Source organism: Oxyura jamaicensis, chromosome Z (genome assembly GCF_011077185.1).
Source record: "Oxyura jamaicensis isolate SHBP4307 breed ruddy duck chromosome Z, BPBGC_Ojam_1.0, whole genome shotgun sequence".
NCBI classification, from domain to species: Eukaryota; Metazoa; Chordata; class Aves; order Anseriformes; family Anatidae; genus Oxyura; species Oxyura jamaicensis.
Genome location: NC_048926.1, coordinates 9836668 through 9904419, shown reverse-complemented (window position 1 = coordinate 9904419; position 67752 = coordinate 9836668). Strand labels below are relative to the sequence as shown.

Genomic DNA, 67752 nt, shown 5'->3' with positions numbered 1-67752 from the left:
CATGCGGGGTCTGCTCTGCAGCAGGGCACTGGGACAGGACCCAGTGAGGGAGACAGGGTTGGGACCCCTGGACCCTACAGCACGGAGCTGGACCCGCGCAGAGCACGCGCTGCAAGGCTCCCTGGTGTGTGTGCAGAGACATCCAGCAGCACGAACACCAGAGGCAGATCTGCTTTGAGTGCACAGAGGTGCCACTTTATCTAACAACCCTGGTTGTGCTAGGACCATCTTGCTGTCCCCATCGCTCCCTGCAAAGAAGAAAGGGTCTCCGAAGCTACTTTGAACTGGTCTCTAAGGGAAGAGAAGTGGGAAGGGGCACCCACCAGAGCACAGGGAAAATAATATTTGGAAGTGGGGTTCTGCTTGAGATGCTCCAGCCGGCCGGCAAGCGTCTGAGCCCTTTGGTTCAGCGGGTGGCTGCAGGCAGTGTCCGATGGGCTGGGAGCAGCGAGGGGCTGGAAATTCCCTTTGGGGCTGGGGATCAGGCAGCGTGGGAGCAGCAGGGAAGAGCTGCAGGGGCAGTGCCAGGAGACCTCCCGGCAGCATCCGCCTGCCAAAGCTTTGGAGATACATCACGAGGATGGAGATGAGACACACCAGCCCATCAGGACAGAGCAGCTCTGGGCTGTGGGAAGTGCCAGGTGGGCCAAGGCAAATTGCTCGTTCACCTCCCCAGGTCAGAGATGAAGGATTTGGGCTCTTATCCAGAAGAGATGTCAGCTTTATCACTGCTTTCTTGCCAAGATCCTTCTTCCAGGACAACTCAGTTTCGTGAAGAAGCTCACTTAGTTTGGAAGCACAGAGGGAGCATGGACATTTGGGTCAGGTTCGTCCTGAGCTCTAACCTCATGGCATCACCAGAGCAGCCTGGGGCTTGCTGGGGACTCTGGAAATGCCCCACAGTCTCCACACCACCTCCAGCTCTTTGTGGCTGCCAAGACTGGGGGTCCCTCCTGCCCACTGTGGGGGAACTTACTTCATGGAAACTGAACGCTGTAGACATGGGAGACCTCATCTCTGTTGTCACTGTGGGGAATGAACTGGTGGCCATGGCCAAACACAGTGGTGGAGAACTGCTTGCTAGCCCCTGGTCTTTTTCTGGCCCTGCAGTTTGTGCCTGACAAGCACAGCTGTGGGGTAAATTTGGAGGGGAACAAAGCGCTTGGGTGCTTGTGAAGGCTGCACACCAGCCTCCTGCTCCAGTACAGACACCTATTAACACTTCCCCAGTGCCATAAAGGGAGGCTCTGTCTAGGTTACGCCATAGCAGGCTCTTTGAAAAACTCTGTAACTCCTCATCTTTTCCTCAAAATCTTGTCCATTTTTCTTCTGAAAGGCTGACTCCAGAACAGACGGTGTAAGCAGCGGTCTGCTGAAGGGTGTATACACAGGCAAGCGTCACCTCCAGTGCCCAGCCTGTGATTCCCTGGTGTTTCTGCCAGCCACGCGTTTTGTAAGTACAGGCTATTTTGGCTGCTGAAACTCTTGAGATTAGATGTTTTGATAGACAGCGGGGCTGTCTGAGCTGTGCTTACAGAAGGATGCTTGCCTTGATCGATCGCGACTGTGGGCTCAGTCAATGATAGCTCTTGGCCTGTGGGCAGTCTGGCTCTTCCCAGGTACAAGGCAGTGGGTGACCCTCCCGGAGTGGAGTGGAGCAGGGTCTGAGGGGTTTTGGCAGGCGGATGCTGCCGGGAGGTCTCCCGGTGCTGCCCCTGCAGCTCTTCCCTGCTGCTCCCACGCTGCAAGCGGCCGCCTCGCCTGATCCCCAGCCCCAAAGGGAATTTCCAGCCCCTCGCTGCTCCCAGCCCATCGGACACCGCCTGCAGCCACCCGCTGAACCAAAGGGCTCAGACGCTTGCCGGCCGGCTGGAGCATCTCAAGCAGAACCCCGGCTCCAAACACTGCTCACCCCATGCTTTCCCCTCGACCTCCTTTGGAGACCAGTTTGGGGGCCAGGCCAGATGTCCCATCCCATCTCCCGAGGTCTTTGATGTGTCCGGGTTAACCACAGCTCTGTGTGTGCCTGCAAGGAGGTTGCTCTGCCTCATGCAGGTCATTTTGGTGGAGCAGAGCATCCCTCCTGCATTGCTCCTGGCTGCCAGAACCACTCTCAGGTCACCCCTCGTGCCTTCAAGCGTTACCCCCACTACAGAGTCAGCTGCTGCGGGCAGCTGAGTCCGACAGCTCCAGTGCTCTGCCCTGTACCACCGCTAACGACCGGTCGTGTTTGGAGATGGAGCTCATAACTTCTTCCTATTGTTTAATTGTATCCGGGCTGGGTGAGGCCTCTGCATTGTGGAGCGGGGCTCCCTGAGCCCCCCCAGCCATTTCCTCCCTGTCCAGCAGCTGTTTCCTCTCTATACAGCTGCTGGGAAGTGCTCGGCCACTACTCAGACCCCTCCGCTGCTGGCTCCAGCTGATGGCCCGCTGAGCTGCCCCTCTGCCAGCCTGTGCCTGGCGCCAGTGCCTGGCAACTCCTCACCCCGTGGGGCTTCACCTCCTGTCTCTTGGCTCTTTCTCCATCCCCAGGCACTTGTATTTTCCACCCCTGCCAGGGCGCTGGGTTGCTTCTTCCCTGCTTGGGACTGAAATGGGAGCGGAGCGTTTTCCGCTCCCGGCTGAAGCACATCCAGTTCCCGGCTCACACGCTGCTCTAACACAGTCTGCGAGCCCTCCTGAGCCTTCCCGATGTTTTGCTTCATTTCCCTTTGGCTGTCTTCAATTTCTCTGTCTCTGTCTCTCCTCTCCTGCCGAGCTTGCCATGGGTGCCAGCTCCTGTCTGCTGTGGGCGATGGATCTGGCCTGCTCCAGGCAAGATCTTTGGGGCCGGGCGGGTGCCAGGGGCGCGGGGCAGAGCAGGGCTGCCTGGCGGATGCTTGGGCGTCTGCAGCACAGCTCAGCCTGTTTTCAAGCACAGAGCCCCACATCCCTCGGCACAGAGCCGTGAAATGGAGAAGGAGCGGTTTCCTTTCCGACAACACTCAGCCGTCTCATTTCCCGGCAGCTTCCTAAATCCCTCTGAATTCACACGCTAGGCGGGCCGGGCTGGGACTGTGCCTTTGAGCTGAGTGTGCCCGTACGAGTGTCCCTGCTCGGACAGAGCCCAACTCAAACCTGGAGGCAGCCTTGCTGACTGCCTGGCTTGGCTGGCAGATACCTGGTGCCTTGCCCGGGGGATTTATGACTTGCTACCTCTCCATTTTCAACAAGGGGCTGGGTTGGCGCCAGCAGTTTCCACTCCATTTTTACTCTGCTGCAAGGAGAACTGCAGGGTTTCTGGATCGCCGTGCTCCTTGGTGGGAGAGGAGCTGGGCCTGAGCTTGGCGGAAGGGCTGGGGACCAGCTGAGAGGGGCCGTGATTTTGGAGGGTTATGCAGACTCCAATTGGCACGCACTTCCCTGCAGCACCCACTTCTTTCTGGCCTAGCATCTCTGCCAGAGGGCGAGAGCTGAGCACCCCAGCCCACCTGCTTCCCCTGGGGAGGAGGCAAAAGGCAGAGCCAGCCCAGCCCCTTGCTTTTGGGTGGGGGGGAGTGCTACGAGCAGCGCTGCACACCACGCAGACGATGCTGGAGAAAGAGGGCATCGTGCTGTGCTGCGGGACCACAGCTCAGCTCCCTCTCAGCATTTCACCCCCTGCACACTTTTCATCAGAGAGCCAGCGCTGCCCCAAAAGCCTCCGAGCATCTCTGTGGGCATGAAAGCAACTGAAGGGTTAACCCCTTGCACCCACACCCGGCTGGGAAAACACATCTCCTTGGGGTCAGAGCACCTGGGATACACGGGGGTCAAACCTCAGGATGCTAAGGGTGTCAAAGCCCGGTGGCTCTGGTGCTGGTATGCAGGGAGGGGGGTCCTGGGGTGCCCTTCCCAGCACCAAGTGCTCACCCTCTCTTCCCATCAGCCCTGCCACACGCTGGGGACGGGGAGGCAGCCGGCGCGTGTGCCGCGGGCTTCCAGCAATTCTTTCCCACTTCCTGAGGACCGCCGGGCTACATGGCATTTCTGCACCGTGTGGCTGACAGGCAGCCCGCTCCCCTTCCCAGCGGCGGGGGCTTTCCAGGCTGCGGGCTCTGCGAGGTGTCTTCAGTGGCTCGCCCCTGGGAATCGGGGGCCTCTGCAGGAAGGAATTTGCTGGTCAGCGGGCTGAGCGGAGCCGAGCGACCCCGTTCCTGTTAGCAGTGACTTTAACTTGGACGCGGCGTCCAGAAGGATTTGGAAATTCCCACCCCCGGGATGGATCCCCTGGATGCCCCCTGCCTGTGTGTGCACCCGAGGAGCCTCTGCTGCCGGCCCCGAGCATGCCGAGGAGCAGACCCCGCTGCGAGCCAGGGAAGTGATTCCTAAGCAAACTCCAGGCTCTCGTGCTGGGGTGTGGGGTGCCAACACAGGAAGCATTTGGGGTGGAGGCTTGGGTGAGACTCTGCAAGCTCCCGGAGTGGTTTCAGTGCCTGGGAAAGTGTCACAAGCAGGGTGGCCCTCACCACATTCCCACTGTTTTTGCACACAAGGAGTGAGGGTCCCTGCCTAGGACCCCCTCCCCTCTTTCTGCAGTCTGGGACACATGAAGGGAGGGAGCTGCCTGAGCTCAGGGGGAATGGAGAGCTGGGGTGGGGGGGTTCCCGTGTCTGCGACACCAGAGAGGGGCACCCTGCCTGTTTGCAGCCCCCTCATCTTTCACTTCTGCGCTCTGGTGGCTGCAGGAGCCCAAGCTGGTGAGAAATGGGTGTAAGTGGGTACATGCCAGAAATTGTGCCTGGCCAGGGCAGAGCAGAGAGGCTGCTGAAGGCTGCTGGTGTTGGAGAGCCCTTTTTAGGGCCTTGCCTCTGTCCCCCACCCCTGGCAGCTCCTCTGTGTCCCAGAAGTTAGGTTTACCTCATGGCCTCCTGCAGACAGATGCTTATCCCACTCTCACTGCCAGAAGCTCCCTGCTTTCTCCCTTGGCTGGGGGGAAAGGTGGCAGAGCAGGGCACCTGGGGAGGATGGGGTGAACCGGGGGCTCTGGGAGGAGGGGTGCAGGAGGGGAGTTGTGCACAGACCCCCCATGGGCCCTGCAGGTACCTGTGGCCACCATGAGCTTGCCCAGCCCATGCCCATGGCCAGAGCATGCTGCTGGGTACCTCTGCCCTGAGCTTGTGCCCCTCCAAACCTCCTTCCCTGCAGGGGCTGGAGTGAGGGTCTGCTCAGCTGGCTGTTTTCTTTGGGATGCAAATGGCAGTGACCAGAAACTTGCCAAAACTGATGCCTGCAAAGGGAACGTGTGCCCTGACCTTCCTCAGCAGCTCGGACCGCGTTTGGGGCTGGCCTCCAGCCAGAGGATGCTGCTGCAGAGTCTTGAAAACACGCAGAAAGCCAGGGACTTTCCAGGAGCCTGCTGCTGCAGCCAGGGCTGGGACTGGGCAAAGAAGGTAGCGGGGCTCTGTGCTGGGTTGCAGAGCTCTCCTGGGTCTGACTGGTTTGTGCTGGGGGCACCTGGTGGCATCTCTCACCCCCCTCCACATCACTTGCCTTTGTACCGCGTGCGCTCCAGGACCAGGGGGCAACTGGTGGCATCTCTCACCAACCTTCACATCACATCACTTGCCTTTGTACTGCGTGTGCTCCAGGACCAGGTTGACCAGGGTGGGTGGCCAGGGCTGGGGTGAAGGGTGTAGTGATCCCCTGGTTTCTCCAGCACATGGACCTGCAGTGGGACAGGAGATGCTCTGGCTGTCCCAGCCGTGCCAAGGCTGGGGGGTTCACCTGGGTGCTCAGTGCCTGCAGAGGTTGTAGGGTGAGGGCTGGGAATGCTCCAAGAGCTCCTTTTTCTCACCCTATCCTGATGCCACCAGTGCTTTGGGGTTGGAGGGATGCACACAGGGACCCACACCACCAGGAGATGCATCCACAGGCAACTTGCTGCTGCCCACAGCCCATTGCCCCCTCCCTGGTGAGGGGGTGAAAGCCCAGACATCTTACCACTGCTCTGCTTTCTGCAGAATTTGGGACTTTTTTTCTCCTCCCAGGTTACTCATTGCCCTCAGTAACTGCTTCTGAGGGTCCTTATCAGCAACTGGCAAAATGTCCTGGGGCTGCAGGAGCAGCAGCCCAAGACGCGGGCAGTGAGGTGCTGCAGCAAGGGTTGGGGTGATGAAGGGGACTTCTAGCTGGTGGGGGCTGCCTGGGGAGAGCTGGGGAGATGCCAGGACTCGGCTCTTCTCAGAGACCCTGGGACAGGGCATGATGCAGCAGCACAGGATGCACCCAGGGAAATTCCGATTAAATAGTGGGGGAAATGTTTTCAACATGAGAACATTTCGAGCGTTGGAACAGGTTGCCCATAGTGGTTGTGAAATCTCCATCTTTGGCCGTGAAATCTTCATCTTTGGTGTCTTCCAGTCCATGGCCTGGAGATGGTGGGAAGCTGTGGAGGTCTCTGGCCATCCCCTGCTGAGAGCAGGAGATGCTCTTAGGGTTGCCTTTGCCCTTGCAACTCAGCTCCCTCAGACCCACTTCTTGCCAGCCGTGCCCAGCCTGTGCTGCTGCAGGGCTCACCCCGTGCCACCCACGGGGCTTGGCATTTTGTCCTTGGTGTTGGACCTCAGGAGGAGCCCAGCAGCCCCTTCCTCAGCTAGTTCTGGTCCCTGCTCATCCTCAGCTCCCCACAATCCGTATCAGTGCCAGCACAGAGAGCGTGCAGACACCCGGGGTTTTCACATTTGCAAAAGGGGAGCGGGCTGTGCTGTCTCCCCCAGCCCCATTTGCAGCTCAGCCCCTGCACACCCCAGCCCTACAGACGTGCTCAGAAATTTGAGGAGCCTCTGGGGGCTCAGGGGTAGGAATGCGGGGCCACCTTCTCACCCTCATGGGTGACTTGGCTCAGGAGCAAAGCGCAGGGTGGGGAAGTAACAAAATTCACTCCTTTCTTTCCTGGACGGCTTGGCCACCCGCCTGGGGAGCAAACAGGCAAACAGCAGTGGCTGGGAGCTTGTAGCGGCAGGTTGTGGGGCTGGGGAGGAAACAGGAGCCCACAAACACATCTGGACCTGGTGGGGGCTGCGTCTCCGGCATGCCCCCCGCCTGGCACCCCTCTCTGTGCTGGGCAGCTGGGGACAAGACAAGACACATCCGCAAAGCGGGGCTCGCTGCTTACAGGAAACATCCCCCCTCCCTCCCCTCCATCACCCAGCCTCCGTCCGGCTGGCGGGCAGCCTGCCAGGGGGGGGCCGAAAATGAAAGCAAAGTGTCCGGAGATAAATAGGAGCAGCCGAGGAGCAGCGGGACAGCAGTGTGCACCCTGCTCCCAAACATCCTGCGGCGCCGCACCCCGCCATGGCTCTGCGCATCCTCCTGCCGCTGCTCCTGCTGGCTGCTGCCCTCCTGCTCCTCCCGGCCGAAGGTGAGGGGGGCACAGGGGTTCGAGCCCCCCGGGGCTCCGTGCCGGGTGCTGGACCCATGGGTGGTGCAGCACAGGGGGGGTGGTTAGGTGTTGGAGCTGGCTGGTGGGGCGGCAGCACCCTGAGCTTTAGGGCTCAGGCAGGAGATGGAGGTTGTCCCTGCCTCAGTTTCCCCCTCCAGCTGCATAGGGGTGAAATCCATGTCCCTGTGGCTGGGTGCCAGGGTGCAGAGCTCCCATCCTGGCTTTACTGCCCTGTGCTGCTCGGGAGGAGGAGGTAGAAGAGAGGGAATGGAGGGGCGGTGTTTTAATTTGCTTCTAGTTCTCACTGCTCTGTATAGCAACAGGCGATAAATTACATTGATCTCCTGTAGGCTGAGTCTTTTTTCCCCGTGATGGCACCTCGGAGGGATCTCCATGCCCTTATCTCAGCCCATGAGCTTTTGTTCATCCCGTTCTCTCCCCCTGTTCTTTTGAGGAGAGGAAGTGAGAGAGCGGCGTGGTGGAGCTCAGCTACCCGTCAGCACGAAACCACCATAGCATCCTTCCCCCAAACGACACCGAGCAATCCCATGCCCTCAGCCCATCGTGCTGTGTTCCCCCAGGCTGGGAAGGTGCCCCGGCTCTACGAGGGTCTGAAATCCCACATCCCCTCCTTTCTGCAGGTGTTGACAACGTGGCCTCAGACTGCTGCCTGAAGACCAGCAAGAAGACCATCCCCAGCGCCTGGGTGAAGTCCTACAGGCTCCAGGGCCCCGAGTCGGGATGCCTGCTGCGTGCTGTTGTGTGAGTACCCGGGTGCAAACGGGGCCACCCAGCGTGGTTTGGCTTCACCCCAGCCCTCCCTCCCTCCCTGTGTGCTCCCCACATCCCTGCACACCCCCGCAGCAAACCTCTCTGCCTGGCCCCCCAGGTTCACCACTAAGAAGAACAAGAAAATCTGCTCCTCTCTCACCAACCCCGCCGTCCAGAAGCTGATCCGGAGCCTGGAGGACAAGCAGAAGAACCCCGCTCAGAAGCCCCAGGGCAGATCCAAGCGGCAGAAGCGGAAGCAGGTCTAAGCCAGGCCTGGAGAGGTACGAGAGGGGTTGGGGGACAATAAGGGCAGTGGGGCCAGGATGCTGTCACCCACCCCAATCCATCCCCTTGGGCAGCTGGGGGGGCTGCCAGAGACATGCTTGGGGATGTGCAGGGCACATCATACATACCCCCCAGCCACTTTGCTTGTGCTGAGACCCTCACCACCCCTTCCTTGCCATCCTCTCCCCCAGGACGGACGCTTTCCCCACCAATGACCGACCGCCCGGCAATGGACATCCGCAGAACGCCTGCCCACTGGCCCCGGGGGGGGTGAGGATGGGGTGGCTGGGGAAGCTTCACCCTTCCCCACGGCCCCCTCCCCACCGCGGGCACCCCCACACCGGCTGGATGCTGCCGGTGCTGGGGGGCACCAGCTCCTCGCTCGCCCACAGCCACCCCAGCCAAGTGTGGCCCATGGAGGTGGGCAGCTTTGCCACGGTTGCGGGGCTTTCTGCAGGGCGCCCGGTGGGATGGCAGCTTTATTTTGGGGTTTTGTACATTTGTATTTATATTAAAGACTCTGCTTTCATTCGGTCGCACCTGGAGGGCCCTACTTCTGGCTCCTCGTGCTTCACAGAGCACCCTTTATGCTGCAGGCTGGCTCGCCTGGAAGGTCGCTTTTATTTTCCTTACCAAATAAACGATGGCTACGGCTCACCCCCCTCCGGCCCGTTTGCTCCTGTTCAGCTTGCAGGGCTGCGGGGCGCCAGGCGGGTCCCGCGTCCCGCCGCTTGCGGGCTGCTGGCTGGGAGCTGCCTCCCACGGCCACTCGTGGGGCTGAGCAGCAGAGGGGGGCTGCACGGTGCCACTGCTCCGCTTTTACAGCTGTTGCAGTGTAGTTTGTAGGAAGACAGGCTTTTTCCAAACATGCCTTGATTTTTTTAAATCCTTTTTTTTTTTTTTTTTTTTTTTTTTTTGTATAAAATTGCAATGAAATCAGAGCAAGCTTTTCATTTCAGTGCAATTTTACCCCTTTATCCGCACTTGGTTTTGCTGTGTTCAGAGATTCAGACATTAGTAAGCCAAGCGCTCTGCTTTCAGGAAGAAACTCTTTTACACTTTATTCTCCCGGATGAAAAGCTTGTGTGGTGAAAATTGTGCGCAGGTGGGGGAATAGAAGAATTTGCAAGATTCGTTACAGACACGCTGCAGTTGCTTGCGAGCAGCTCTATCTCAAATCCTTAGTCAAATGAGAAATCTCTGCCCTGTGTGCACTGGCAGGTGAGGCTGCAGGGGGGGGGGCATGGAAAGGTCCCAGGGAAACAGCATCTCCCTGTGCTTGCAGACCCCTCCGCTGTGCCGAGGAGCGATGGAAGGGCTCTGCCACAGCCGCGGTGTTACTTGCTTGCAGAGATTTCAGACATGGACTTTGGTCAGTAAAGCTCTATTAAGTTGTATAATTGCAATAATTGGATTTGTGGGGCTTAGCAATATCAGCAAAGGCAGCGTTCTGACTGGGGATAGCTTGTGGCTTAGTGCTTCTTTTGAGCACAATTATCTGGCTTGATTGCTTTATCGGGCAGGCATCGAGGTGTATTCTTTTTTAAGACTGTGTAAAGAAACTGTGAAGAACTCGACACCGGCCCCGGGCACCAAGCTGTCTCCGTGTCGCGACAGCGCGTGGCTGTCCGGGCTTCAGGCAGGATATAAGGCAATAAAATATATCCTTTAAACCCACACCCGGTCCTTCTGCCTCTCTTGATGTGCTTTGGGAAGAGCTGCAGGGGTCGGGTGGGTGGGTCCTTGGTGGAGGGGCTGCTCTCCTGCCCCACACGTCGCCCCACTGGTCTTGGCTTTTGGTCTAAGCAGCGCTCCTGGCCGCAGTAAAGGAGTTACTGATGTGGCTCTGCTCTGGTCTGGGAGCTGCGGGACTGGCCCGGGCTTCTGCAGGGGTGGCTGTTGTGCTGGTGGCGTCAAGCGATTGTGAAATTGTGGTGAAAAACCCCTAGAAAGGAGGCTCAGCCAAATAGGTCTGCAACCACAAAGGGCAAAGCGTGAGGAAACAGCTGGAGCGAGCCAGCACGTGAAGCGCAGCCTGATTTCTCTGTGGCTGCAAATATAAGCACTGCAGGGGCTTTTCTTCCCTCAAGTGTGAGATGGGTGTTGGGCTAAGATGGGTTAAAAGCAATGGCCACGCGGGTGCTCTGTAGCAATTTACCCTAAAAGTAGTGCTTGTAGGGGAGCCGTGCTTGGGCAGGGATACCCAGGGGGCAAGGCACACGTGAGCACAGACACAGATGCACGAAGCAGCCCCCATGTGCCACCTGCCTGCACACACACGGGCATCTGCACACCAGCCTCACTGCAGAGCTCTGCTTTTAGGGAAAATAAGGTGCAAGGGGTGGTGAGGCCCTGTGATGGGTGAGGAGGGTGATGGAGGCACTGCTGTGATGCACGGTGGGGTGAGGATGGCACCGGGGAGCATCTCCGAGGGTGCTCCAAGCAAAAGGAAGAGTGATGGGTGGGCTTTCAGGGAACATGGCCACCCCTGAGCAGAAAGGATTAGGTGACAGGCTGAAAGTAGCCAAGCAAGAGAGAAACCACACGCCGCAGCCAAAAGAAGGGAAGTCCTGAACCCGGGCCAGATAATGAGCTCAGCATTTACCCGGTGCAGACGGAGCTCTGCGCTCGCCCTGGCAGTGCAGCGGCGTGCTGGGCTGCGATGCTGGGCTGAGCTCCAGCGATGCTCAGCTGGGGACATGGGCACAGGGTCTGTCCCTCCACACCCAAGAAATGGGAGCAGCATGCTAAAGGGGCTGTGGTCTCCCAAAACATTGTCATCAGAATATGCACCCTGCGGGACAGTGATTGCGTCTGGACCTTGTTCCTCTCTTAGATAGGGATGGGAGAGGGCTATGGGTTTGAGTTATTAAATGAGACAAACAGGCACGGAGAGCCAGCATCTCCAGCCAAACTGCTCTCCAGTCAAACTGCCAGGGTCTTGAGAGCAGCAGGGAGGTGAAGGAGCAGCTGCTGAGTGGTGGGGACTCCAACCCTACCTGACCCATCCAGGTCCTGCAGGTCCCCAGCCCAGAGCCTCCTCCCAACCCTTGGTTCCCCTGGGAGATGGATGCTGCCCTGTGGAGGCTGAGCGGGACCAGCTGAGGGGGCCCCCTCTGCATCAGTGATGCATCTCATGCACTTGACCTCAGCATCCATGGTGCTGAAGGCAGTGAGTGTTAGGGGCAGACGGGCTCCAGCAGTGCAGGAGTGGCACCTTGGGCATCCCTCTTAACCAAGCCCTCAGGCCCATCTTCTGGACAAATCATGGTTTGTTCATTTTTTATTTATTTTTTTTCCCTTAATTCCAGTTAATCACCTTGGCAAGGTTCCCTCGGCTGGAGGAGATCCAGCAGGGCCCTGTGCACTGGCTGTGGCCGCAGTCCCTGTGCCACCGCAGGACTGGGATGCGATGGAAGTAACGTGGGAGCCTCTCCCATGCTGGGCTGCCGTAGCAGAGACAGGGAAATTGAAACAGCTGTGATGCTGGCCCAGTATTTCCCAATGTGGTGAATGCAGCCAGGCCAGATCCTGCCCCAGGGACTGTCTGTGCCTGGAATACGCTGGAATTCCCCCTTTGCCCTTCCCAGCTCCACAGCTTGGAGGTGGGAAGCGGAGCACCACAAGGCACCCCAGGAGAGCCCAGTGGAGGCTCAGGGAGGGCTGCAGCAGCGTCAGTGCTGCCTGAGCAGAGCCCAGGGATGCTGGTGATTCTCCCACAGCTTGTTGGCATGCCAGTGGGTTGGATTTCCTGTGAGGAGCCCCCTTCCCCTTGTGCACAGTTTGCACTTTAATTAACAACTGCTTTATCCAGCCTTCTGCAGGGGTGAGCGCTGGGGGATGCTCGTGCTGCCTGCGATGCCTGGCGCTGGAGGAGGCTGGGGTGGCTCAGCACACACCACGTCCTCCCCTCTTCCCAAGTTGCACCACAGGGGAACGGGATGATCACCCTGCCTGTCGCAGGGACGCGTTTTGTAGATGACCACGCTCTTCTTAGAAATCCCACTGACCCCGGTGGAGGTCACGTCCCCCTTTCACAACGTGGAAAGCCCCTTTCCTCACTGTCCCATGCACCTCCTGGGGAGCGGGGCTGACTCAAACAGCCACACTTTCACCCCCTTAGCACCCAGACAGCTCGCAGGGAGAGGCAGAGCCTCCATGTCCCTCAAAGCCTGGGGGACTGCTGGAGACATTGCAGGAGTTAACCCGTATGTGCTCCCAGCTCTCGCATCCTCCTTTCTATCCATGGCCAACCCTTTGCCATGGGCCCCCAGCGGTGCCTCCCCAGAGGAGGCACCCCAACACCCCTCGCTTCTCCTGCAGGTCTGACTGTAAGCATCCTGGCCAGGGGGCATCATCCTCCCTGTTGTGGGGTTTCTTTGGGGATCAAGTGAAGACTGGGTCCCAGCACCAGCCTGCACCCTCATGCCACCTGAATCTTTCTTCCGCCAGCCAAGATTTCTCTGCGATTAAGAGGGTTTGTGAGTGCTGAAAGCAGGCAGGACCACAGCTAAGCTGGCACATCCTGTTTGCACTGCTCTTCCTGCCTGCCAGCTCTTGCCTGTCCCCTCCGGCAGGGTGCTGGGTGTGGGCACAGCCGGAGGCAGCGCTCTCCTGATGGAGGACATCAGCCCTGTGCACGAGCTGGCACCAAGTGCCTGTGCAGGGATGAGGCACCTTGGCTGGTGGCATGGCCAGAGTCGTGGCATCCCCCATGCCACATGCCAGGGCTGGCTGAGGGACAACCACACGGTGGTGGCACGGGGCCAGTGGTGACCTCGAGGAGGAACAGCCCCTGTCCCCGCTCTGCTGTGAAGGTTTGCAGAGGGAGCGTGATTTTTGCTCGTTGTGATGCCCACGCATCCACCTGGTGAGCTGCAGGCACCTCCAGCAGCACACAGTCTCCCTGGGGGATTTCTGCTCGTGTACTAACAAAACCTGTTGCCAGCAAGCTCTGTGGCTGTTTTTGGCCATAAACCTGTTTGCTGGAATGCCTGGAAGCCATGCTGTCCTTTGGCATCTCAGCTCAGCCCCAGGGCAGAGCACACCAGCCTGGCTGCCCTCCGTCCAGCAGCACTGCACGGGGGCACAAAGGTTTTGGATATGCCTGGCATTCTGGCAATGGAGAGGGGAAAGGGGGCAGCCAGACTCCTGCAACCAGGCTGGGAGGCTTAGGGAGAGCCAGGCATCACCCTATTACTGACATACACCCCAGGAATGGGGTGGAGGCAAGTTGTCCCCCCCAGCATCACCGGCTTGAGCCTATGCAATATCTCTGGATGTCCCAGAGAGGCTGAGGAGGATGAACTGGTAAATGCAAAGGATGAAACCCCACAAGTGCCTTCCCAGGGCTGCAGGGTTTTTGCAGGGTGAGGGTCCTGACAGCAGCCCCCATGCCCTGGGAGCCAGCAGTGAGGAGGACAGAAGGGTGTTTGGCTCCGGGGATGCAGAGCAGCTGGCTTCAGGGAAAGCTGACAGTATATTCGGGAACTGCTCAAAGATCAAAATCCTGCCTGTGGCAAGGCTTGTTATGACTTCCCACCCCTCTTCTCCAAAAGAAAGTGAAAGCCACGGGCCAGAAGGATAAATAGGCAGCGAGGAGCCCCAGCACCAGAGCTCAGAGAAGCAGTGCAGAGCTCACCTCTCCTGCCCAGAGCACCTCTGCCTCCAGCCCATCCTCTGCCAGACTCAGCGACACAATGCAGCGGCTGCATCTTCTCTGCCTCGGTCTCCTGGTGCTGGGATGCATCCTGGACGGTAAGAGGGAATCTCTCGGGGTGCCTTGCTTGTGGAAGGGCTAGGATCTGGTTTCTTGCCTGCTTTTGCATTTCCAGCAGACTTTTAGAGGGGCTCAGTGGAAGCTCTCCTGAGTCCTCTGCTTGTAACCAGTCCCCGAGGGACTCTGTCCTGACCAAAGTCCAGGAAGGAGCCTACAGGGGCTGGAAATCTGTACTGGAGACAGGCTGTGGAGCACTCCTGCCTCCCAGTGCCCTAGCCCAGCCTGTGCACACTGGGCTGGGATCAGCTTGCTTCCCCTTCCATCTTCCCCTGTCCGAGCAGCCCCCACTGCACCAGGGGACCATCCCTGGCACCGGAGGGGAAGGCACCGCTTTGGTGCATTTGCTTGGAGGGTGTCAGCGAGGTGCAGCTGCTGCCCTACTGATCAGTGTGGGGTGGGCTGGGGCTCGTGTAGCTGCCAGAATAAAGATTGTTTCAGCAAATACAGCCAAAGTCATGCCCAGACCCTTGGGAATGGCGTCTCCAGAGTCTGGATGACAGCATGCTGAAGCCAGCAGGTATTCCCTGGCCAGCACTGGCCCCTGGGATGTGGGAGAGACCCAGGCGTGCATAAGGGTTGCCCGCTCCCCATCCTGCTGCTTCTCTCCTCTTTTCTGAGATGTGAAGGAGGCAAAGGGCTGCCAGCACCTGGGCTTGGGGCCAGCCAAGCTTGTGCCTGCCTGTGCGGGCAGGACGGCGTGCCAGGGCACAGCTCGGCATGCTGCCAGCACGGCACCATCCCGCGGAGCCCGGGAGCGACCTCAACCCACGTGTCCCATTCCTCCTCCAGTGCACGGTGGCAACAACGTCCTGGACTGCTGCCTGCGGACGAGCGATAATCCCATCCCACGGCGGATCGTGCAGAGATATCAGATACAGCTGGTGCAGGACGGCTGTGAAATCCCTGCCAACGTGTAAGGGCCGTGGTGATGGGCAAGGGATGGAGCGCGCGGCGGGGCAGGGAGGGAGGCAGAGCAGGGGTGGCGAGCTGCGTTTGGGAAACGGGGGGGAGACGTGGAAGAGGAGGGAAGGTGGGGGAGATCTGAGGCTCAGACAGAGCAGGACTGATCTGCTGCAGGGTGAAAACCTGGGGAAAACAGGGCTGAATGTCGTCGCAAGGAGAAGGTGGAGGAAGGTGGTGAGGGAGGCAATGTGAGAGCTTGGGCTGTGCTGAAGCATCCCCAGGACATCCTGCTCAGCAGCTCCTGTCTTTCCCCCGGCAGGTTCATCACCGTGAGGGGCAAGCGCCTCTGTGCTCCGCTCGAAGCCCTGTGGGCGGTTCGCCTCCGAGAGAAGCTGGATGCCGGCTCTGCCAGGAAGGTAGGAGCTGACCCGTGCTCGGCGTGGGTTCTGGGGAATGGGGGCAGCCTGGGGATGGCTTGAACCTGCCACCAAGAAGGATGTTCCCAGTCCAAATGGGACCATGGATGCCACAGAAAATGGTGCTGGGAGCAAAGCACTGGAACCCTGCTTCTGCCCTGTGAGCTTGGAGTTGGCAACTTGTGCACCTCCATGGGGAGGGCTTGCGATGGGGTTGGTGGGTGCTCTGCACGCCCTCATCCACAAGTGGCTCTGCTCAGATGGCCCTGGTGGCCACCTTGACCTCAGGGAAGGGGCTGCAGGGAGCTCCTGCCCCAGGACCACACTCATTCCTGCTGGGTTTTTCATTTCCCCAGGTCCCAAATAAAGGCAATTAGGCTCTGAAGAAGCCCACGGCTGGCCCCAGCACCTGGAATGGGGCCAGCTCTCAGCTGTGAATCTGAAGCTCATGAAGCTGACTTGCTTCCACCTCCTACTACAGGGCACGGGGCCAACCCTCCTCGGGACTCGTGTCAGTGCATGGGGCTCGTCACAGCCCTGCTGCTCTCTCTTCTCCCCTCTGCCACCACTGTGACCGAAAAACCTGAATCAGGCTGAGCCGGGGGCTGCTGGACCAGAGCCTCTGCTCCAAGGGTGCTCGGCATCTCCACCACCCTTGCAGCCAGGAAGCTGGTTTGATGGACTGATCTGTGAGATGAGTTTTGGGGATCCCAGCTTTCCTCTGAGCACCAGTCTGTTCCCTTGGGTTTCCATCAACAGCCTTGAGCCTGGGCCCTTCTGCATCCCTGGGAAGGCCTGCGAGGATGTGACTGTGCAGGGATGGAGGGGAGGGATAGAGATGTTCTTCACCACCATGCTGGTCCCGTGAGGTCCTCAGGGAACAGGACAGGTGATGCAGTTTCCCTCTCAAGCCCTGACTGCCCTGCAGCTTTCCCCCTTCTACCCGTCCCTGCCCAGGTGGAAATGCAGCCAGTGCCAACATCCATGGCAGATGGGCGAAGGTTTGTCCCAGCCTGGCACTGCAGGCTGCTGTGGCATAACTCTGGTGTCCACTTGGCCAGGGCCTTACTCACAGGATGGGAATGGTGGAGGGTCCCTGCCCTTGTCAGGGACATCGTCCTCCTTCTCGGTCCCCAAGCCTGCCACCGTGGTCAAAGCCTGCCTGGTGCTGCTGCCTGGGCAGGGATGCTAGGGCAGCGCTCGCGCTGTGCTCAGGTATTTGCTGCTAGATCTGCTCAGTGCAAAAATTACGGGTGTTAGTTGCTTCTTTCCTTTCTTTTTTGTATTTTTTATTTTTCTCTGGATTTGTTAAATAAAAAGAAAAGCCCATGAGTTGTTGGCCTGCCTCGTTTTTGATCCTGAAGCTCAGTGTGGAGTGTGGGGGTGTTACAGCACAAGGCAAGGGGCTGGGTGCGGGGGAAGGAAAAAGGGCTTTAAGGGGATGAAGGGTGGGAGGGAGCATGCAAGTTTTGCACCATCCACAGCAAGACACTTCAGTTCCACCAGCACCTCTGCTGGGAATGGGAGCTTTGCTCTTGCACAGAAGGGAAACTGAGGCACAGCAAGGCTTGGGCTGCCCTAGCAGCTCAGTGCCAATGCACAAGCTGCAGGACAGGAGAAAGAGCTCTGGGGGAAATGCAGGCAGGTGAAGAGCCCAGTGTCCTTGCTCCTAAATGCATCCGTGGGTAAAACACAGGGGTGGCACATCGGCTCCTGCCCATCGTCACCCATGAGTTGTGAGTCCCTGTCCACTTTGTTCCCAGCTCTGTGCATCAGGGCTGTGGATGATCAAGTCCCTAAAACCAATCCAGTCTGCCCTAAGCCCTGCTGCCCCAAAATAGCCTCATGGAAACTGCTGCTTTACCCTGGCTACGTGATGTTTGAGTAAACCTGCTCCCTTCTGCCAAAGCATGGGACAAAGGTGCAGAAGCAAGGCTTGGCACAGCCAGCAGCAAGGCACTGTGCTCTGGCATGCCCCTGTCCACAGAGTTAAATTATGTGCACTGGGCACAGGCTGGGAGTGGGATAGCCCAGGGACCCTTCCTGAGGGAAGGGACAGCATCCGTGGTGGTGCAGTGGCTGGGGATGCCCAGGCACTTGGTAGCTGTTGCTGAGACCTGTTGAAAGCGAGATGAGCTCCAGCATTTTCCTCTGTTGGTCCACTTCTCCCTTGGTTGGTGGCCACGGTTTCTTCTTCAGGTGTTCCCCCAGGGTCCTCCTCCTCCTGCTCTGTGTGCACTTGCCGTGCCCTGGGCTCAGCTGCCTCTTGCTGTGATTTTCCCAGAGCCCTCACACCAGCTCTGTCTGTCCCAGCTCATTAAGCACAGTGACAGCTCCAGCAATATAATCCCGGGGAGGGGGAGGAAGAGGACAAAGGCTGGTATGGGAAGAGGCCAAGACAAACAATGTGAGTGGGAAGGGAGCGTAACCAGTGCTTGCTTTGGCAGAGCTTTGCTGCTGCTTGTTTGGTGACCTGCGAGAGGCCGCACCAAGGAGGAGGAGGAGATGCTCGGCGCGGATCCATGCCCAGGATGAGCTGCTGCAGCTGGTGGGCAGGGGCTTCAGGAGGGTCTTGGCCTCAGATGGACCAGGTCTGTCCTTGGCTAAAGGCTACCCTGCCAAAGAGCATGGTGCCCTGGCTCCCACCCCTTCCACCCCCAAGGGAAGGGCAGGAGATGCTGGGCATTGTGTGTGCGAGGTCCTGGCGAGGAGGACCCAGCCTGGCTGCAGCCCTGGCGCAGCTCTCCCTGCTCCACAGCCCGTCTCTCGGGAATCTGTCCAAACCAGCAGGGCTCGGATCTCAGTAAACAGCACAGAGAGTTTTTCTGATATAAAAGTCAATGACCTTTCTGGAGGGAAGTGGCCACTATCCTTGGAGAAAGCAGCAAATCATGGACGTGTCAAAACCTTGGGTCCCAGCCGAGAGCCAGTTTCAGTAAAAGTGCTCCAGGCCCTCATGTTTGTCTCTCTCCAACTGTGTTTTTCCTGCTCTCTGCCTAACCTTGCTCCATCCTCAAGTGTCAGTGTAGAAGATCAGGACCCAAAGCAAAATGATGCAGACATACCCTCAGTAGGTCCAGGTTGTGGTGTGAGGTATTCTGGAGCATCAATCGAATCAGCCATAGTCCTTTATCAATAACTAAGATCTGTATTTCTCGTGTCATTGCAACTGAAAATCTTTCCTATGCATCTGGCAAAACAGCCCTTCTTCTGGTGACTGTTCACAAGGCAAGGCTCTATCTATGCCAGCAAATTGAACATGGGTTGTTCTCTGGACCCAGGTCTCACTGCTGGCATCTTGAGATCTCTCCCATTCCTCCCAGGCTTGGTGGAAGCTGTCTCTAATACGTTCCAAGTGGATGTAAGACACAGCAGGCAGGACCTTAGTGTCCAAGTGCAAGGACCGGTTGTCCCCTGTGCTGGTGGTCTCCTCTGCTTGGTGCCAAGGCAAGGTGCTGGACCTGGCTGGCAGGGGCTCAGGGACCTGCCTGGGCTATTTGGAGGAGATGGGACATGTGGACGGGTTGGCAGGGTGGGAAGCCAGGCGGGGAAATGCCCCTCTGCTCTCTTCCCGTTGTGCTCTAAACTCTTGCCTAACCAGTAACATGTGTGGGTGATAGAGAGGATCCAGGCCTGGCACCTCTCCTCCCCAGGCCCCTCCTGGTTTTTCATTCATTCCCAGCATGTCATCTCTGGTGCTGCTTGTCTGGACACTGTCTGCTGAGGTTTGTCCCGTGGGAGGATGCCAGCACTCTTGGCCAGGCTGTGGGGCTCCGAGCAGAACTGCTCCTCCTGCAGATACATCCTTGGAGCCTTCTCCTGCAGCTGGAAGGTCCCTGGTGGCCTCACCCAGCCTAGCATCTGGGGACACAGGAGGAGCTCCCATCCTCCAGGCTGTGCTGGTCCTCGGGGACCTGCTCAGATCATTGCACAAAGGCCACCCCCAGAGCACCCAATAAGCTGGTTTAGATACAACTTCCTTGAGAGCCTAAGGGAACCTACTGCCCAGGCTCTATACCCTATTTTCAGGTCCCCTTTGGCCTGATCAGCCCCAGTAAGTGAGAGATTGCTTGTGGGGGGGCACAGGAGGGAGTGCATAGAAAAGGATGTGCCTTGAGGGACTTTAGGAACTGAGTGATCCCACTACCAAAGACCATACTGCCTGCTTTTAGCCACCCAGCTTCCTTGGGGCTTGCACCATTAGCAAATACAAAATGAGTTTGAGTATCCCTCAACTCCTCCTGTGAGCAGATCTGGCTCTCATTACTCAGGACAGGGGCTGGTTGGTTAAATCCCATTCACATTCCCTGAAATGCTGGGGCTTCCCTCCAGCCTCCTATCTTTCCTGCCCTGCAAAGAATAAACTCCCAGCCCAGCATTTTCAGTTTTGTTTCTCCACCAGTTTTTGAGTTTTGCTCTGACCTTCAGTGCCTGAATACTCAGTCAGACCCCTCCAAATAAAATAAAATAAAATAAATTTACTTGAGCAAAGGAGGGAAGTGGGTTTCCAACAACCCTGGGGCCGGAGGTGTGTGGTGCATGTTTTGCTGGTGGGATTTGGGGTTATCACCCCAAACACTTTCACGGGGCTTTTCTGAGACTAGGAAGATGCAGGGTGAACCTTGACCACAGGAGAAGGAATGCAGGAGTTTTGGGGTGCCTGAAAGCTGATCTCTATTCCCCTAAAGGTTGAATCTAAGAGTTGGTCATGCCTGGGGAGAGCAGGGTAAAGAGCATTTACTGGAGGGTACGAGCAGAAATAAAGCCCTGCAACCAAGCCTCAACAACCCTGCAGCAGGGGACAGGCAGGGATGTCCCCTCTTGTCCCACACACCTGATGGCTTTGCTTCTTGCCTAGTGCCCTGGAACCTCTCCCTGCCCCTCCGTGGTCTGGCTTCTTGGCTCTGATCCCCATGGCTGGAGCAGGGGACCTGGCTGATGTTCCTAGTGCAGGTCCCAGGAGTGAAACAGAGCCCAGTAGCTTTCTGACACAGGGACCTCATGGCACAGGAACCTCATGCCCATGCTGGGCTTGGCTTTTACACACAGTGGATGATGTGGCTCATGGCACTGTAGGCTCAGCCACCAGCCAGAAGCACCCTTGCCCTGCTCCCAGGGCACCCTTTGGAAAGGGAGGGGGGACCCATCCTCTCTGCCCTCAGGAGCACCCATCTTCTCTTCGTGCACAGTAGCAGTAAAACCTGGAGATAAAAGAGAAAACCGGGAGGACAACCAAACAGAAGACTTGTCCTGCTGCCAGAAGTCTCTGGAAAGTACCTTCCTCATTACCTATCCCTCCCTGCAACCTGCTAGGCATCGACAGGAGGCTTAGTGACGTTTTCTGTGGCACTCCTCACCTCTCCCTCATGTTTTCCTGCTTAGCCATGCTTCTAGGAAAGGCACTCGCTGGTGTGTCCTCCTAGTAAGGGCTGGGGAAGGGAAAGAAGAGAAGGTTTTGGAGGTCCTTGTGAATTTAGGACATTAAATTAAACCCATATGCACATAAAATCTTTCTACGTCTGGGGCGGAAAGGGAGTGCCAGAAGATTTTCTAGCAGTATGGCATGCTTGAGAGCTCTTGCTGCGATCCTGGCTTATCCCTAGCAAGAGAAAACATCTCATGCTGGGGTCTTCCTCTCTCAGCCCACTCGCCCCTGTGCTGCCCAGCTTCTACCCTTCTCCCTCGGTCCCCGCTGCTTTGCCCAAGTGCTGGCCATTTTGTGCCCATCCAGAGGGATGTGGCAGCTGTGTTTTGTCACCGGGAGGTTCACCCTCTGCAGCCCTCAGTCTTCAGCTTCCACTAAAAGCATCTCTCTCTTCTCTCTTTTCCCACAGAAAGCGAAATTTTCTTTCTTGCAGATGTGTTGGCTGGGAAAAACCCTCCTCTTCTAGGCAGTGCACTGTCCCCACGCTGCAAACACACAACTGTGTTTACATGTGTGTTCCTTAATCTTGTTTAAACCACCAAGCCATGGCTTTCCACGGAAGATGCTGCTCCAAATAAGCAGCACTTGCAGGAGCCTCCTGAGCCTCTGAGGTGGTCTTTCGTGAAAAACTCAAGATTTTCACAGAAGTTCTCTACAGGTTGTAATTTCCCACCTTCCGTTTACTTGTTGTGGCTTTTGGAAAGGCACCAGTCAGCATTTAGAGCGATGGACGGCAGCCACCGCGTTGCAAAGAACAGAAGCAGAAGTGTCCCAGATGCAGCGACGGACTCACCCTCCGCTCGCAGTGCCTGGTTTCGTTTCCCAGCTGCGGTGCAGCGCTCCAGCATCCTCCTCTGCCCCTGCCAAGGCCAGCTGCCTCCAGGGAATTCCCAGCGCTGGAGCCCGTGGGGTTTCATTGCCTGCCTGGGGGTTGGGAGAGGCCGGGCTGAAGTCCGCTGGGTTGAGCCCTTCTGTTTTTGAAGGCTGTGTCCATGCTGCACCGTGGCTCTTGGCAGGGTTTGGTTGGCCCAGGCAGGACAGCAGGGCCTGGAGCTCTGCGGTTCCTCTCTCCTGGGGTGGAGAAGCATTGCCCCAGTTGCAGTGGAAGCAGGAGAAATGGGGAAATGGGGGATTGCGTAGTGGGTGCTGTGGTGAGGAAGGCCTGTGACTGCTGTGTGGTGTGGTTGGCACGCTGGAGGCATCTAGGAGGACCAGGGCAGGTTGAAAGGTGGTCCTGTGTGAACCTCATGGGGTTCAGCAAGGCCAAGGGCAAGGTCCTGCATCTGGGTCGGGGCAATCCCAAATGTCAGTACAGACTGGGTGATGGATGGGTGGGGAGAAGCCCTGCAGAGAATAACTTGGTGTACAGGAGGACAAAAAACTTAACATGAGATGGCAATGTGCACCTGCAGCCCAGCAAGCCAGCCGTGCCCTGGGCTGCACCAACACAGGGTGGGCAGCAGGTTAGGGAGGGGATTGTCCCCCTCTGCTCTGCTCTTCTGGGACCCCACCTGGAGCCCTGTACCCAGCTCTGGGGCCCCCAGCACAAGAAGGGCACGGAGCTGTTGGAGCAGATCCAGAGGCCACAAGGATGCCCAGAGGGCTGGAGCACCTCTGCTGTGGGGACAGGCTGAGGGGGCTGGGGGTGTTCAGCCTGGAGGAGAGAAGGCTCCAGGAGACCTTACAGCGGCCTGCCTAAAGGGGCCTACAGGCTGGGGAGAGACTCTTTTTCAGGAAGTGGAGTGATAGGACAAGCGGTAAAAGGTTTAAAGTAAATGAAGTTTGGTTTAGATTAGATATTTGGAAGAAATTCTTCACTCTGAGGGTGGTGAGGCCCTGTCCCAGGCTGCCCAGAGAAGCTGTGGCTGCCCCATCCCTGGCAGTGCCCAAGGCCAGGCTGGATGGGGCTTTGGGCAGCCTGGACTGGTGGGAGGTGTCCCTGCCCATGGCAGGGGGCTGGAACTGGGTGGTCTTTAAGATCCCTTCCAACCCAACCCATTCTGCAATTCTCTGATTCCGTAACAAGGGGGTACAGGTCTTGAAGCTTCCCAGGAACACCTCCAGGCTCTGTTCCCTTCCCTCCTACAGGGACAAATGTCTTTATTTCTCTCTGAGCTAAGTTCAGCAAGAATATTAGACATTATTTGGTAGTGTTGGTGAGAGAGGTGGTCCTGGAGGAGATCAGGAGGTGGGACAGCTCTGGGAAGGGGGCTTCCTACTTGGGAGAGCTGTAGAGGAGAGCAGTGCTAGAGGTTTGGATGCCCTGGCCTCCAAGTACTGGCTGAAGGAAATTGGTTTTACCCTCATTCCAGGAACAGAAGAGGTGGTCTCCAATTGTACAGGAGGCTGCTGTTTCAAAGAGAAAGTGAAGAAACTGTTCTCTGAATTCACTTCTGATAGGACAAGAAGTCACAGAAGACCTTGGGGTCAGATGTTGAGGGGAAATTCCACTCATCAAGAAGGGTCAGTTGAGGAAACACGGCCTCTCCACTGCTGCAGATTTTATGGTTTGACCATGGCCTGTTGGAAAGCTTTGAGTTGTGCTAGCCCTGGCTTGGCACAGGAGGGACTGGATGACCTGTGGCAGTCCTTCCAAATCCTTTGTTTCCCATTATTCTGGTCTACCAGTGCCCCAGTGGGTGCGGTGGGTTTTCTCTGCCGTATGCTATTTCTCTGAGGGCTGCATGAAGTCATGGGAACTGTGATTTGGTGTTCGTGCAAGATCTGAAGCATCTGAAGCAAGATAAATTTAACCAAAATGGGCCCCAAAGTGTCCGTGCTCAGTGCTTTTACAGAGTGAGGAAGGTCTCAGTCAGAAAACATCTGGAATCGGACCAAGAGCCACACACGCTCCTAAACAAAGGAGATACATAGACTTGGAAGAGAAAGCAGACATGTAAATGGAGATGGAGGGGACCAGCAGCAGGTTGGGTTTCTCTGGGACTCATTTGTCTTCCTTGTGCTTCAGCTGTCTTGAGTGAGTGCTGCGAGGCTGCGGTGTGCCAGGACATGCCGGGCCATCCATCATGGGCTGTGCGGGCTGCTGGGGCAAGCCCGTGCCGAGCAGAAGCTCCCAGCTGTGCAGAGGGGCTCTGCCTCATTTGCTTCATCAGTTCGGAGGCGGCAGCCTTTCCCATACTGCATGCAGGCAGATGCAAGCACAGAACAACTTCTTCCAGCAGGGCATTGACCCCCTACAAATGTGACCCTACAGGGCTTTTCTACAAGAGCCCTGGCTCGGTTTCAGGAGGGTCATTGCTCTCCTGCTGCTAGAACCTCTTCATCTCTGCCTGGGAAGGATTCCTCCTGCCCTGGATCTTGTCCCTTGTAAGGTATGGCTGGTGGCACTCACACAAGGTTTCTGGGTTTCAGCCAGATCATTCTGCTTTCTGGGCCAGTGCTTGGATGGTCTCAACTTTCTTGGTATTGCTTCTTCTCTTCCAACAGAGCTGTTCTCCAGTGCCAGACTGAGTGGGGAGATGAAGTAATTCATCACGTTCACCAATCCTGGCAATTCTGCAATGCTTTGATTTGGATCTGCTACAGAGGACTTTCTCTGAAAGCCAGGAGCGTGAGGGTGGGTACCAGAGCTGGTCTGAAAAGTCTGTAGCTCTGTGTCCCTAATACATGGGTCATCAGGGACAGCACAGAGTCCAACACAAAAATTCCCAAGTGAGCATTTTTCTCAGCTGCCTGCAAAGGAGGAAGCCATGGTGGCTGGAGCCGTGGGGGCTTCCCATGGGGCAAAAGGGTCTGCATCTTCCTTCCCAGCCTTCCTGAGGGATATTTGTGTCCAAGGATTTCCAGGCAGAGGGTGACAGGGCCAGCAAAATATCATCAGAGAGAGCAGAGCTGCCAAGTGTGCAAAGGGAGCAGAGGACAGGGGAGCTGGGGAAGTCTCCAAAGACAATCCAATGTACCAGGCTGGTAGTACTACTTGGGCACAGCAGCACAGAGTGGAAAGTCCCTGGCTGGCTCTTTTGTATCTGATAAGGCAGACTGGCCCCATGCCCTGCTGAGGAGGGACATGCTTGCAGATCCCTTCCTTCCAGGAAAAGGAGGGGGGAGGACTCAAAGCATCAGAGTGATGGAAAACACAGGCAGACAGGTCCTTCCTTCAGGCAGCCCTGAGATGCATGAGCGGGGAGCTGCTGGGAGGGCTGGGCAGCAGGTCTGGGGCTGCTGCTCACCTGCAAGCTGAAAGTATCACATCAGAGCCTGCCGGGCACCTGAGCTACCCTCCTCTGTCCTCACAATGCCATGGTCCCCTTCATGGTTCAGTGCTCTGAACCCCTGGAAGACATGAAGGTTTTTTAAAGCCCCCTTCACTGCTGTTAGAAACCTCCCTGTGTGCAGCTGCAGCACTGCCAGGGCTCCAGCCCAGCAGCTCGAGCCCCTGTTGTCCCCAGGTCTGACATGAGCGATGTCCATTCCTGCAGTGACCAAGCAGCAAGTTTAAAGCAAGTGGAAGTGCCTCACCTGGGCAGAAAGCACCCAGCTGAGGATGGGGAGCATTTAGGTGCGGATGGGCACATTGCAGGAGGTAAGGCTGGGATGAGGGGTACCGGCAGCAGAGGCTCTTCACTGCCCTTCATTCCTGGGAGGCTGTCACCTACCGAGCCTTTGTCACGTCCTGAGGAAGTGGTTGCAGATAGGGACATACACACTGTCCGGGAGGGAGCATGTCGTGCTGATCCTTTGACCTTGTGTCCTGCAGGGCAAGAACTCTCCTGGCTCCTTGCCCTGCCCTAACAATGCTTAATCCAAGGTCCCTGCCTCCCTGAAAAATCCTGGCCAGCAGAAAAAGCCGGCCACCCACCGGGAAGGAGCAGGAAGGCACCACAGAGCCTCTTCTTGCCTTTGTTTGTGCAGAGTCCAAGGCCGGCCGGCTCTCAGCACTGTCCCTGGCCACGTGTGTGCCAGCACATCCCAGAGACACAGGGGAATGGGCAGCAGAGGAGGACAAGCTGGGGAGGGCTTTGTGTGAGGGTTTTTGGGGTGCATGGGGGTGAACACAGCAAGCCTCAGAGATGTGCACAGAGCAGTGGGGTGCTCTGGGAGGTGTCTACTCTCTACCCAGGTCTCTTGGTCAAGTAAAGCTCGTCTTTGCAGGAGACTATCTCAAGCACTCTGTGAAGTGCTGGGATGGGTTCTCAAGCCTTGCTCCCTGCAGGTCCAAAGCCCTTCCTTTCCCTTCTCATACAAAGAGCAAGACAAAAACACCTCCCAAACCTCCACCAGCAGAAGAAGAGCACAGGAGACCTCCATATGTGCACTGGTGCTCACAGTAAAAGAGCTTGCACCGTACACAAAGAGCGAGGGGGAAAGCACAAATCAACATCTGGTGCAGCTTTGATGCTTTCTAACCTCCCAAGCTGGTACAACCCTGACAACTCCAAGCCTCGCACGGATCCCTTGCTCTGCACGGATCCCTTCCCCTGCCACTTGATGCCTCACCCCACCCCGTGCTGCAGCACAGTGGCAGCACGGGCCAGGACAGTGGGTGGCATCACGCTGGTTCTCCAGCCACATTCCCCATCGTCATTCCCTGAAAACAAACCTCACCTGGCAGGCATCCACACAGACTGTGCAAAGCCCGTAGTGCCCTGCCAGGACAGGAAAGCCACCAGGTTTGCAGCTGCATGGGACAAGGCTGACCTGTCCAGCCCGCCTGTGCATGCACTAAATACTGCCCAAGGATGTTTTTCAGCAAGCTCCAGCACACTCCTCACACCAGTGCTATTTACCTCCGTGGCAAAATAAGCTGCTGATTGTGCAGCGGCAGATTAAAGGGCTCTTAATACCTTTATTGGGTACAAGATACACGAACACGGCCCAGTAACTGTTCTCAAGTGGGAAAAAAATGTGAAGGCAAAACTAAGTGATCGAGAGAGAGCTCAGCACTTTATCAGCCTTTTTACAATGTGCTCAGGCTTGCAGATTACAGAGCCTTGCGTGCGTTTGTGTAAATATTCACAGCGGTACGATATCCTTAAAGGGACACTTGCAGCCCTCCCTCCTCCCACCCCACATTGCCCCCCTCTCTTCTCGCACCACGCCAGCCAGGCTGTAACTCCGTGCCTGCATTTTGCAGGAAGGTGGCTTCCTCCTCCTTTCTGGAAGACCCTGAAATGTCACCTAGGATTTTGTTGTCCTAAGGGGAATGTCACCAGAGCTGGAGCTGGCAGCACGAAGGCAAACCTCACCCTCTGCGGAGGCTGACGATAATTTATCCTTTGCCACTGATGGATTAGAAGCATTTTATCACTCTGTGTCCTGCCTCCAGCATCAGGGGCAGTGGGTGCTGGTCTTCTTGATGCTCCTGGGGGAGCAGAGGAGTACAGGGGAGGTGGGTGACACCAAAAGCACAGATCCTAAAGACACCAAAGCCACACTGTTGGCTGGGCAGCATCCCCTTTGTGCACCACTTTGGGTTTCTGCTGCCTCCCTCCACCACAATACCCATCCTCCTCGTGTGTAGCTGCCTTTCTGGCTTTTTCCTTATTTTCTGGCTTGCAGCTGGGCTTTGAGGAAGAATACAGGGGTTACTGCACTGGGGAATCACAGCTGCGGTTGCACTGTGCTGGAGTCTCTGCTGGGAGCTTTCACTTCCCTTCATAGACACTGCCCTGGTGAAGGCAGCAGGTCTTCATTTGTTTTGTTTTGTTTTGTTTTGTTTAGTTTTGTTTTGTTTTCTTCACATTTCTTGTCTTCAGGAGGAAATGAAAGCATGGCCCTCCTGGCACTGGTAGCTTTTCCTTTGGTCTCCAGACCTCGGTCAGCTCTTAGGGCTCCTGTAGGTTTCCAGGCAGCCCCACAGAGCAGGAAGCACTGCAGGGGTGAAGCAGGTCTGGAGGTCACCCATCAGATCTTTACCACAGCTTAAGAACTTCTGCATTTGTAGGATCGCGATGAAAAAGTACAGACAAAAAGGGTATTTACTGCAGAGCTTCATCCTGGAGCGGAGCCAAGCTGCTTATGAAGGGGAAGAAGCAGACAGAGCTGAAATCCCACAGTCCCTGCTGAACTGGAGCAGCTTGGTGTGGCCCCGCTGGTGTTTCTGAAGCTGCTTGGTGCTGGAGGATGCTGTCCCGGATGACCTGGGAGGTCCCTTCCAGCCTGAACCATTCCCTGATTGCATGTGCTCACCTGGCAGCAGCAGGTGAGGGACATGGACGGTGTCACTCCTGCTCCTTAGCCCCTGCCCTGCTGGTTGGCTTGGGGCCACTCAGCACCACAGCCAAAGCAGGATCCAGCCTCCAGGGACCCAAGATGTGGTCCAAGCAAGGCCCGTGGCAGCCTGCCACCTCTCACCGGTGCCGTGCAGAGGCAGGTAGCATTTTCTTGGTGAAAACCACCCAGGAAGGAAACCCCAGAACCTTGAGCCTACAGGGAAGGGTCAGAGCCCCTCCAGGACCTGGGCTGGAAAGCTGAGCTCAGGAAAATGTCACAACAACGGGGGACATCCTCAGGCAAGGGGAATTGCCCATCCTTTGGTGTTCTCAGCTCAGAGGTCAATGGTCAGAGGTGATGGGGATGGGTTAGCAGAGCAGGGTAATAGTTAGCCTGGGGATACTGGGGGGGGGGGTGGGAGGGGGGGGTGTCTCTGATTCCGTGGCTGTTCAGGCACACAGGCTGCACAGCCAAACATCTCCAGCCTGGACCAAACCCTCCTGGATCTGTACATCTTACCATCCAGAGCGACGCAGCCACGTCTGTGCCAAATTGCTGCTCCGCCGCCTTTGGGGACAGTGACACACAGGGCAAAGGGACGGGGAAGCCTCTGGCGACCATTGTCACCGCATCTGCCCCGATCCCAAAGCCCCAGGCACGTCCCCGGCCGTCAGCACGTGCCAACACAAGCACTGGCCAGGGGCCCAGCCCTGCTGCAGGCAGCCAGAAGGGCTTCTCGCCTGCCCCGCTTGTGGTCCTGTGGCCGCGGCGGCGGGTGAGCGGGTTTGGCCGAGGCGTGCTGCCCCCAGCCACATGCTGCTCACCAGCTCCCGACAGCTCCCTCGGTTTCTGTTCCCTAGCCACTCTTCTTTCATTTTCTTTTTTTTTTTTTTTTTTTCTTTTTTTTTTTTTTTTCTTTTTCCAACTATAAATAGCCCCAAGAGGGACTTCCCATCCTCAAGGAGGAAGAGGCAATTAATCCTTCCCAAAGGAAGTCTCCAGGAAGCCTGGAGGACCCTTCTCACCCAAGAACAAACCATGCCCAACAACAGCCCTGGACAGGAAACATCAGAGGCAGCAAACGGAGCTGATGCTGCCAGGAGCAAGGCTTCCAAGCACTTCATGGAGGAAAAGCAGCTGCTGTTAGTTCATTTACATGCCTGGCGGCCCCATGCACAGCCCCGCTCTGGCTGTTCGCACACCTTGGGCACGTGCCTGGGGCTCTGGAGGGGTGGATTTGCCCCGAGAGCAAGGCGCCAGAGCCGGCACAAAACTCAGAAAACTTCTGCACAAGGTTAGTATAGAGACCACAAGGTACTCTGGGGCTGAATTCAAACAAGCACACACAAGCCTGGAAATACATCTGAGGTGGCAGAAGATCTTAGCCGAGCGCACACATCCACCCGCACAGCCTCCATCCCTTCCTCCTTTATTCACGCCCGGCACAAGGGCTTGCACGTGGAGCTGGGGGCTTGCCCTCCTGCAAGCAGGCACCAGGACACATCTTGCTCGCACACCACAGCGTGATTAATCCCCAGCAAAGCTTCTGGGTTTGGCTTTGTGGCCGCCCACGGTTCAGGGCGCTTTGTGGGGTTATCCAGATGCCTCTCTTGCATTTATGGGGCGAGGGATGGGTCTCCTAGGACTGGGACAAAACCAGGCGGGTGGGAAAGAAGGGAAACTCAAAAAAAAATGGGAAAAAAAAAAAAAAAGCAAGGTGTCCCTGGCATGGAGGCCCACCATAGGCTGCCCACTGGGCAGGTTTGGCCAAGCTCCAAGCCCCAGCCCCGCAGCCCCCAGCCCCCAGGCTTTTCCCTGAGGAAGGATTATCTTTCCTTAGCCTCCTCTGCCGGGGGAAGGCACGGAACTCCTCGGGGAAGGCTATTTTACGGGCGTTGTTTGCCATCTAGTGGCAAAGTACAGTCTGGGCATCCTTCTTGGTTGCTCTGAGCCTGGGGCAGGATGGGGCGTGGGGCCTCGGCCCCTGTGGGAGCTCTGGAGAGAAGAAAATGAGGATAGGTGCTGCTGCACAGCTTCCTGCACAGCTTTGCCTCCCCCAGGCAGCTCACTGGCCCTTTGCAGCCAGATGTAGGTGCACAAGTGCAGACCAACAGCCCAAGCCCTTGGGGTTGCTCCTGGCTGTGCTGGTGCCCTGTATATGCGGGGAGCTAAAGAAAGTGCTCTGGAGCAGCGAGAAAGCACCATGACCCGGTGCCTTCAGCCCAGCATCCTCCTGGAGCACAAGATCCAACTGGTGAGAGGTGAGCAGGTCAGGATGCTCCCTGTCCCTCCCCAGAGGCTGCTCCCAAAATGTTTCCTGCCCTGCTTCAGTCCCTGTAGCTCAAGAAGCTGGAGGAGAGATGTGAACTCTTGCTTGGACACCAGGTCTGCTTTCAGACAAAAGAAAAAGAGAGGGGGAAAAAAAAAAAAAGAGAGAGAGAGGAAAAAAAAGCTGGCAGGGAAACCCAGTGGTTGGTGAACTCGTCCGAAGTGCTGCTGCTGGGCTGAGGGGGGAACAGCCATGTGCGGACAGCATCACGAGCAGCACTGCTTGGGTACAGCTAAGCTGCTGGTTTAGCCTCCCCGCACCTCCGTGTCCCTGCATTTGGCATTTCTAGGCCATCAAAGACAAAAAGCGTCCTGGAGGCAGGGAGGAGGCAACCACAGCAAACATGGAGAGAAAGAAACGAGCCTTTTGTGCAGGGACAAGCCTATAACAGGGCTGCAAGAAGGGGCGTCTCGGGCCTCTCCTCTCCCCGTATCTGGGTGCCAGCACATCTGGCCTGCCAGGTGATGGCCAGCTTTCTCTTTCAGGAAACAGAGCTGGTGCTGGGCACAGGGTTTGCAGCTAGAAAGGGAGGCAGATGAAAAGAGAGCTTGGGTGACCTCCGGGGTCTCCACTGTGTTGAGGGCTCAGACTCTCTAGCAAGACCCCAGGCAGAGATATCCCACTCACAGCTGAGTTTAAATCTACATACAAGGTGAATGCCCAGCACTGGGTTTTTAAATCATTTTTGTCTGGATTTCCTGTGCCCCTGGGGCAGGATCCCTGCCCTGCTCCCCCTGCCTGGACAGCGTGAAACCAGGAGGGTGGAGATGTCCCTCTCTGCCTGGCACAGGGGCTGATTTCTGTTGATTCAGGCTCTGTCTCCTCATGCCAGCCGTGTTACCACTTCCCTGGGGACTGGGTGTGTGGGTCACATGCAGGACCTGTCCACAAACACCATCCTCACTCTGTCAACAGGCCTCCCCTTGCCAGCCTTACCCACTTGGCTTCCCAGCCGTCCTCACAAACCAGTCCCTGCGGGAGCATCTTTGATGCTCAGGATAGTATTTGGGTGTCCAAAAGGTTCATCTGCCTATCCATTCATCCATCTATCCGTCCATCTGTCCCTCCCTCCCTCTGTCTGCCCAGTCCTTGCATCCCTCTATACATCTGGCTCCTTCCCCCAGCCCATGCATCCTCCCCTCCCCGCTGATTCAGTCTGTGTGTGTGTTCCTTCCTTTCCCCCTTGCCCCAGGACATAGACATGATTCATGCCCTTGTAGTTCCTAGGATCTACCAGGGCTGCTTCTTTCTCTTTCCTGGAAGAAAAGAGAAGAGAGCAGCAGGAGAGCGATGTGAGTGCTCTTTTGCAGACAACCTGCCTCCTCCTGTGCGCAGCACAGCCTGTCCTGGCAGTGATGGGGGAGAGGAGCCGGGGCTTGGGGACCAGCCTGGACATTTGGGGCAGGACCTGCACCACCCAAGCGACCTGGACACCGCTGCACAGCCCGTGACCCATCACGGTGGCTGCAGCGAGGCAGGATTGGCAGCATCACTGCCTGCCCTGGGTGCGTCCCGGCAGCGCTCCAGCCTCCTACAAGCTCATCCGCGAGCCAGAGCCACCAAAGAGCCCGAACCCTGAAGGAAGTGCCCTGGCCCGGCGGTGGGACAGGGAGGTGCCGGCACTGGGACTGCTCTCATGGTCCCTTCCTGTTTTTCTCCTCCGCAGCTTGGAGGCAAAGTTGACTTTGGCATCTGGAGGCCTCTCCTTTATCCCAGATTGCTGCTCACCCCAGCCTCACGCCTCACTGCTCCGGAGGAGCGCTGCGCTCCCCGCGTCCAGCGCCAGCTCAAGCTCTCTGGGCATGCAGCCCCCAGCAGTATAGCTATGCACTATACCTTCAGACCCCCAAACACTTTGTCTGATGCTTCCCTGGGCTCCCAGGCTGCCCGTGTGTCACATTTATGGGCTGCTGGGGGACGTGGGTATGGCTCTGGGCACCAGCTCAGATGCGCAAGGTTCCTGTGGTCCCTGCCAGCTCCCCTGCTCTCCTGGCCAGCAGCAATTCCCTTTTATTTGGAGCGAGCATGGACTCTCTGGAGGAGTTTATAAGCTGGGCAGGATGTGGGGGCCAGAGCTGTTGGCTCACACTCTCCCATTTTCTGGCCATTGCACTCCTGAGGCACAAGCAGGCGTCCGCCTCTAAACCCGCACCAGGTGCTGGCAACACGCAGCTCGCTTTGCAGATGCTATGGGATAGGTGTTGTACACGTTCAACAGCATCCTGTGGACAACCACAGCCCTGATTCCCTCCCAGTGGTGTTCAGGTGGGATCCGGTGGTGCAAAGAGCTGTTTTCAAGGCAGGAAGGGCTGTCCATGGGGTGCCGGGGACCTAGGGGAGATGAGGGTGGCTGTGGCACATCAGGAAGAAGGGCACAGCTGGGATGGGCACTGCAGGCTTGGCTCCCAGCCCAGTGTGGCACCAACCCAGCAGTGTGCCAGAGATGGAGGTGGGCACCTTCCTGGTGGTGCCATCAGCCCTTGCAAAGGGCACAGAGCTGCCCCACTCCCTGGCAGAGCCGAGCTTTCATCCCCAGCTCCACGATGATGGGGTAGGAACTGACCAGAGCCACCTCCCAGCCCTGCCTCGCACGGGGACCGTGGTGGGATGGATCCTGCCTCGGGCAGCCCCGGGTAACACAGAGCCCCCAGACCCACCCCACGCTGCTGCTGCTTGTGTTTCCCCATCTGGATCTGGTTGGGCACGGAGCCGCTGGCGCCGAGCACCAGGGCTGGGGGGTGCCAACACATGGAAGCGATTACAGGGGCCGGGTCGAGGTGTGAGGAGGGGCCCGAGCAGCACACGCCAAGCAGGGGCCTCTGCTCAGGGTTGTGTCCCTGCTTGGGACAGGCGACATGCCCCAGCCACCAGCCTGCATCCTCTGCTGGCACTCAGCAAGGGCTGCGCAGGGCGGGGGGCTCTGGCAGCCCCCCAGCATCCCGGGGGTCCCCACGCTGGCATCGTTCCTCCTGCCCAGCACCTGGTGCAAAGGGGTCTTGCCTGGGCAGCGTGAATGCTACCCCATTTATTGGGATCACAGAAGGGGGTGGGGGTCCCTTCTGCCTTCAGATGGGCTGGTGGAGGGGGCTCAGCGACACCCAGCACCCTTGGGAGCCTGTGCCCATGGTCCCCCTCGAGGTGGCACGACACAGCGGCGCGGGGCTGGCTCGGTGCCCCGTCCCCATGTGCTCAGCGTGGCTCGTCGCCCTGAGTCCGAGGTGTCTCCAGCCAGCTCCTGGCAGGCACGGGCAGCGCAAAGCTCCTGGAAGCACAGCCTCCGTCCTTAGGGTCCATCCTGCACCCAAAGGGTGCTGGGGGCAGTGTCCGAGGCTGTGCAGCGTGGGGCCCTTGGGGCCAACAGTGGTGTCACGGCCTGTACGTGGTGAGCGGGTGCACGGAGAGGGGTCGGACGGGGCTCATGGCAGGATTTGGGTCCCTGCAGAGAAAGAGGGAAGGGGGTCGGTCAGTGGCACTGCGCTGCCTGAGCCCTTCCCTGTGCCCCCGCCCTGGCACTCACTCGGCAGAGCCTTCAAGTGGGTGGCAGCAACCAAGAAGTTGTGGGGTTTGGTCTCGTCCTTGCTGTGCTTCCTCATTCGGAGCCTGGGGACGGAGAGGTGGCGGCTGAGGACCCCAGGCAGCCCTCCCTGGGCGCAGGGACTGCTCTGCACCCTCTCCAGCTGGGACCCCGGCACATGGCTGGGGGACACGGGGTGCCTGTGCTGGGGGATCGGGGGCCAGAGTGGGATGGGGACAGCATTCATGCAGCCAGAACCCCGCCTACCAGATGAGGATGGTGATGACGAGAACAGCAGCCAGGATGAAGAAGGCGAAGATCCCAAGGGAGACCAGGATGGCCATCCTCTCCAGAGGGTCACTGCGGTCTGGGACAGGAAACTGTCACGGCCGAGGGATGCCACGGACCCCGGCACTCGGCGAGGACCCTGCGGCCAGGCTTTGGGACCTGCTCCCACCCCAGTCCCCAGCCTCACCCGCGACCCCCAGCTCTACTCACTGATGGGCTCAGGGTTGGGAGCCTGCGAGGGCTCCTCCGCCAGGCTCTCCAGGCTGGCGTCTGTAGTGGTTCCTTCACTCGCCGTGGTGGCCGGGTCTGGGAGGGCAGCAGGGTTGGGAATCAGTCACCCAAAATAGTGGGTAGCATTGCAGGGTGGAGTAAAGAAAGGAGCCCAAGGGTGCCCCTGGGGTGCTCCTGGCAGCTCCACTTTGCCCTGAGGGCCTTGGGGGACAGTTCCCAAACTGCACGTTGCCATGGGGCAGCAGGAGGTGGGAGCTGCTTTGCTCTCTTGCTGCTTTGCTCCCTCCCACCGTGGGGCCAGTTTTCGGGTGGTGCACAGCACCAGCTGTCCTGGGGCAACACAAAGGGACCCCAGGAGCTGGGGCTCACCCTTGAAGGAGGAGAATGACATGGGGAAGGGGCTGCAGAGGGGCAGCCCGGGGTGCTGGAGGGGAAGGATGGTGTAAGCCATGAGGACCCCTGCCCCGCACCTCTGACCGGTGTGGCCCGTGCCTCCGCGCTCCACTCGCTCCAGTTCCCCGCGTCCAGGAAATCCTTCGCGCTCACTTGCACCACGTGCTCCAGCCCCGCGAAGGCATCCGTGATCACCTCGGACAGGTTCACCGTCTCCACCTGCGCAGCGGGAGACGTCGGGCACGTGGACACCCCAAACCCGCGGCCACCATCCCACCCCCGCACCCCTCGCCGTGCCCCCGTGGCCGCCGCTTACCACGGACCAGGAGCGGTGGATGACGGGGCGGTACTGGAGCCGAAAGCGGAGCTGGAAGTGGGGCTCCTTGGGCCAGGACGCGGGGTACTTCCAGCTCACGTAGAGCCGCCGTGGGGCCAGGGGGACGGGCTCCACCACCAAGCCCTCCGGAGGGTCCGGCTTAACTGAGCGGGAGGGGACAGGGACACCCCGTCAGGCCATGTCCCCACTCCCTGTGGTGCACCACAGGTGGACGAACGGACGGACGGGGGGACGGGCACTCACTGATGGCCTGCATGGTGATGTCCAGGAGGCGGAAGCTGGAGCCCAGAGGGTTCACCTCAGTGATGTTCAGCCGGTAGGAGCTCCAGAACTCCGAGCGGTGCACGGTGCAGGTACCGGCGCGGGACGGGTCCTGCAGGCACGGCCCCACGTGCCCGCTCTTGTTCCTGCCGGACAGGGAGGCAGGGTGGTGATGTGTCCCCCCCACCCTGGTTGTACACAACTCCCTGGTGCTTCTAAGAGGGGGGCACATGGGGAGAACGCCACACCAGGAGCCCGATGGAGGAGGCAACCCCTGTTGCAGCTTCGGCAGGGTCTGGGCATCTCCTGTCACCCCCACCCCCAACATGGCCAAAGGGCAAAGGGACCCCCCCATCCCAGCTCCATAGCTTGGGGAGCCTGCTCCTCCATGGGGTTATAGCTTCGGGGACCCCGCTGAGGACAGGGGCAGAGCCTTTTGGATAGGGACTGGTCCCCAGGGCACAGGACCAGGGTGGGAGTGAGCCCTACCTCCGCTTCTCTTCTCCCGTCAGCGATTTCTTCCTGCCGAGGAGAGACGGAAAAGCAAATGGTGACGACTGGGGGACGGGGGGCAGCATGAAGCCAACCCCACTGTGACCCAGTGTGAGGACACAGGTCTCCACACCGGCCCTGGGGGGCTGCTCTGCCACACCCCACTCCCCCCTTGCAGCCCGTGGGCACCACGGGGGCTGGAGCTAATGCTGTGCCCAGCCTTGCCAGCGAGGAGCAGGGGTCTGGGGGTCCCAGGCTAACCGGGATGCACAGGAGGGTCCCCAGAGCCAGAGGACACCCCCTGCCAGAGGACACCCCCTGCCTGCTGCTCTTCGGTGCGCAGCAGCAGCAAGCGTGCAGGCATGCTAATAAAAGCGGCCCTGGAGGGACGTGGTGTTATTTTCCACTCCCCAGCAGCTGGCTTGCTCTTGCCCTGTGTTCCAGCCCCAAGACCTGCTGCTTTCTGCTGCCAGCTCCACGTGGCTCCGGTTCCGACCGCCCTCTCCCCACCATGCCCACGCACTCGGGGGTCCCCAGGGGGGACTGAGGAGAGCCCTGCTCCCCTCCTGCGCCTGCACGGCTGGCAGCAGGGCCCCACTGCAGGTTTTACAGGCTCCGGCTGACTTCAAAGCAGCCCCGTAATTTGGCCTGCCGTGATAATTAGAAGCAGCGGCAGCGCCGTTTTGCCAGCTCCTTTCATCCTGGAGCACGCCGAAGCGCTTGGAGGCTTGCAAATGACCTGCTTTTCTTGTACGCCCCCTCCAGCACCAGCAGGGAAGGAAGGAGGCTGTGCTGGACCCCAACACTGCTCGGGAACCCCGCTTGTGCATGTGCCCTAAAGCACACTCTGCTCCAAGGAACAGCCTGGTCCTTGGCCACGATGCTCTGGGGCAGGCGGCGAGCCCCGGGTGCAGGTTGGGAGGATGGGGTGCAGGCGGGATGTGGGGGGTGTGCTTGGGAGGGATCCCCCCAAAGCCCGGCCCTCACCTGTAGGTGGTGATGTATCTGGTGGGGAGGAAGGTCTCCAGGCTGGAGGTCCAGGAGCAGGAGAAGTTCTCATAGTCGGACGCTCTGCAGGACACAAAGGGGACCCCCGGCAGGTCTGGAGCCCGTGGGGAGGTGATGGTCAGCGAGGGGTCCCCTGCCCTGCAGCACAGCCAGCACGCGGGGACCCGTGCACATCCCCTCTTGGCACCCCCCCGGCCACCCAGACCACGGACACGCTACTCACGCCCCAGCCGCAGGGACACGGCGTGCAGGAGGCTGCCGTCCTCGCCGTGGCAGCTGTAGGTCCCCGTGGCAGCCAGGCTGGCGTGCGGCAGCACCAGGGCTCCCTGACGGATGGCCGAGCCCTCCGGCAGCGCCGCGGCCCCCTCTCGTCTCCATTGCACCGGCGAGCTGGGGAGGAGAGAGATGGGGCTTTAGGGGATGGGGACAGCAGGGACACCCCACAAGCTTTGGGGAGACAGGCACAGCTGGGGATGGAGATGTTGATTTTGCTCCCATGGTGGTGGTTTTTGTGTTTTGTTTTTTTTTTTTGGAGCCCACCCGTTAAAACCACCCCACGGTGTGGTCACAAAACACCTACCCGGCGCGGGCACCGGCGCACGACAGGGTCACGTCCGTCCCCACCTGGCCGTACTGCACACCTGGAGGGACACACAGAGGGGTGTCAGCCCCGCGTGCCACCCCTGGGGTCCTGCTGCACGCAGGGAACTGGGAAGGACTGGTCCCAACTGGGGCTGGGCAATGGGCAGCTGCAGGGGCAGGCTGGCCAGGGGACACCCAACCCTGTGGGGCTGCATTTCGGGAAGGGAAGGCATCTGTAGGGTAGGAGCTGATGTTGCTTGGTCCATGCCCTTTCTGGGGGTGCCCCCGTGTCCCCATGAGGGGAGGGCTGTGCCTTGCTGTGACCAGGGGGGGTCTGGAGGGCTCACCTTCCTCTCCCCAGCCCTCGGGGACGGCGAGGGAAGCTGACGCCAGGGCTGCCGCAAGGAACACCATCACCCTGCCCAGGCCTCGGGTGGGACTGTGCATCTGGGGGGGCAGAGAGGGAATGGAGAGCGTGTTATCCCAGCACGAGCATCTGAATCCCTGCGGGACCATGCGCCCTGCCCCACTGCCCTTGCCCCCTCCTGTTGGGGACAGCAGGGTGACCGTGACACCCTCGCTCCTGTCCCCGGCGCAGGCTGCTGAGGAGTCCCCACGCCTGGAGTGGGGACACGATGTGCAAATACTGGCCAGGAGCTCAGGGCTGCGTGGGCTGGAGGGTCTGAGGGCTCTTTGCTGTTGAAGCCCTGTGCTGGGAGCCCTGGCTGGCTCCCAGACCTGCGAGTGAAGCGGGGTGGTCCAGAGCCCTGCACTGGTGCAGCTGGAGCAAAAAGAGATCAGTGATCAGTTCTGGCCTGGTTTTGTGCAGCTGGAGGCAGCAATTGGCTCTGAACAGGCTGATGCAGCAGGGGGAGCAGCTCTGTGAGAGCTCAGGCTGCACGGAGAGCGGGGATGGCTGCGGGTCCCTTTCACTCCCCATCCGTGGATGGCATCAGGGCTGGTCCGTGCAGCCTGTGCCCTTTTGGGCCATTTGTCATCTCTGGGCCCAGGGAGAACTGTCCGCGGGTGAGAAGTGAGGTGATACCGAGGCAGGGATGTGTGTGCCAGCCACAGACCCGTGCGTGTGTCCTCAGCCCGAGGTGCCCATCCCTGCCTCCATCGTCCTGTCCCCACCAGCCAGCATCGCCCCTCTGGGGCAGCCACCGTCACCCCATCCCTTCCAGCCAGCCCTGCCTGGCCCCAGCAGGCACAGAGACAGCTGAACTGTGTTTTCCCCAGAGCCCCCCCACACTGCCTGCCTGGTAAGGAAGGGCAGGCACTGTCGGGCAGGCCGTTTATTCATTCCCGTACTGTCGGGCACCCCTTATGCTCAGGGGACAGGGGCTGCGGTAAACCTCCTGCCAGCCCCAGGCACCGGGGCAGGTGCATGCTGCAGCCCCGTGGGTGTAAATCCCTGTCCTGCTGAGTCACCTGGGCTTGAGAGCTCGGAGGGAAATATCCCAGCCCTGGAAAGCTGCCACGGAGCAGCTGGTGGTGTCCGTCCTGCAGGCGGGCAGCCGGCCTCCAGCCCGGCGAGCTGGGGCTGATGCTGCTCCCCCTGTGCTCAGCGAGCTGCGGGTACCCGTGGTCAACACACCGAACCGTGAGGATTGTAAGAAATGAGAGAAATGGGATGGTGTGCTAAAACCCAGAGAGGTGGGGAGCTGGGCTCTGGCTTCCCCTGTGCAAGGGGGAAAAGGAACGTGGTGCTTCTGCTTCGCGTCGTGATGCTTCTGCATCACACCACCGTGCTCCAGATACCTGCCGGAGCTGCTCTCCGCCCTCCTCCACACGCCAGCCAGGCTCAAATGCAAGTCCCACACATAAATAATTTCATGAGACTGTCATAAGCTTTTCCTACGAAACCACACAGGGAAGTGTTCCCAAGAAACATCAGTGAAAAGAGCCCTGCCAAAACTATGCTGGTAACTGATACTGACTGGGAATACTAGGCCTGAAAGTAAAATATTTCAGTGATGGAAAAAAAGACTTAAAATACACTCTAAAAGCAGACACCAAAAATAACTCCAGGCACCACACTGGCCAAAGTTAAGGGATGGTGCTCGGGGGGATCAGGGAGAAGCGTGGACATAGAAAATAAAATAATTTCTTCTCCCGTCTGTGCTGCTTTGTGAAGTGCGGGCTGTGCAAACGCTGCAGAGGTGAAGGCAGATCTGCCTTGCTGCAGTCCCAGCCCAGCCACGGCTGTTTGCCCCCTGCATCCCCTCTTTTTTTTCCCCAAAACTCGGGAGGGAGGGGGTGCTCCCAGCGACCTGCCCGACCGCTGCCAAAGCCCAGCCGGACATCACAGGACGGGACACGGGGCGATCCCTTCTGTGCCCACCCGACGGACAGAAACAGAAGCCCACGGGAGGGGTGGCAGCCACGGCATCGTCCCACCGGGCAGGAGCCGCAGACCGGGGGAAGACCCGGGGACTTTGTGCTCCAACAGTGCTGTGGCGTGGCCGGTGGCCAGCCGCTCGGGGCCAGGCAGCCGCTCGGTGCAGGAAGGATGCCCTTCTTTCTGCGACCAAAATCCCTCACGGAGGGTAAGACACTTGTGAAAATGAATGCCCACACACGTGTACGGTCGGGATGTCTTCCTTAGCTGCGTGGCTATCTCCCAAACCCCACACAGGCGGAGTCTGGCCCCGCTATGTCTGCACCGGCGGTGACGCACCCGGGGACAGGGAGTCCCGGCACAGTGGCCTGGAGCCGAGCCGGGGCAGAAGGAACAATCGGAGCCTTTCTTCCTCCCCGCATGGCTTCTCCCTGCCCGGACGGGGTGACCTCCCCGACCACGGCTGGGTCAGTGGGGACAGCCCAGGGTGAGTGGCTCAGCCCCAGGATGGTGGCGATGTCGGGCAGCCCCTGTCCTGGCGCAGGATGCTCTCGTTGCACCCAGGCACCGGCTGAAAATGCAAGGTGGTGCCTTCCACCCCACACCACCCGGCTGTCCCTCTGTCCTGCTGGGCATCAGTCCTGGTATGGGATGGTGGGGACATGGTCAGCGGCTGCTGCTTTTCCCCCCGAGGGCTGCACAGCACCACTTCCCAGAGCCACGCTGGGAAAGGGCAAGGGCTGGGACTGCACGGCAGCGAGCAGCGTGCTCCGTGACTTTTTAGCCCATCCAAAGATTTTCTGATTGAGGCTGCTGGGGAGCTGTGGGACGAGTCCTGCCACGAGCCCCATCTTGCAGAAACCATCAGCATCAGCATCTTAAAGCGCTACAAATCAAAATGTCCTGCTCCCCCCCTCCAAATCACAGCCACGTGCACCAGCACCGAAGCACATGTGGGATGTGACAGTCCCCTCGGCATGGCCGTGCTGTGCCATGCCCCGCAGTGGCCTGGCAGAGCTCGGCGCAGATTCCTGGGGGAGGCCAACTTTCCATTGCACTCGCCGCTTTGAAAGACAGTGGTTTTGGTTTTTGCTTTTTTGCTTTGCTTCATTTGAAGTCACTCTTCAAAGAGGAAGAGACGCACACAGAGCCAGGGGTGGGGCGGGGGGGACACATGCAGATGATGCCGCATTGGCAGGGGGGAAACAGAGCTGGGGGCACACACACGAGTTGCTCCCCACTGAGTGCACAGACCCGCGGTGCCTCCTAACCCCTACGCAGGGTGGTCTGGGACAGCATCACTGAAATGGAGACGGAGGAGGAAAAGAAAAAACCACCACGAGCACTTGGCAGCTCTGCCCACCACGCGTGGGTGCTTCTGGAGTCATCCACCTGCAAAATGCCACCCTGCAGCGGGCAAGGTGTGACACCAGCCGGCTCCAGCGCCCTGGCCGTGCCATCGTGCTGCGCTGCTGTGCTCGAGCATCCCTGGCCCCGCTGCCCAGCCCCTGCTCTCCGCCAGTGCCCGCTGTGGGAAACCGCTCCCGTGGCCAAGGGCGGTGGCGTTTTGAAGCAGCAGGAATGTCCCTCTTCAGCTTGTTTTCCTTCGGGGTCGGGCGGGGAGCGCCCCGCTAAACCCCCCCTCCTCCTGGCCGCCCTGCGGGAGCGCTGTGCCCCGCTCTGAGGAGCCGCAGCGTGGCCTGACCCCCTGCCCGTGCTGCTGCCCTGCCCAGAAAGCTGGCAGCATCCCGGTCCCACAGCAAGGCTGGGGCAGGCAGGGGGGGAATGGTGACCCCCAGCCCTGCACGCCCTGACACCGTCTCCTCTCCAGATGCAAGCAACAGGCTGGAGGTTTTTGTACCCGGCAGCACGGCTCGATGCGGAGGGGCACAAACCTGCTGCACCCGCGTGGCCCCCGCTGCCTGTTGCGTTGCCTTACCAAGCTGGAAGGGGCCGTATCCTGCACCAGGGCTTGCCCTCTGGTAAGCAGCTGCCGTGCCCTCATTTTCAGTGCTTTTTATTTGCATTCATCCTTTGCTTGCTTTTCGCCAAATCTGAGGACAAGGGGAGGCGGAGGCGAGGAGGAACCCAGGGCCCCTGGGGAGCGTGCCTCTGGCACCCACCAAGCTGCGGCACGCCTGGTGAAAGCCAAACAATGGGTGCCAATGGGGAGGAGGGAGGCATGTCCCCCCACACACACTCTTTTTGGAGCCACCACGGCCATACACAGCCCCCAGGGCTGCTGGCAGTGCCCACAGCACCTCCTCACACACAGCTCTCTGAGTCCACGGGGTAACCACTGCTCATTGTCCCCAGCCCGTGCAGTGCCCTGGGGACCCCCAAAAGTGCTGCTTCCCTTTGCAGCTCTTCAAGCACACACGCAGCACAGCACCCGCTGCGAGAATAACCCCGAACAAACCAGCAAAACCAGCCGCAGACTCTCCCTGGGCAGCTGGTGCAGTCCAGTAACCCCCACTTCAGCCCAAACTCGGGGTTAGAGCCAGCACAACCCAAACGTGGGTTACGCAGCCCAAATGCGGGTCTAACCCCAGCACAGCCCAAACACGGGGTTAAACCCATCGCAGCCCGGGGAAGGGTTCTGCTCCACTCCCACCCCAAATACCCGTCCCCATCCAACCCATCACCACCACCCCAAACCCAGCCATGCCCCGCTGACCACAGCCCCACCGCTACCCAAACCCGAGCCCCCCGCACCCGGGGGCCACCCCTCGCACCTCGCTCCTCCGTGGGGCCAGCTGCTACTAACGGGACCCGGTGCTGGGGGACCAGGGGGCCACCCCGTGCCTCAGCATCGCGGCGGCTTCGTTGCGGGACGGCTTCTGCTCTGACCCTGGGAAACTCCCACCCCAGCGCCGCGATTTCCGCCCGGCCCCTCGCCCGCGCCCTCCCCTGCCCCAGCCCGCGGAAGGAGAAGTCTCTGGCTCCCGGCTTGTAACCTGAAGCATCGGCAGGGGCCAAACAGCAAGGGCTCTGTTAGCAGCCAGCAGCCCCCAAGCCCTGCCAGCTGGCAGCCTTTTATTTGGAGGGGGGGGGGGAGAGAGGAGCCCCCAGCACCAGGCTCCCCGCCTCGCCCTAAGTCGCACGCTGGAGAAATTCCTAAAAATAATCTTCTGGCCCTAAAAACAGCTGGCCGGCGGAGGGCAAGGGATGGAGAGGGGTCCCGTGGGAGGTGGCCGGGGGGCTCCATCCCTACTGTGCCTGCAGAGCCTGTGCCAGACCCAAGGGCAGGGGTGGGACCCGCTGGGCTTTTACTCACAGGGACCTTGGTGAGCCTGGGATAAGAGCAGGGCAGGAAAGGAGAGGAAAACTCTTTGTCCCAGGAGAGTTGGATTTTGGGGTGTTTTCCTGATCCTGAATGAAGCTGGGTGCTGGAGGCTGTGTACAGGCTTGGTTTTGCCAAATCTGCTTTGCTTTTGGATGCTGAAGGGTTTCACCACATCACCCAGCCTTTGTGCTGCCCGGCTCTGCCGGGCTGCCATCAGGGGAGGCAGGGGCAGCGCAGGGAACCCACGATGGACCCAGAGGCACGCGGTGCCTGGCCCTAATTAAAAATCCCCAGAGAGCATGCCGGAGGGGCAGAAGCTGGAGCTGTGATTAAGACCACATGCATCCACATAAAAACATCTACATGCACATGCAAGCGTCCCATGCAAGCCCAGCACCTTGGCGCGGGGAAGCCGGTCCGGCTGCTCCCAGTGCATTTAAGCCTGGAGCCAGGTGAGAGGGGCCCCGCAGCACATCCCCGCCCGGTGCAGCAGGCAGCACGGCCCCATCCCGCCCCGTGCTCAGGGGCTCGCTGGTGTCTGGGAGCAATCGGGCACAGCTCCATTTCCAAGGCACGAAGGCGCTCGGGTCAGCCAAAACGCCGCGGGGCGGCAGGTCCAAAATAAACATCTCGCCGTTACTGCCTGCTTTCAGGAGCTGGTAACGTTTCATTTCAATGGCACACATGCTCCCGCAGCTAGCAATTTGCTGTCACTCTTCTGCAAAACAAAATCCCTTCTGGGCTGGAGGAGGATTTCAGGTGTCATTAGGAGCCACCCGGGCGGCCAAATAAAGCCACCACCAAAGGACCGTGACCTCTGCGTGCTATGGCACCTGCACGGGGAGGGGGGGTCAGCAGCTGCAGACCCTCGTGCCCTCAAGCTCTTTTCTTCCCCTTTGCTCACCCTGCCACAGCAAAGCCTCCCTGCAGCCACACCGATCCATTGCCACCTCCACCTGGTGCAAGCAGCCACGGCACGGGGCTTGCACCAGGAGGTGTCAGAAGGGGAGGCCACCGCCACGTTCGGGGGACGGGGGCAGTGAGTTGAGAAGGTTGGAAAAACACCGGCTGGATAGTTTTGTGCCGGGGGGAAAAAAAAAAAAAAAAAAAAAAAAAAAAAAAAGAAAGTGCTCCTGAAAGATTAAGTGTGAGCGTATCCAAGCAGGGGGGAAAGCAGGGCAAAGTTGTGAGCGTGCTGACACATCTCCTTCCACGATGCTGGAGGGACGCCCCGGCCCTGCTCGGGGACAGCTCTGTTTACAAGCTCCCATTGTCTCCTTTTTTCCTTTTCTTCCCCCCCACCCCGCCCCTCCGATGTTATAGTTCAGAGTAAACAAAAGCAAGCAGCCTCTCTCTCCAAACATTTCAACCATCCCAAACTTTCTCCGGAGGGGGGCTGCCCGTGGAATTTTCCTCATCCAAAAGAATTTCGAAATGTTCCCGTTTCAGCCTGCTTTGAATCAAGGCCAGGACGGCTCTGAAATCCTTCGCGAAACGCTCGAGCTGCCCTCTGCGCAGCCCTGGCTCCGGCCGGGGGACCGAGGTCCCTTCAGCAGCCACAGCACCCCAAAATCCCCACTTGGAGGGGGAACGCCGGCATGTCCCAGCCCATGCAAACTCCTCCTGCCCATCCCATCACCTGCAGGGAGCCAGCAAGCTCCCGGTGGGGATGGATCCAGCTTTTTATAGTTTAATGACGGAGCGCCTCGATTCCCCCAGCAGTTTGCAGCCCGCTCCGTGCCCGCTTGGGCAGGGTGAGCTGGAGGGGATGACACGCTGTGGTCAGGGCCAGCGTCCTTCCCCATGGATGGAGCAGGGACACAGCCTCGTCCCCTGCACATCCCTGGGAGACGGCACCTGGAGAGGATGAGGACAGCTCCTCCAGGACGAGCCGTGGTGGCTGCCACCCAGCGCATGGTCAGGGTGGGTACCCCAGGTGCTTGGCACTGAGTTTTAACCCCAAGAAGAAGAGGTGGGAGCCTGGGGTGGGCAAGTGGAGACCCCCAAGAGCTGCCCTTGGCTCTGGCTAGCACGGACGTGCTGTGGGACCTGGCTGCGCTGCTCAGCCCCTCGGCAATGGGGGCACCAGGGTGGCCCCTGCACCAACTGCAGCGAGGAAAGCTGATCTGGAAAGCCCACCCAAGAAAGGCAACAAAGCAGGGAATCGGAGCACTAAACAAACACCCGACCTTCAGCCGGGTTGGGATTTGGCTGTCAATGCAAGCCATTGTGGTGGCCTGGCATGTTAATGTCCCCTGCTCGCTTTCCCGAACGGTCCCTGGATAGGTGTCACCGGGTAGGTGGCCCCGCAGCCTGACACACACCGGGGCACGTCAGGGAGCCCCTATGGCCTCGCCCCGCTGCCTAAATTCCCCCCAGGTGGGACACACAGGGGTCTGGGGGGGCTGCAACCCCTCGAAGCACACAGGTGGAGGGTTGACACCCGCTCCGTCCTCCCCCCGGGTGGGCACAGACCCCAGGTGGGGAGGTACCTCAGCTCCAGGCGGGGTGGGGGTCATGCTGTGAAAGGGGGGCCCCCTGCCAGCTCTGCACCATCTCCCAAGCAGCCTCGCTGGTGCAACACCGTGCTGCCTTCTCCTCCTGTGTGGGGGCTCCTCCATGGTCCCCCCCCAAACCCGGCCCAGCAGCCCCCTCCCCTATAAAGGGGCCAGGCAGCGGCTGCGTGGGGAGCAGAGCCTCTGGCACAGCAGATGGGGGCTGCAAGGCAAGACTCCCTCAGGTGTGTTTGCCTTGGCCAGGGCTCAAGCCCGTCCAATTAGAGCTACAGAAAACATATATTAAAAAGGAGGGGGAAAAAATAATACTCTCTCCCGCGCTGGGGCCCTGGGCTTGGCCGGGGTTTCTCGGTCAGCCAAGCGCAGGCGATGCAGGCTCTGCTGGCAGCCGCCCGGGGAGGGAGGGGTGTTTGTGGATATTAAAATGCAGTCGTAAAGAAGAATAAAAGGGCAGCCTTGTTTCGGAACGAGTCTCCGAGGCTTTCCCCTCTCCCGGCATGCTCGGCACCTGGCCGGCTCCGCAGCGCTGCTCGCGAGCGGCTCCGGGGCAGCCAGCGTGCGGTCACAGCCCCAGCGTGTCCTGGGGAGGGCAGGGACAGCAGCCTGCCCTGGGCATCCACCTGGGCCACCCTGTGCCCACCATCAGCTGCCCCACGGACTGGTGGCACCTTGGCACAAGCCCCTTTGCTGATGCTCGAGGAGCGCAGCCAGCCCAGCACCTCTGGGCGGACACTGGTTTTGAAGCAAAACCTTGTTTAAAACTTTATAACTGCAGCTTGTCCTTGCAGGTTAAAACTGCAGCTTGCTCTTGTGGCTAAACCACCCCTGGACATCCCATCCCGGAGCTTGCTGCCTGCCCTTTCTCCTGCCCAAAAGTCCCGCTCTGCCCAGGGGAAACCTCTTGGTATCGCGTCCCCGGGGGTGAAGGAGAGGCCGGTCAGAGTTCCTGTTTGCACCGCCTGGCACTGGGCCTGGCTCCAGCATTTACCAGCAGGCAGGTCACGAAGGAGAAGAGATATGGACGGGGGGTGGCAAGGTTTTACTGCCCCCACAGAGCTCCCTTGGTGCAGAGCTGGGAGAGCAGCTGCAGCTGCTACAGCACGGCAAGGGGCAGCTTTGACCCCACATCCATCCCCCGTGATGGATGCAGCTTCCCTGCAGCATCTCCTCCCCCATGTGCTGGCCTCCCCACCACCGTGCCCCGCTGCAAAAAGCAGCAGCCAGGCGGTGAGGGAGCAGCCCCAGCCAGGAAGGTGCCCCCATCCCATCCCCTCCCCTCCCCACCTGCTCGCCCGGTGCACACCTGGCTTCTTGGCGCAGCCGCTGCCCTCTGCCCCCTCCCCGATCTGCTCCCGGCCACGTGGCAGCGAGGAGGGGGACGGTGGGCTGCGAGCCCAGCAGCCTCCCCCATCCCTCCCTCCTTCCCTCCGCCTTTTCCCTGGCAGCTCCCCAGAACCGCAGGCTCACCGGGCCTCCCGTCCCCTCGCCGTGCTGCGGGGACCCCGGGCACACCCCGTCCCCCTCGCCACGGCTCGGCCCCAATGACTAACGCCCCGGGTGCCGCCGGGGCGAGCGGGGCCCGTCCCTTGGCCGTGCTCCCTCCCTGCGGCGGTGAAATCACGTCTGGAGAAGGCACGCGTGGTGCCGGCGGGTCCCCCCCCGCCTCTCCTCCGCTGCTCCCCGCGAGGCTCCTCGCTCCCTGCCCGCTGGCTGGCTGCCCCGGCTCTGCAAAGCCCTGCTCCCCGCGGGACCCCGCCGGCCCCGCACGCGGCCCGGCGTTGCGGATGGACAGAGGGACGCCGCAGACGCACGGCCTGCGAGGGAGCTGGCGGCAGCCCCGGCGGCCTCCTCCGTAGGCGCGTGGGAGGGCGGCGGGGCCGGCAGGCTTCCTGAGCTCATAAAAACGCTCCCAGGGAGCGGGCAGCAACCTCTGGCCTCCCTGTAACCTTCCTAACAGCAGCACAGCCCCTCCGGAGCTGGGGGGGGGAGGACGGCAAGGGACAGGCCACCTCCGCTAGCCACCGGCCCCAGCCGGCACGTGGCACGCGGGTGACTAATTTGGCTCTTTAAACGCCTCTGCAGCACGGGAGCGTGGCTCCGGGTTAGGGTTTAATTATCTTCCTCTGCTGCCCGCGCTCTCTTCTTGCTGTAACGCCGCAGGGACCACGAGGATGGTGTCCCTGCCACCGGCACGGCTGGCACCGACCAGGTCCCCCTTGGTGCCGGCGATCTGGTTGGGAACGTGCCGAGGCTGCAGCTCGAGGCTATAAAAAGCAGCGCTGTGGTATGCAGCACGCCGCTTCGGGGAGGGGAGGGAAAAAATAAAAATAAAATCAGGTGCCGGATGAGTCAGGGAGTGACAGCGCGCACTTCTGGGTCAGGACTGGCCCCGGCGCAAGCGTGCGTTCTTCCCTTCCTCCCCGCTTCCCAGCCAGGAACCTGGAGACGTCCCAGCGCGGCCGGGGAGCGCAGAGCTGAGATTTGGCAAGGTCCCCGGGGTGGAGGATGGCAGCGAGGCTGGGACAGCAGAGGAAGGACGGGGGATGATTGGCACCCCCTGCCAGCACCACAGCCTTCCCTCGCCCGAACCAACTACGCCGGATCCGGGCACCCAGCCTCCTGGCAGCTCTCCCCCGGCAGCTGGCTTTGGGCAGCGCTCAGTGTTTGTCCGGAGGATTAACCGTGCCCTGCTTTACAGCCAGAGGCTCCCATCCCCGTGTGATGGCAGGGCCGGTGCAGCCACAGTAAGAGCGGGCACCCCGCTGTGACCCCAGCACCCACGGGCGCCCCAAGGGGGATCTCACCTGGAGACGGCAAAAGCCAGGGGAAAACACATCCGAAGGGAGCTCCCCGCCCCGGGACATGAAATGTTTGCACAAGCCTGAGCGGGGGAAGGTCAGATTAATTTTAAACCTGAATAAACAAGGGGAGAAAGCAATGCCAGAGCTCACCCTTCCCTGTGGCTCCCTGCATCCCTGCCAGTGGGGATGCATCCAAGCACAGCCGCCTCCAGCCCGGGGCTCAGCCCCGGGACTCTGCCCAGCCCCAGGGACCGCGGGGACAGCCCCACACTGTCCCAAATCCTCCCCTGCCGCGGGGCCTCCCCGACTTCGAGGAGCTCCCGGCTGAGTCAGTGCTGGCAACGGGATGGGAGACAGTGCAGCGGCTCCCGCTCTCCATCCCAAAACCCCTCCAGCTGCAGCACCGGGTGCCCAACCCGGCTCCCATGGGGATGCCCTCACGCCGTGCCACCCCATCCTGCTGGGGACGGCTGCAGGGCTCAGCTGTCCCCCCGCCAAACGCCCCAGCTCTGCCTCTTGGGAAATAACCAGGAGGAGGAAAAAAAATAAAATATTGTTTGTGGGTCAAGAGGAGAACGGAAAAAAAAAAAAAAAAAAGTTTGCATTTTTCGTGCCAAAAGGAAAATGAAAACCAAAACATTTTGTTCTAAATGATAGGTCTTGTTTAGTTTTCAGTGGTTTTACTTTTTTAAAATGGTTCAAATTAAATCGAGCTAAAATTGGCTTCCAAACATTACCTTGGGGTGGGGAATCAAATCAAATCAAAATCAAAACGTCTCATTTGGAAAATGTCAGAGCGAAACGCCGCGGCTTTTCCAGACCAGCGAGAGCTGAAGCCAGGCGCTGAACCCAGCCTCAATTCACAACGTGTGCTGGCCTCCCAAAAACTGTCTTTATTTTATTTTTTCCTCCAGCAAATGAAGCAGCTGTCCGCCGTAACCCCTGCCGGCTGTGCCAGTGGGCGGCCGCCAGCGCCGGCGCTCCCGGTGCGTGGCTCCCAGTGGGGACGTCCCCGCGCCCTGCCGGTGCGCGGACGGAGCCCGCTGCAGCCTTGCACCCGAGCCTGACCCAAGCTGCTCTTTAAAACTTCTGTTTAAATGTCTTTTCTATTAGGTCAGCATTCCTCCTTCGCACAGGGAAGGTGGTTACGGGCTGCAGCCCGGCACACAGGCTCCTCAGTGCCGGCTGCTGGCGCTCTGTCAGCCAGCAGCCTGCCCACGCGATTAAATTACCAGGAAAAATGGATCGTTTCTCCAAGCATTAGGTGCGTTAGCCTCTCTCGCGGTGGCAAGGCCCGCTACAGGCGAGCTGTTAATTGGAAATTCATAGAGCTGGCCGCAAAAGTTTCCTTCGGCTCCGCTCTGCCCTGCCCTTGTTGAGGTGAGGGATGGTGGGGAGGCGTTTGCTGCCCTCCCTGAAACACCGGGGAAAATAAGTGAGGAGAAACCCTCAGGGACCTTTCCGGGCACTGGAGGAAGCAAATGCACAGCTGGCATGGTCTGGCTCCAGACCTGCTCACAGGTCCAGTGTGTGCCACCCCCATGATGGGGACATCAGCTGGGGACTGGTGATCACCCAGCACCTCTTACAGCTACACCCCAGGGGACAAAAATAGATGTTACCTGCCCCACAGACCTTGCTTACATCCTTTGCTCATCCCAAGCGCAGCGTGAGCACCGCTAGTTGTTTAAAAAGCTCCATCCCAGCCCAACCTGCATCTCAGCATCCTCCTCCCGGGCTGCTTTGAGGCCAAACCTCTGCGCCTTGCTGGCTGAGCAGAGCCCTTGGAGGCGTTTTCAGAGCAAAAAGCCCCAAGGTCGGAGTTGCAGGGATCCCAGTGCTTATCTGTGGGGGTGGGGGGGTTGCAGCAGCCCAAGAGCTTTGTCAACAGGATGCTCCTGGAGCCTGTCCCCTCCAGAGTTCACACCCGGCGCCGCTGCTGCGAGGGGCCGCATCCTGCTCCTGGCGGGCACCCTGCGGAGAGCTCCAGGGAGGGGAAATGCAGCAGCCAGGGAGCCCCAGGAAGCCAGGCTGCTTTTGGGTGCTGTGGGTGCAAGGACAACGGGCACAGCTCAGGCTGGAGATGGGGAAGAGGGCAGGGCACAATGTGGCTGAGGGAAAAGGGACGCTTCCCTGGTGCTGTCACGCTCCAGCCATAACGCTGCAAAGCTCAAACCCGGGATGGGGCTGAGCAGCCTCGGTGGAGCTGCAAAACAGCCTCCTGGGAGCCTCACAGGAGCTAAAAATCAAAAGCAGCCCAAGGGCAGCCGAATCCCCTGGGGTTGCGTGTTGGCCCTCACGAGCCGAGGATGGAGCAACAGCTGGTCCAGCCCACCAGCTCCTCCTAACACTTCGCCCGGGGCAAAACTCATGGAAAGAGAAGGAAAGACTCCCGTGGACTTCCCCAGGGGTTCAGGACCGCTCCCAGCTCTGCACGAAAGTCTGGGGAGATGCCAGCTGGCCCGGGCACTGTGCGTGACAGTGGCTTTTGCAAAGCGAAGCAGGGACACTGCAGCTGAGCCAGCCCCGGGGGACCTCTGCGGGGTCGTTTCGGCACAGCTGTCGGGAGCTGCAGCCCCTCTGTCGCAACCCTGGCACGGCGCTGGGCGATGCTCTGGCACAGCCACCCACCACCACCCCGCACAGCAGCCCCCCGTGTCTCTCTCAACGTCACTGAGGCCCTTTTGTGTTTTCGTTGTGTTTTTATTATTATTATTATTATTATTTTTTCCCTTTTTCCCATTACTTTTGCAGGAAGGCGCGGTCTGAATCACGCCTTCCATGGCATTACTGAATTCAGGAGGCATTGGTGCCCGCACTGACTTTCATCAAAGAGGGGCTGGCGAGATCCCGGCTCCAGCTATCGGTCTGGCCAGGATGAAGCGCGCGGGGTTTCGGTCCCAAAGGAAAGGGCTGGTGAAAGCACAGGAAGGGCGAAGGAAACAGCTGAACCGGCACCACCGTGCCAGCCCCGCTGGGCACAGGGACTTGCTCTGCATGGAGCCACCGCCTCTCACGTGCTCTGCGAACAAACCCAAACCCGCGTGCCAAAATCAGGCACTCGCCCCTCGGGCTGCCCACAGGAGGCTACTTCCCTACACAGGACGAGACCCGGGGGCAATCCCTTTCTCTTGGCCCCCAGGAAGAGCCCCCCATGATGGTTGCAGAACCAATGCCACCTGGCCACGCTCCCAAAAACGGTGCCAAGACAGCTCTGGGCCCCTCTTTGCCCCTGGCGTGGCGGGGAGCTCTGCTGGCTCATGGCTTCTGTCACTTGGTACGACTCCAGCACCATTGTTTTAACCAAGCTCACCATCCCTTGTTTTCACTTTAGGAGCTCGGGTAAAATAGAAAATGCCCAAATGACCTTCTTTCCACCATCAGGATTTCATTAGATGAAGGAGCCCTAAACTTTTCCACCCCTCCCTATAAGGAAATCTCTGCAGGGCCGTAACCATTTTTATTATGCTGTTTCTATTTCTGCCCTCTCCGTATTGAGAGGAGGGGACCAGAGCCCAGCAGCTGCTGGGGAGCCCTGGAGTGATTTCCAAAACCCCACTAAATGCTTTCAGCATCAGCCCCTCTCCCCATGGCCAAGCATTTCGCTCGCACTTTTGCACAGCGCAACAAACGTTTCCACCAAGTTGTCCGCGGCGAGGTGTGCGTGGTCTTCCCAAGTGGCTACAGACCAGCAAAAACCCAAGGACTTGCCTGATTTTTCTAATCCCTGCTTACAGCGGGTGTTTTCTCACGCTGCTCGATGCACGATCTTACCTGAGGTTCCCCCAGCTGTCGCCACCCGCACAGTTCAGCCCCGTGTCCGACCGCGCCAGCTCTCACCCGAGGTCCATCCAGCCCGGCTGCCATCTCCAAAAGCATCTTCAGAAAACGTGTGCGAACAGATGTGGCCTCCCCCCAGCCAGACCCTCCAGCAAACCCTTCCGAAATCCCTCGTAAGCTTTTTCAGCAATGACTGATCCCTTCTGGCCCAAGTCCAGGCTCCGCTGGTCAGATGTGACCACAGCACAAATCCCGCTAAGGCAGAGGTGAATCAGGTCCTGCAGCGCCCTTCGCCTTCTTGCTCCTCTTCTCCCAGACCCCAAACACCAGATGCAGCAGAGAGGAAACATTTGCCCCCTTTTTTCTGCCCTGTGTTTGAGATTCGTGGCCGGGAGAAGAGGCAGGATTGCAGCCCTCGGCCCCGCTCACTCGCCCATCCTCCCTCCGGCCGGTGCCTGTGAGCAGTGCCGCCCGCAGCAGAGCCCGACGCACGCTTTAGGGGCTGCGGGTGCTGGGACAGCACAGCAGAGCCCAAAGCTCACCCCATTCCGTGGCCGTGCCAGGGCTGCCTAAGTGACAGGGTGACTCAGAGACTTGGGAAGCAGCCAGGCCCGAGAGATAATTCCTATTAACACGCTGATCTCTGAGACGACAAACCTGCTTCTAATTTCTAGAGGAATTTTTCTTTTTTTTTTTTTTTTCCACGGAGACAGTCCATGGGAATGCGACTGTTAGAGAAGACGAGCAAGCCGTGACCGTAAGACATCACCTCCCTTTCCCACCTTCGCAGCCTGGAAGGGAGGATGCGCTGGAGAACATCACCGGGAGGCGTGGAGATTTGCTGCTGAGAACTTGGGCCACAGGGTCACCAAATCCCCGTCCGGAGAGACTTGGTGATTTTCACACATGAGATGCTTTTGTAACCACAGGAACAGTTAGAAAAACCAAAAGCTCTCTAAACATCCCAGCGAGTCACCCCAGATATCCCAGGGCTAATTCCTGATGCCGGGTTTGCATCAGCATCCCGAATGCCAGCGAGGCCCCATCGCACCGCCCGGGGGGAAGAGCGCCCAGCCGAGCCAAGCTCCCTCCTCGGCTGCGGCTTCGGTGTGGGCAGAGCCACCCTGTCCCACGCCTGAACAAGAGGAGAGGAAACGATAAGGGGGAAAGTGCCCAAATTTTCCTGAGGATGCCGTGCGGGAGGGAAGCAGAGCCACGAGCTGGCTGGCACCTGCCCCTCCTCCGGGAAGCGTCTTGCAAGGGGTTTTCCTTTCCTTTTTCCTTCACAGCAAAACCCACAGCACGAAAGCACTCTACATGCATAGGCACATCGCCAGGCTGGGCTCCGTGCACGCTCTGCCCAAACCCCTGGCACACATCTCCAGCGAGATATTGACAGCCCGCTGGTCCCTGCGCTCCGGCCAGCCGCCCTCCCGAATCCTGAGGCTCTGCCGTGACGCTGGATGAAAAAAAATAAATAAATAAGCACCTTGCATCACCAGCCTCGCCAAGGGACTGTGGCCGTCCCCCGGCCGGGGACGGATGGCGTGAGCTGGAGATGGAGAGAGAGGAAGATCAAGGCCGCCCAGAGCTGATCTGACACGAGGAGACAAGAATCCCTTGGCTTGCTCGGCCTAACAAACTAACGAAGGTGCTATAAATACAGCGGGGTAAACACCAGTGAGGGAGAAGAGGTCTTGAACTAAAAGCACAATGTTGGCACAAAGCCATGTGGGAATAAACTATCCAGGAATACACTCGGGCAGGAAATCAGAAGGAGGTTTAGCCCTGCATGAGCAGGAAGAGCCTGGAGTCGCCTTTGAACATGACCAGAGCGGAAATAAAGGTCTTGAACTGAGAGCTTGTGACAGGTGAGGATGTCACACTCCATCCCTGGCTGTCCGTGTTTCCCCTCTAATGCTCAGGATGGTCCAGGTGAGGTGGGGGAGAAGGGGAGAGGACAGGGCTGGGTGGCACTTGGGTACCTGCAGACGGGGACGCAGCAGCTTCTGAGAAAGCCCGCAGCCACCAAAGGGAACCGGCGCTGCCTCCGAGCTGAAGACGGCGGGGAGCCTCGCGGCGCTGTGAGTCATTCATTCATCCCTCATAAACAGGGCCTGCGCCCGGCCAAGCGTCCTCCTCCCCCCCCGCCACCGTGACAGGCAGCCCGGAGACTTCTCCGGGACGGGGAAAAAATGGCTTATCAGATATGATGAAGTTTTCCCTTCCCCGTGAGGCTCCCAAAAGACTGAAGCGGCTCGCAGAGCAGGAGGCAGGGCGAACCTTGAGCTGCTCTTCTCCACCGAGCAGAGGGCACATGGGTGCTATGGGGTGGGGGACGCGGTGACCACGTCCCACCCCATTCCCATCTCGAGGAGGAGCCCTGCTGACCCGGCTTCCACCAGCAGAGTTAATGTGCCACACACGGGGCTGGGATGCCACGGGCTCCGTGCAGCCCCGAGCGTAACCCAGACCGTGACCTGCCCTCGCACAGACGCCGGCGGAGCGCAAACACCCCACCTCCTCCAGCAAACACCGCCGCCAGACGTGGCTGCAGCCGTGCAGGAGCGGGCACCTCCTGGCACCCCCTTCGGCCACCAACGCCACAGGTTTCTCGCCGTGGAGATCGGATTAAAGAAAAATGAGACTCTCGAAGCGGCGTCACGGAAGGGGCTGGGATTGCAGACAGCAAAACCCAAGTGAAACTCAGCCCCAAAGCCCCTTTTCATACATTTTGCCAACTTGCTGCCAGAACTCAGAGGGGACCCGGGGGGGGACGTGGCCGGCTTTGGGGGTGACACAGCCAGGGTGTGAGGGTGGCAGCAGGGCTGGGCACCCGCAGGGGCTGCCAGGGGGGTGAGGAGCAGTGACTGAGACCAGAGGCCAAGGGCAAGGAGGGACAAGGCAGGCAGAGCCCTTGCGGTGCCTGCGCATGGGAAAGCGCCTCTCTCCGCGCCGCTCCTAATTGAGAGCAGCTTTTCCCTCCCCCGACCCCCCAGGAGAAGACAGGGCCCTGCCAGGGGGACCGGCGGCTTGCCTGGTATTGTTCGAGCCTTCCTCCAGAAAACTCTCCCTGGAGCCGAGGAGGGTGGGGGGGGAGGAAATCCGCGGATGGTGGGGAAGGGGCTCAAAGCTTGCACCCCCAGACCTCTTTCCACCCCCCGAGCATCTGAGGCGTGCTGAGCCGGGAAAGGCAGCATCACCGGGCACCCCCATAGGCAGGCTGGAGGGGGGTCGTGGGGGTGTGCTACTTTCCCTCGTGCCCCCGTGGCAAGCGGCAAACCACCGGGATACACCGGGAGCCTGCCCGCAGCCGGGCGCCCCTCACCGCGGCGTCGGGGCGGCGGCGAGGAGCCGGGATATAAGGGGAGGGGAAAAAAGAGGGGATGTGTGGGGAGGGGGTGTGGGGGGGGGAGGTGAGAGGTGTCCTACCTTCCTGCGCTCCTCCGCGGCTATGTGTCCATGGTGCTCGGCGGGCCGGGACCGGGACCGGGACGAGTGGCACCGGCGGCGGGGAGCCCGCTGCGGGCTGCTCGGGGCGGCAGCGGGCGGTCCGGTCCCGCCGCCGCGGCTGCACAATTGGAGCAGGGCGCTGCCAATCCTCCGCCGCCTCTCCGGGACGCTTCCTGTGCCTCCGATCCGCACCCGGCTCCCGCACGGGCTCCCGCAGCTCCGCACCCCCCTGGGCGCACCGCTCGCCCCCCGGCCCCCGGTGCGCAGCTCGCCCCCGGGTACCTCGGGGGGGAACGCCCCCCCGGCATCCCGGCGGGGGTCGGGGCTGAAGGAAAAGGTTTTTACCTCCTCACGGCTTTCAGGGAGCGTTTGCATTCCCCCTTTTCACGAAGCCTTGCTTGCTTTTCCCATGGATTTGTTTTTATTTTTATTTTTTGATTGCATCAGAGTGAACATTTTCGGGAGGAAGGAGCACGCTGAAAGTCTGCAATGGGAAGCAGCTGGTGAAAACCCATTGGGGACTTCCCCTCTCCTGGCTCCCAAGGCCAAGCATGGGCTGGGGTCCCCCTGGGACGGGATGGAGACCCCTGGTGAGGACACTGGGGCCGTAGGTTTCCCACTGCCTGGGCACGGTGCCAGTGCTGAGATAAGGGCCACGTGCCTGGGTGTGTGCAGCACCCATGTGGCGTGACTCCAGCAATCCTGCAATAACAGACCGCTCTGCAGCCCATCAGGGATAAATGGGGTGCTTCCACCTCGCAGCCCACCTCTGCAACCCTACAATAACAAACCCTACAATAACAAACCCTACAATAACAAACCGATCCTCGCCCGCATCCTCACATACCTCTGCAACCATGCAACAGCACCCAGCTACCTGCTCGTGCTCTGCACCCCACAATAACAACCCCCTGAGTCATCTCACCTCCCGCGTAACCCTGCAGTAGCCAACCGGTGTTTTCCTTCACCCCAGCCCTCCCGTGCAACCCTACCATAACACAGCGCCCCGGGGCCGGCGCACGCTGCCATCGTTGCAGCAGCAGCGCTGGCGCAGGCGGCGTGCCCGGGAAGTGGTGTAACCAGCAGGGAAACCCCTCCCTGTCTGGAGTCTCCTCTGTCTCCTGCCCTGGGGTGTTAAGAAATCCGATGAGCGGGATATGGGGTGTTAAGGAATTCAATGAGCAGGATATAGGGTGTTCAGGAATTCGGTGAGCGGGATCTGATGGGCAAACCGACCTGTCCCTTAGGGTGGCAGGGCTGGGGGATGACGGATCCCTACCCCTCGGCCATGGCTGTGCTGCCATAGGGGTTGGAGAAGCGAGGGCTTTGCTGCTATTTGCAATCACAGTGGTTTCCCCTGTCCGAAAAGGGGACGGCTGCCATGCTCCTGGGGCTTTGGGAGAGGTGGGGCGAGATATGTGGCCGCACTGCGGGTACGCGCTCGGCTGTGGTTGAGGCTTGGTGCCCACATGGCGCTAGGAATGGCCCAGCTCGGCACATCTGCTCGTGGCCTGGGCTGCCGCCTCGCCAGCCACATGTGGTCAGATCCATCCTGCCTGTGCTACAGGAGCTGGGGCCCTGCCAGGGCTGGGGATGTCCCTCTCCGAGCCGGCCCCGTGGCCCCTCAGGTGCTTTGCAGGAGCGGTCTGACCCCTCCAGCCTGCTCACATCTGCCCTGAGCCAGCAGTTCACATGGATTTGGGGAGCCTGGGGATGTAAGGGGGCTGCTTCTGGGCAGGGAGAAGTCCCCTCCATACAGCTCCTTCCTTTCCCCTTCCCACCCCCAAGCTGCTCCGCACCCCGGTACCCTGCAATCTGCACGGTGCCGAGCATCCCGCCGGATCAGCCCCTTCGGAAAGGCCAGAGCTGGGTGGGTGGCAGCCAGCATTCAGCTGTGGGTCTCCCACCCCAGGAGCAGAGTTTAGGCTTTCCCCCACGCTTCGTGGTGCTCGCTGGGCGCCGGGAGCTGGGCTGCTCGGCGCCGGTGCTGGCAGGAGGCCACGCGCTGCTTTCCCTGCCGCCGCAGCGCTGGAGAGCCGAGCTGCACCGCAGATGCGGGGAATCCCCCAGCTCCCTGGGCCTGAGGTTGGGAAAGCGAGAGGAGAAATAGATTTGGAGGGGTCTTGGGGGCAGATAGACACCTCACCAGGACACTGGGATGAGGGACATCGGGCCGTGGGGCTTGCTTGGGAGAGCCAGCAGGGGCGAGCAGAGCCTGAAATGTTGAGTGAGGCTCAGGAGAAGGCTGTAACCTCCACGAGCATCCCAGCTCTGCATCCTGCCCTGGCTCACTAAAATAACACCTCGCACGCTGCCCGTTTTCAGCAGCTGCTCCCCAGCTCGGCACCCCAGGAGGGCTGAAGGTGGGGTCTGCAGGCTTTCTCTTCCCTCTCCCTCCCCTCTGAGCGGACACCAGGCCAGAGAGGAGCTGCCAGCTCTTGTCCAGGCAGGTCAAGGCTTGGCCACATGAGCAGATGGCTGGGGCTTACATTGCACTGTCACAAACCCATGCAGCTCCCAACCTGCTGACCTCCTGGGCTGTGCGTGGCTCTGCCTTCCTGCCCACAGCTGCAGACCGAACACAAAGGGAGATGCACGACACTGGTGTGCAGGTGCTGCATCTCAACGATGTGCCGAGGGACAGGGACGCTGGTCCCCAGCCTCGGTGGATGCATTCACTACAGCTGGGTCACCGCCTGGAGGGAGCAGATGGATGGATGCAGATGAGAGCAGCTGGAGGCTGCGGTGTCCTCCCATGGCTTCTGGATGGAGCACACTGCAACCCATGCCCCCGAGCCCAGCCCTGGTTGCCATCCCTGCTGTCCCAGAGGTAAGTGTGGCTGTCCCAGGCAAGTCAAGGCTCAGCAGCCCTGCTCACACTCGTGGGGCACGTGGCCGGACTCTGGACGACGTGCACAGGGCACGGTGCTGCTCAAAGTGCAGGCTTGCTGTGTGTTTACCCTGGCCAGCCTGAGGTGTACAGGAAACCAGAGAGCTCTGCTCCCTGGCTGTCGCTTTATTTATCATGGTCACAGCTCAGGCTGCTCGCACTGTTGAAAGGAGGTAGCAAAAACCCCAAGTGCTGCACCACGGCTCCCACCCTGCCAGCCCTGCATTGCTCCATTCATCTTGCTGTCCTGTGGCCAAGAGCTGGAGCAGGACAGCAGGATGCTCCATGCCATCTGACGCTCATCCTGTCTGTAAGCAACATGGCTTGTCCCAGATGTGGCCAGCCACACCACGCTGGGAGAAATTGCTGACACGATGCCTGATGCCATGCTGCAGACATTACCTGCGCGGGCACACGGGTGTCTCAGCCTGGTTGCATCATCCCCAGCTCTTCACTCATTATGCAAAATTGCAATGAGCATTGCCCTTGGTCTCCAGAGCTGTACCCTTGCTCTGGACCTTTCTCTTTTTTCCGTCCCCATCATCCCAGGGCAGAGGCACAAGGGTCAGAACCCAGCTGCCACCCTGTGGAGGGCCCAGGACTCTCTTTGGGCTCACAGGACCCCAGCAGCTCCCTGCCCATGGCCAGCAGCTCCACGCAGCCACCGCCAGCCCTGCAGCCGTGGCAGGTCCGCATCCTGGAGTGGACACCACGGTTGCTTTAAGGATGGGGATAGATTTAAACCTGGCCCTTTCCTCTGGCAGCCCCAGCAGCTCCCACTGCCGTGCGCGGCAGCTTGCCAAAGGCTGAGCGCTGCAAGCCAGGGGCGAGCTCGCAGCCGCAGAGGGGAGGCACAGAGAGGAGACATTATAACACCCCGCTATTTATAGGGGCTGCCCTTTGCCAGGGCTTGACTGGCAGCAGCAAGGGCTGGGCTGGCGCCGAGGGAGTCAGAAACTGCAGCCAGAAACCTGGGGACATGAGGGCGAACCTGCCAGCCCTCGGAGGGCTCCTCATCCCGGCTCGCAAGCGGAGCCACGTGGCTTGCCGAGCTGCCTGGCTATTAAAGGGAGAAAATGCCAGTGAGACGATAAATGGGGAATCGAGCCAGCACCCGAAATCCATGGGTGGCTGGCAGCTCTCTTCCCTCGCACAGCCACCAGCCCCTTTCCCTCTGCTCTTCCTTCATCTCCCCACGTCTTGCTGAAGGCTGCGTGCATGACCACGTGTCGGGGGGCAGAGGAGAGGTGTTGGGAAGGAGATGCTTGGCACCCCCCAAAGTCCTCTGCACCTCTGTGAGTGCTGTGAGCATCCCGACGACACATTCAGGCCCTGATGGTGTTTAGGCACTTGGTCTGAAATCATCAATGGGCTGGTTTGGGCTGCTGAGAGTTAAATATGTGGACGGCACAAAGAGCCTCTTGGAAGAAGGTTTTTTAGAGCTCCATATTAGTTTTGTTATGTTTTGGCCTAGTATCTGTGTTTTTCACCAAAAAAAGTCCAGGGAGGGATTCACTGAAGGACCGTGACACCAATTGATTCTGACTTTCTGAAGACATGACATTTACAGCATGAGATAGCGAGCAACAACCAAAGAGAAGTGGAACATGAGACATTATTTCCAAAGGAAAACTTGAATGTTTCCTTCCAGAAAGGCTGGCCGTAATGCCTGGATGCTGCTGGACTCCGCCTCGCCTCCCTCCTGTTGCTCAGGGTGCATTGCTCTGGCTCTGGGCAGCATCTCCCCTGCGCTGGACCTCAGTGGCTGCTGGATGCTGCCCACAGAGCTGTCCCAGGACACCCGGGCCCAAGGAAGGGACTTGGCTGCTTCCCAAAGCCACCAGCAATTACAAGTTGGCTTTTGGTTGTTCAGACACTGCGATGCATCGCTCCTTGGTGGTTCAGCAGAATAATTCTCCATCTCCCCAGCAAATCTCAGCAGAACCAAAGGGATGCTGCTGTTCCTGAACTGCCTTCTCCGGCAGATGGGACTGAAAAGGAATGAGGTAAAGCAGCCAAAATGAAGAAAGAGAGAAGACCAGGAGGGTTCCCTTGAGCAGGAAGAAATGTTTCATGGGCTAGCCCCAAATACCATAAGGGACTTTTCATAAAAGCATAGAATTATTTGGGTTGGAGATGGTCTTAAAGCTCACCCAGTTCCACACCCCTGCCGAGGGCAGGGACACCTCCCACCAGTCCAGGCTGCCCAAAGCCCCATCCAGCCTGGCCTTGGGCACTGCCAGGGATGGGGCAGCCACAGCTTCTCTGGGCAGCCTGGGACAGGGCCTCACCGCCCTCAGAGTGAAGAATTTCTTCCTAAGACCTAATCTACACCTACCGTCTTTTAGTTTAAAACCATAACTCCATGTCCTATCACTATACTCCCTGACAAAGGCTCCCCAACTTTTCTGGAGAAAAATAAAAAAAAAAAAAAAAAAAAGAAAACGTCTTTTGGTGCAGCCCAGGACACAGCTGGCTTTCTGGGCTACAAGCACACATTGCCGGCTCATGTTGAGCTTCTCATCAACCAACACGCCAGGTCCTTCTCTCAGCCCCTCGCACAGCCTCTCTGCTGATGTGAACCCTTCATCCCACAGCCCCCTTGCTCCACCAGGCAGCGGCATTGCTGCAGGAGGGGGCTTGTCCCGGGGATGGGCAGGGGGCAGGAAGCAGCCCCCGAACTGGACCCGAGGGGGGGCACTCAGGGAGGCTTCGGGGACCCCGGAGAAGGGAGCGGGGGCATCACCCCGGGATGCCCAAGCAGCCGGCGGCTGCTCTGCTCGGGCTGCGGCTGCCCTCTGCCGGCATCGGCTGGGGCTGAGCTCGGCCCCGACGGGTGCCGGGCGCTTCGCGTGCTCCGCAGGGGCAGCAGGGCCCAGAAGCTCCGGGGATGGGTGTCTGCGGTTTAATCTCCGAGTAAACAGTGTTCTGAAAAGACAAGGTGGAAAAACAGGCAAACGACAACAACAGAAAAAAAAAAAAATGAAAAAAAAAAAATCACACATGCTTGAAGAAAATACAAGGAAAAAAAAAAAAAGAGAGAAGTAATGAGGGTTTATCCCCACCTGAACACAAGCAGGTCTGCTTTCCCAGTGAAACACCCATCTGGGATGCAGCAAGCTCCAGGATGCTGGGGGAGCCCCTCTCTGAGCCCCTGCCCGCTGCTCCCTGCCCCTGCAAGCAGCCTTGGGGCGAGCAGAGATAGCAGCCCCACAGCACAGCTGTCTGCACCCCATGGGACCCATGCCCCAAAGCTGTGTCCCTGAAGGTGCAGAAAACCCTCTTTGGGCAGCTGAAGCTGCTGGTTCCTCACCCCGCCGCTATTAGCAAGTGGATGCAGAGCCAGAGGACCAAGAGAAAGTGCCTTTCAGCGCCCTACAAGGCCCCTTTGAGCTCCCTCTGAGCCTCTGCCATGCAGGCATCCTGGGACCGTGCCAGACACTGATGTTTTCGGCGCTGGCAGGCTGACAGCTGTCCTTCCTGCCGCCCCGTGCTGAGCCCGCCGGCATCTCCCAGGGGTTGTGGCCGAGGCCGGGAGCGGGGCTGGACGCTGCCCCGAGCTGGCATCACAGAGGATGCCTGTCAGACAGAGATGTCCCAAGAGGGGACAGGCTGTACTCCATCACCATTCAAACTCCTTCTGGGTATTGAATTCAGCAGGCGCAGCCAAGGGATGGTGCTTTGGGCAGCAGCTTTTTTGATCTGGAAAAGGGCAAAAGTGTCCAGCCGTAGCAGTGTTTCTGAGCAGCTAAGAGCAATGCTTCAGGCAGAGCTTGGCACCTAGGGCAGGAATGGTGTGATCCAGGGATGTCTGCCCATCCCAAAAAGATGGACCTTGAGCTGAGAGGCAGCAGAGGGAATGAGGATAAGGTAATTCATGGCAAGCACCCCTTGGGCAGGGCCAGGTATGGATGGAGAACAACCCACCCGTATAGAAAGGGAGGGAGTGACAGCCACCCCCAGGAAGAGATGTCATGGTTGGAGCACAGCAAGGTAGGTTTAGGTGAGACATCAGGAAAAGCTGATATCTACAGCCAAACTGATCACCTGGGGTGAGGTGTGGGTTTGTAGGACAAGCTCATGATGTGTTAGTGCCCTGCTGTTGGAGGTGTGATTTTCTAAGGGCCGTGAGCAAGCTGCGGTTCAGAGGCAGCCATAATATTTTCTGCTGAGGATCACTGGGAAAGCACAGACTGGGGGCACCCCACCCGTTGGGTCTGGAGCACCTGTATCAACAGGAGAACAAGCCGTGCACTGAGATCATTTTTCCTGAGCACAACTGGTTTTTGTAACCCATCTGTGAGAAAAAAGCACCTGTGGAGCAGCGGGTGCCATTCGCAGGGGCACGAGCAGCACGGCGAGTGTGTGCAGGGGGAGGAGGGAGGACGGGGCTGTCTGTGAGCAGAAATGAGGGATTCATGCATGGTGGCATAAAACCATTATCTCCAGTTAAGCCCCTGGGATTTGCTGTCTGATTGGGTTATAGCTGGTTGCTGGGTACTGACTGGTCTGAGGGTTTTTACTGGGGTCAGGATGAGAGGTCGGTGTGGGAGAAGGGGAAATATCCCCCCTTAAGGGATGTCTGTCCTCGGCTGTGGGACTGTGCGAGCTGCTCCTGTGCGGGGTCCCAGGCAGTGTCCCCGAGGTAGGGGTCCCCACGGGACACATTATCAGTGTGCTGCTACATGTCAGTAAATCCATGGGTGCCTGAGGACGTCCTGCAGCCTTTGCAGTGGACCTCCAGCACGGAGGCATATCATCCACGGGGTGTTCCCTTCTGCTGAGCAAGCTGGAAAAAAAAAAAAAAAAAAAAAAAAAAAAAGCCACTGCTGGGGAGACGTGTTTCAAGACAGGAGCTTCAGCCCTCTGTACAGGTGCTGCCGGCTGAGCTGTGAGCTGCAGACCCCATCCCCACGGGCACCGCAGGGCACCCAGCCTGCAGCGTAGCACAGCCGTGCGGTGGCAGCACAGACCGCTGCTGGGGCTGGAGCTGGAGCAGGGCTTGCACACCGCAGCCAGGGCCGGCTCCTGCAAACAGCTGCACGCCCGGCGAAGGCAGTCCGGAGGGAGCGACCTCCTGAGCAGGATGAAGAGGATGGGCTGGGGAGAGGCTTCAGGCAAGGAGCAGGCAGAGGACCAGAGGAGGTGGAAGTCTGCAGCCGGAGCTGTTGCCTTGTCCCTGTCTCAGTGCCCCTGGCAAGCACCCTGCTTTAAGGATGCTCACAGTGCAGCAGTCCCCAAAGGGGCTAGAGGCTCTCTGGAGGGATGGGAGGCTGGTGCTGCTCCTGGAAGGGCTGGGGGTTGAGGCTGGGGCTGGGAGAGGTGGCAGCACAGGGCATATTTGGGCTGTGAGCTGCCAGAGGGACCAGCAGGCTTTTGGGAGCGGCTGGCAGTCAGTGGGGTGAGGAGACAGGGGGTGTTTCAGCAGGACTCTGCTGCTAATCTGGCTAGCATCCCTCATTGTGGGCATTTGTTAGAGACAGAAAGGCACAGGAGGGGTTCCAGCATTTCCCCAGGCACACGCTGCCCAGCCCAGCACCACCAGCTTCCAATGGACTGTGCTGGGACAGACTGCTTTCTGCACCTCCATGTGCCAAAGGGCACCAAAAAAGTGCAAAGACAGTAAATTCAGGCATTGGTCAACTTTTTACTTGACAAAACAACTTGGAAGCATTTAAGGAAGACCCATCCTCCCCTGTGTAACAGCACACAGGGGCACCAGGAAGCTGTCACACCCCAAAGATTGCCCTATACCAAGAAGAGAGAAGGTTGCACAGTCCTTGGAGCACAGGGATCTACCCACGAGCTGCAGACAACCTTGGTACCTGTTATAAAGTTATACTGAATATCAGCACCTCCTGGATTTTTCCTTTATGGTTCCTGCGAACACCTGCTCTCTTCAGAAAAGCTGCGCTTGGGAATGCAAGGTGCTGGGGGATGCGGGGCTGTGCGCATTTGAGCAGACCCAGCATCACCCCGTCGCAGCGTGGTGCACAGATGGAGAATCGCCAGCTCCCCGCTGGGATGTGCTGCAGCATCCCCAAAGCGGCTCCCGCTCCAGCTGTTGGACCGAAGGCAAGCACATCTGCAGCTTCAGGAAGCACCAGGGGGGTGGGAAAGGCAGGTCCGATGCTGCAGACAAGCCTCGGGTGGGTGAGACGGGAGCAGAGCAGTGGGAACATGTTTTGGCTGGGATCTGGAGGGTGTTGCTGGTGGTTCCCATGTCCTGATCCTGCTATTGCCCTGGCCACTAAGCCCCAGCCCTGTCTGTGCTAAAAGCTTCAGGGCAATGTGCATGCAGGCTTCCCTGCGGGACTGAGCAGCCAGTCATCCCAATAATCCCAGCAAAGCTGGTGTAGCAGTTTGAGTGAGTTATCCCCCTGCAGCTCAGGCATTTCACCACCTGGCACAGCCCTTAGCCTGGTCCGTAGCCCATCCCCAAGTCCTGCCATGCACCAGGCAGAGGGCATGGACCTGGGGCAGGCAGATCCTGCCGAGATGGGACTCTCCTAAATCTCTCCCCAACATCTCTGTGGCTGGGTAAGCCATGGACTCCCCTGGTGTCTCCTTCCAGGTGATTTGCAGATTGTGATGATAGCAAGGACAATTTATTCCCAGCCATCTGACGCTTTCTCGCCCGAGCATACTCCCACACCGAGGGAGTGCTCAGCAAAACACAGTTCTGGAGGAGAGTCCCCCGAGACTGCGAGAGTCCATGGGCTTCATCTCTGCAACTTATAAAAATTTTACTACAAATCTTCTGGCCCAACCGAGCCAAGAGTTTGCTCCATAAATTACAACCAAGCCAGGGATTAGGAGCACTAAAACAGACGTACTTCGCAGCTAAAAATAAGGCACGGCACAAGCTTGAAGATTTGTTCTGCCTAGAAGTTTTATTACACCCAAACTGTATGAGATAATGTGCAACAAAGCAATGCTTAGCGGATCCATCTGCTTTTGGACACTTTTGCCTGTGCAATCGCTTTGGAACGAGGCAATGAAACCGCAAAAGAAAGTGGAGTTAGACGGTGTCACGGAGTGCAGGGAAACTTTCTCCAGACAAAGGAGGAGGCGACCCCATCCCCTCGCAGCGCTGCGCTTACCCTGATCCTGCAGCCCTGGAGAAAATGCATCCCCTGTGCTCCTGGGGCTTGGAAATGCCTCTTGTTTGTCCCGACTTCACAGCTGGAGAGCATCCAGGGGGCCTGGGTGGGGACCCTGCAGGGACCCTTAGGGTGAGTGAGGACATCTCCTGTCCCTTCCAGGAGTTTGGGTGTGCGGGGCTGTTTGGAGAGGAGCGAACCTGCCAGTGCTGGTGCTGGATGCTATTGCTGAAGGTGGATGGACTCCCTAAGCTCACAGAGTTGAAAAGACTTCAAGAAAGGTTTTCCTCTGAGCTAGGACCTGGCTGTATCTCCAGGGTGCCTAGCTCCCTGCCCACTGGGTGACCGAGCATACCCCTGCCAGCCTCCAACATGAAGGCAGGCAAAAATCTGCCGTGCAGAAATCGTAATCTGAGCAAAATTATTCTCTGTATACTTGGGACTTAACCCTAACCCTAACTCTGATCTCTGTGTACTTGGGCTAACCCTAACCTCTGTATATATGGGTTAAATGCTGGAACAAGGGAGTGATGGCAGCCCTCCTTGCTCACTGAATTTACAGCCCACAGACACTTGAGTCTGTGTGCGTGGATGCTCCTTGCAATGCCTCAGCACAGCCACGTCCGAGGTTTTCTCCATACAACCCCAGTTTTCCCCACACTCCAGCTGCACAGAGAGCACACCACCCCCTGCATTGTGTCCTCTGCTCCCGGCCCTTCTGCCAGAGCGATGGGGATGATCATTCCCATACCACGATTCCTCCACCTCCCTGTGGCCCGGCCACAAGAGCTTCATTACAGATACAGAGGTAAACTGAGGCACAGAGCAGTGGTGCATCCTGCAGCGGCTTCTGGAGCAGCTGTATGGTGCTGTGCACTGTCCGTGGGTGCAAGATGCCACTTCATGCCTGTTCTGCTCTGACGCCTAGCTGAGCATGCTGCTGGGTGCACCTAACCCCCACATGGGGTCCTGGCTGGGAATGGGATGCCTCAGATCACCTCCCTGCTCTGGTGCTGAGATGGGCTGCTGGAGGTGTTGGTAGCTTGGGGGCTGTGTATCCTAGGGACAAGGCAAAGGCACGCTCTGGAAACTGCAGTTGCTGGGAGGATTTTGAGCACTAACAGGGAGCAACGTCTCCTGTTCTCTCCAGGGCAACGTCTGTCTGGAATCCCAGCACCCTGAACTACTGGGGATGGCAACACTGCACACACACAGGTCAGGATTTAGGGTGGGGGTTCTGCAGAAAAACCTGGCTGATGGGATGCACAAAAGGAAGGAAAGCACCATTAGACCATTGGGACCTGGAAGCATCCTGCTGCTCTCTAGACCCTTGCAGGAAACTGATGTGTCTCGGGGACACCAAGCTGCGGGGTGAGAGTTGCCTTAATAAACACTACGCTCTGCTCCTGGCACACCCCAGCAGGCTCATACTGCTGACACTGGGAGCAAAGCAGAGGGACCACACGCAGCACCAGTGCAGCGTGAGATGCAGGGTCACACTGCGGTGGCACTGGTCACAGCTACGTGTGCCAGGATGCAGCAGGTGTCCCTGCTCCAGCGCCAGGATCTGCTCGGGTGTTTGCAGAGTGAAGCCTTTTCCCGTGCAGCCCGGTGTGTGAGGTTTGTGCAGGGCACGGTGAGGGCTCCTGGGGGGTCCTGGCTGCTCCGACAGCAGGAGCCAGGGGATAAATCCCCCTGCGTGGAGGGGCAGTGGGTGGAGAAACTCTGGAGCCAGCAAAGCAGGACGTGAAGCCTTGGAGGCAAAACGTGGAGGAGGTCTTTGATGCCTCGAGACCTTCAGCACTGCAAGCCAAGAATGTGCCAAAGGAGCTGGGAACAGCCAGGCTGGCTTAGCCAGCAGGACCAGCCGTGTAACAGGAGCAGAGCAGGGTGCGTTCCTCTGGGGACACCCATCCAGGAGCAGGACGGAGCAGCACAGCAGCACAGTAAGGCTGGTGGCACGGCGTGAGCATCGGCATCACATGCAAGGCGT

General features: G+C 59.1%; 3 protein-coding genes across 7 annotated transcripts; 2 read left to right on the top strand and 1 right to left on the bottom strand.

Moving 5' to 3' along the window:
- The first annotated feature begins 7215 nt into the window (after positions 1 to 7215).
- LOC118156587 (C-C motif chemokine 19-like) lies at positions 7216 to 10132 on the top strand. Its single transcript, XM_035310751.1, has 4 exons — positions 7216 to 7381; positions 8044 to 8164; positions 8292 to 8454; positions 8650 to 10132. The coding sequence occupies exons 1-3, from the start codon at positions 7315 to 7317 to the stop codon at positions 8437 to 8439; spliced, it is 336 nt and encodes a 111-aa protein (XP_035166642.1). The 5' UTR covers positions 7216 to 7314; the 3' UTR covers positions 8440 to 8454; positions 8650 to 10132.
- A 3686-nt stretch (positions 10133 to 13818) lies between these two features.
- LOC118156588 (C-C motif chemokine 19-like) lies at positions 13819 to 16425 on the top strand. The gene is made up of 4 exons (XM_035310752.1): positions 13819 to 14215; positions 15027 to 15150; positions 15460 to 15556; positions 15913 to 16425. The coding sequence occupies exons 1-4, from the start codon at positions 14158 to 14160 to the stop codon at positions 15931 to 15933; spliced, it is 300 nt and encodes a 99-aa protein (XP_035166643.1). The 5' UTR covers positions 13819 to 14157; the 3' UTR covers positions 15934 to 16425.
- A 17039-nt stretch (positions 16426 to 33464) lies between these two features.
- Positions 33465 to 56156, bottom strand: IL11RA (interleukin 11 receptor subunit alpha). Of its 5 annotated transcripts, none has more exons than XM_035310604.1 (13): positions 55746 to 56156; positions 37937 to 38036; positions 37588 to 37648; positions 37231 to 37397; positions 36987 to 37101; positions 35997 to 36029; positions 35490 to 35653; positions 35226 to 35389; positions 34987 to 35128; positions 34496 to 34591; positions 34265 to 34364; positions 34001 to 34083; positions 33465 to 33919 (listed from the first exon to the last, which is right to left on the bottom strand). In XM_035310604.1, exons 1-13 carry the CDS (start codon positions 56139 to 56141, stop codon positions 33900 to 33902), a joined length of 1641 nt encoding a protein of 546 aa, XP_035166495.1. In that variant the 5' UTR covers positions 56142 to 56156; the 3' UTR covers positions 33465 to 33899. The 5 variants fall into 5 exon arrangements, with proteins under 5 accessions (XP_035166495.1, XP_035166496.1, XP_035166497.1 ...); XM_035310605.1 differs by lacking the exon at positions 55746 to 56156 and adding an exon at positions 48537 to 48609; XM_035310606.1 differs by lacking the exon at positions 55746 to 56156 and adding an exon at positions 47200 to 47338.
- Positions 56157 to 67752: the final 11596 nt, after the last annotated feature.

Coding starts and splice junctions, on each gene's coding strand:
- LOC118156587 (XM_035310751.1), top strand. CDS start 7,315: ATGGCTCTGCGCATCCTCCTGCCGCTGCTCCTGCTGGCTGCTGCCCTC. Junction 7,382..8,043: donor CCTGCTCCTCCCGGCCGAAG/GTGAGGGGGGCA, acceptor TCCTTTCTGCAG/GTGTTGACAACGTGGCCTCA. Junction 8,165..8,291: donor TGCCTGCTGCGTGCTGTTGT/GTGAGTACCCGG, acceptor CTGGCCCCCCAG/GTTCACCACTAAGAAGAACA.
- IL11RA (XM_035310604.1), bottom strand. CDS start 56,141: ATGCAAACGCTCCCTGAAAGCCGTGAGGAGGTAAAAACCTTTTCCTTC. Junction 37,102..37,230: donor CGTGTCCCTGCGGCTGGGGC/GTGAGTAGCGTG, acceptor CACGGGCTCCAG/ACCTGCCGGGGGTCCCCTTT. Junction 35,129..35,225: donor TCCACCGCTCCTGGTCCGTG/GTAAGCGGCGGC, acceptor CCCGCTGCGCAG/GTGGAGACGGTGAACCTGTC.
- LOC118156588 (XM_035310752.1), top strand. CDS start 14,158: ATGCAGCGGCTGCATCTTCTCTGCCTCGGTCTCCTGGTGCTGGGATGC. Junction 14,216..15,026: donor GCTGGGATGCATCCTGGACG/GTAAGAGGGAAT, acceptor TTCCTCCTCCAG/TGCACGGTGGCAACAACGTC. Junction 15,151..15,459: donor TGTGAAATCCCTGCCAACGT/GTAAGGGCCGTG, acceptor TTCCCCCGGCAG/GTTCATCACCGTGAGGGGCA.